Source organism: Capricornis sumatraensis, chromosome 1 (genome assembly GCF_032405125.1).
Source record: "Capricornis sumatraensis isolate serow.1 chromosome 1, serow.2, whole genome shotgun sequence".
Lineage (NCBI taxonomy): Eukaryota > Metazoa > Chordata > Mammalia > Artiodactyla > Bovidae > Capricornis > Capricornis sumatraensis.
Window position 1 is genome coordinate 154,529,160 of NC_091069.1, and position 72,089 is coordinate 154,601,248.

A 72,089-nucleotide genomic window follows, 5' to 3' on the forward strand; every position below is an offset into this window, starting at 1 on the left:
AGGGGATAAAAGGAGAAGTGGCAAAGTAGAGAGAAAAAATAAAGGGAGAGGAGAAAAAAAAATGTAAACACAACAAACAATCAAGGAGTGGTAGCTTCTTGCCTGTCTTCACTGCCCTTGATTCTCTGTTTCTAGTTTTGTCCAAATATTTCTTTAACCATCTTTATTCAGTTCAGTTCAGTTGCTCAGCTGTGTCCAACTCTTTGTGACCCCATGGACTGCAGCACACCATGCTTCCATGTCCATTACCAAATCCCAGAGCTTATTCAAATTCATGTCCATCAAGTCGGTGATGCCATGCAACCATCTCATCCTCTTTCATCCCCTTCTTCACCCAACTTCAATCTTTCCCAGCATTGGAGTCTTTTCAAATGAATCAGTTCTTCGCATCAGGTGGCCAAAGTATTAGAGTTTCAGCTTCAGCATAAGTCCTGTAGTGAATATTTAGGACTGATTTCCCTTAAGATGGGCTTGTTGGAATTCCTTGATGTCCAAGGGATTCTCAAGAGTCTTCTCCAACATCACATTTCAAAAGCAATATCTCTTCAGTGTTCAGCTTTCTTTTACAGCCCAACTCTCACAACCATCCATACATGACTACTTGAAAAACCATAGCTTTGACTAGACAGACCTTTGTTGGCAAAGTAATGTCTCTGTTTTTCAACATGCTGTCTAGGTCTATCATAGCTTTTCATCCAAGGAGCAAGTGTCTTTTAATTTCATGGCTGCAGTCACCATCTGCAGTTATTTTGGAGCCCAAGAAAATAAAGTCTGTCACTGTTTCCATTGACTCTCCATCTATTTGTCATGAAGCAATGAGACAGGATGCCATGATCTTAGTTTTTTGAACGTTAAGTTTTAAGCCAGTTTTTTCACTCTCCTCTTTCACAATCCTCAAGAAGGTCTTTAGTTCCTCTTTGTTTTCATCCATAAGGATTGTATAATCTGCATTTCTGAGGTTAATGATATTTCTCCCAGCAGTCTTGATTCCAGCTTGTGATTCATCCAGCCTGGGCTTTCACATGATGTACACTGCATATAAGTTAAATAAGCAGGGTGACAATATACAGCCTTGATGTACTCATTTCCCAATTTGGAACCAGTCTGTTCTTCCATGTTCAGGTCTAACTCTTGCTTTTTGACCTGCATACAGATTTCTCAGGAGACAGATATGGTGATCTGGGATTCCCATCACTTTAAAAGTTTTCCATAGTTTGCTGTGATCCGCAAAGTCAAAGGCTTTGGCATAGTCAATAAAGCAGAAATAGATGTTTTTCTGGAACTCTCTTGCATTTTTGATGATCCAGTGGATGTTGGCAATTTGATCTCTGGTTCCTCTGCCCTTTCTAAATCCAGCTTGAACATCTGGAAGTTCATGGTTCATGTACTGTTGACACCTGGCTTGAACAATTTTGAGCATTAGTACTAGAGTGTGAGAAGAGTGCAAGTGTGCAGTAGATTGAACATTCTTTGGTATTGCCTTTCTTTGGGATTGGAATGAAAACTGACGTTTTCCAGTCCTGTGGCCACTGCTGAGTTTACCAAATTTACTGGCATATTGAGTACAGTTTTCTGACAGCATCATCTTTTAGGATTTGAAATAGCTCAACTGGAATTCCATCACCTCCACTAGCTTTGCTCTAGTGATGCTTCCTAAGGCCCATTTGATTTCACATTCCAGAATGTCTGGCTCTAGGTGAGTGATGACGCCATCGTGGTTATCTGAGTCATGAAGATTTTTTGTATAATTCTTCTGTGTATTCTTGCCACCTCTTCTTAATATATTCTGCTTCTGTTCAGTTGATACCATTTCTGTCCTTTACTGTGTCCATCTTTGCATTAAATGTTCTCTTGGCATCTCTAATTTCCTTGAAGAGATCTCTAGTCATTCCCATTCTGTTGTTTTCCTCTATTTCTTTGCATTCATCACTGAGGAACACTTTCTTATCTCTCCTTGCTATTCTTTGGAATTCTTCAGTCAAATGGATATATGGTACTTTTCTTATTTGCCTTTAGTTTCTCTCATTTCTCGGCTATTTTAAAGGCCTCCTCACACAACCATTTTGCCTTTTTCTGTTTCTTTTTCTTGGGGATGGTCTTAATCACTGCCTCCTGTACAAAGTCATGAACCTCCGTCCATAGATTTTCAGGTACTATGTCTATCAGATCTCATACCTTTAACCTACTGGTCACTACCACTGTATAAGCATAAAGGATTTGAAAGAAAGGTAATGCCAAAGAATGCTCAAACTACCACACAATTGCACTCATCTCACATGCTAGTAAAGGAATGCTCAAAATTCTACAAGCCAGGCTTCAATAATATGTGAACCGTGAACTTCCTGATATTCAAGTTGGTTTTAGAAAAGACAGAGTAACCAGAGATCAAATTGCCAACATCTGCTGGATCATCAAAAAAGCAAGAGAGTTCCAGAAAAAAAACATCTATTTCTGCTTTATTGACCATACCAAAGCCTTTGACTGTGTGGATCACAATAAACTGTGGAAAATTCTGAGAAAGATGGGAATACCAGACCACCTGACCTGCCTCTTGAGAAACCTAGATGCAGGTCAGGAAGCAACAGTTAGAACTGGACATGGAACAACAGACTGGTTCCAAATAGGAAAAGAAGTACATCAAGGCTGTATATTGTCACCATGCTTATTTAACTTCTATGCAGAGTACATCATGAGAAACGCTGGACTGGAAGAAACACAAGCTGTAATCAAGATTGCCGGGAGAAATATCAATAACCTCAGATATGCAGATGACACCACCCTTATGGCAGAAAGTGAAGAGGAACTAAAAAGCCTCTTGATGAAAGTGGAAGAGGAGAGTGAAAAAGTTGGCTTAAAGCTCAACATTCAGAAAATGAAGATTATGGCATCTGGTCCCATCACTTCATGGGAACTAGATGGGGAAACAGTTGAAATAGTGTCAGACTTTATTTCTGGGGGCTCCAAAATCACTTCAGATGGTGACTGTAGCCATGAAATTAAAAGACGCTTACTCCTTGGAAGAAAATTTATGACCAACCTAAGCATATTCAAAAGCAGAGACATTATTTTGCCAACAAATGTCCATCTAGTCAAGGCTATGGTTTTTCCAGTGGTCATGTATGGATGTGAGAGTTGGACTGTGAAGAAGACTGAGCACTGAAGAATTGATGCTTTTGAAGTGTGGTGTTGGAGAAGACTCTTGAGAGTCCCTTGGACTGCAAGGAGATCCAACCAGTCCATTCTGAAGGAGATCAACCCTGGGATTGCTTTGGAAGGAATGATTCTAAAGCTGAAACTCCAGTACTTTGGTCACCTCATGCAAAGAGTTGACTCATTGGAAAAGACTCTGATGCTGGGAGGGATTGTGGACAGTAGGAGAAGGGGATGACAGAGAATGAGTTGGCTGGATGGCATCACTGACTTGATGGACATGAATCTGAGTGAACTCCGGGAGTTGGTGATGGACAGGGAGGCCTGGCGTGCTGCAGTTCATTGGGTTGCAAAGCGTCGGACACGACTGAGCGACTGAACTGAACTGAACTGAATGGTCTAGTGTTGTTCCCTACTTTCCTCAATTTAAGTCTCAATTTGGCGATAAGGAGTTCATGATCTTAGCCACAGTCAGCTCTCAGTCTTGTTTTTGCTGACTGTATAGAGCTTCTACATCTTTGGTTGCAAAGTATATAATCAATCTGATTTTGGTTTGACCATCTGATGATGTCCATGTGTAAACACATATATTGTATTGTACTGTGTGCTCTTGTATTGTTGGAAGAGGGTGTGTGCTACGACCAGTGCATTCTCTTGGCAAAACTCTATTAGACTTTGACGTGCAACGTTTTGTACACCAAGACCAAATTTGCCTGTTACTCTAGATATCTCTTCACTTCCTACTCTTGCATTCCAGTCCCCTGTAATGAAAAGAATATCTTTTATGGGTGTTAGTTCTAAAAGGTCTTGTAGACCTTCATATAACCATTAAACTTCAGGTCCTTCAGCATTACTGGTCGGTGCGTAATCTTGGATTACTGTGATACTGAATGGTGCTCCTTAGAAACAAACAGAGATCATTCTGTCGTTTTTGTGATTGCGTCCAAGTACTGCAACTCAGACTCTTTTGTTGACTATGATGGTTACTCCTACTTCTAAAGGATTCTTGTCCATGGTAGTAGATGTAATAGTCATCTGAGGTAAATTCACCCATTTCAGTCCATTTTAGTTCCTAAAATATCGGTGTTTACTCTTGCCATCTCTGTTTGACCACTTCCCATTTGCCTTGGTTCATGGACCTAACATTCCAGGTTCCTATGTAATATTGTTCTTCACAGCCTTGGACTTTATTTGCATTTGCAGTCACATCAACAGCTGGGTGTTGTTTTTGCTTTGTCTTCATCTCTTCATCCTTTCTGGAGTTATTTCACCTCTGATCCCCAGTAGCATATTGGGCACCTACCAACCTGGGGAGTTCATCTTTCAGTGTCCTATCTTTTTGCCTTTTCATACTGTTCACAGGGCTCTCAAGGCAAGAATACTGAAGTGGCTTGCCAGTTCCTTCTCCAGTGGGTGATGTTTTGTCAAAACTCTCTACCATGACCCATCCATCCTGGGTGACCCAACAGGGCATCGATCATAGTTTCATTGAGTTAGACAAGGCTGTGTCTATGTGATCAGTTTGGTTAGTTTTCTGTGATTGTGGTTTTCATTTTGTCTGCCCTTTGATGGATAAAGATAACAGGCTTATAGAAGATTCCTGAATAAAGCTTACATCTTTATTACTATCACCTATTTAATGCATGATTATCTTTCTTTTTTCATTAAAGAGTTTTCCCTCTTTCACAGTCTACATTTCAAGTTCTATAAATGTGTTAAGTAACTTTGACATGCAAGTGGATACAACATTGCATAATAGCCTCATTTCCTGCTTATACAAATCTGCAATTTTCACTGCCCTCTTCCATCAATTTCTTTGACAAAATAACCATGGAAGTCTATTTTATAATTATTTAATCTTACTGTTTAACTTGCATTTCTGCATGTGATTAAATGGCATTTATTGCGTTTATCTCTTCACAGGTGGTTGGAATTTTGTTTTTGGATGCTCTAAACACAGGTACACCAACAGCTCTGTTTCAGCTGGACTTTTAAAACATTAAAAAAAAACAATTGTGAATCTTTAGAATAGCAACTTTATAACTACATTTCAATTATCTCTAATTGCTATGTCTGTATTTTCCTATGCCAGCATCACATTGTTATAATTATTGAGAAAAAAAATACTATCCCTCAAATTTTAATTGTTTGTTTTTTTTTAATTTTCTGGTTATTTTTACACATGTATTCATCCTGATTAGTTTTAGGAAGTTTTGGCATGTTGCAACATTATCTTAAAGAAATTTCAAATGAAGTTGCATTTTACATATGTACAGAAAATTTGGAGTAAGTGACATCCCTTAAACAGTGAGTCATCCAATTTAATAATAATATGTTTTTCTATGTATTGAATACTTCATTTATGCTACACATTTTATTACTTTTATATAGGTTTTGCACTTATTTTCTTAAACTAATTCCTAGACACATGCTTGCTGTAGGAAATGTCATCTGTTTCCATGTTATATTCTCAAAGGCTTGATTTTTCTTATAGGGTAGAACAATATTTCTATATATTTATTTCTAACTACCTTACTAAATTTTCATGATACCTCTAGTAACAAAACATTAGCAATTGCAGTATCTGCAAATACTGTTTTTCTCTTTCAGTAGTAATGCCATAATATCTGTGCTTTGATTTAATGTCATATTGATTAGAAATGTCAAATAATGTCAATGTCAGCAATCATAATTGAAATTTTATTTTGTTGCTGATAGTAACCCAAATGTTTTCAGATATTTACTGTAAAGCAAATATTCACTTATTTAATTTTATTCCTTTTATTTGAAATTATTAATGCTTATTTTATTAGCTTTTGTTGTAAGTTTTATAAGACAAGTAAATTTTAAATTTCATTAAATACTTTTTCAGGAATTACTGAGATGGTTCATTTTTTACTTTGATATCACTGGCTGTGGAATATATTTATAAATTTCTTAAAATTTAATAATCTTTGAATTTCTTAAATATATTTTATAACTTTTGAATGCTTTTGTTAGCTTTTATTTTCTAATGTATGTAATATTTACATCAATATTAATAAATCCGATTTTATGAGGTATCTATTAATAAATCATATTTTCTGTGGTTTCATTCACACTATCTTAGAGTCTCAATTTTTTCTATAGTCTGGAAATGCTTATATAACTTGAGAATTAGTCATATTAAAAGATTAGTAACTGTGTAGCCTAGATATTTTTCTTGTAATTATTCTATAAGAATAATTGATAAAACAATTATTGGTATTAAATTCCAAGTCTATAATAACTCATATCTAGTCCTCTATCTTTTACTCACTCACTCAAGTCATAATGACCTTCTTGTTATTTCTTAATATATGAGGTCACTCTATACTATCTGCAATTGTGCTTACCTCTACAGGTAAATGTTATCTCTCCCTGTATTAGAGTAGTTCACTTAACTCACCCTGTTAGGGACCACTGTCTGAAGTCACCTGCCCTGGAGTGAAGTCCTCTCAAAACAGAAGTTCTCAATAAGGAACACAAGCTTATTCCTGCTGCCAAAACAAACAGGAAGAATTTGGGAGGGGCCAAAAGGAAGGATTCTCAGGTGGTACTAGTGGTAAAGAACCCACCTGCCAATGCAGGAGAGCTATGAGATTCCAGTTCAATTCCTGGGTCAGAAAGATCTCCTGGAGATGGCATGGTAACCCAGTCAAGTATTTATGCAATAGACAGAGGAGCCTGGTAGGCTACGGTCCATAGGGTCGCAATGAGTCAGACACAGCTGATGCAATTTAGCACGCACAGAAGGAGGGAGGAGAAGCCAATGGATAATACTTTCTGCCAACCTTCCAGAAACCCTTATGCTACAATCCATGTTGACTGAAAGACATGGGCACCACCAGGAAGGGCCCTGCATAGGACCAAATATGTGAATGAGTAAGATGAGTGGCCAGAGACAACCCAGAAAGCTAACTTTACCACAATAAACCCTGAAACTGCAAGCTATGGGGCAAAGCAGTTGTCCTAGTTTCCCTTATTCTGCTGTTCTCTGCTCAAGCACCTCTTTCCAATACATCCTTTTGCCTTGTCAGAACTGTGTCTGCTCTGATAGTTCAGTTATGAGTGTTAGACAAGAGCTCACTCTCAAGACCTTGAAGGGGTCCCTAACCCCAGCAACAACTTCATTTAGAGATCTACTTTAATTTTATAATTGTAAAGGGGCCATTCTAAACCATTATCTAGATATCTTATCCTTTCTTTTCTTTCAAATCCCCTCATCTTCCTTGCATATAGGGACTTTTCATCCGTTTTAAATCAGTTTGATAGTTTATATTTCTTTGAAAGTAATTCATGCTATTAACATTTACATTTATTAACATTGTTAGTGATCTACAGTATTAAAAGTCTTATATTCTTTCTCAAAGATATATATAATTGTTATACCTTTTTTCTTACTACTAATTTAATATTTTATTTTTTAATTTTATAATTAAATGTCACAGCTTATTACTGTTTGTTTTCTATGTTCTTAGTCTTTTGAATTTACATAAATAGTAAAATTTGCTATTTCTTTATCAATGTCATCTTAATTATTTCTCTTTTCCCCCCTGTTTATTTTGATTATTGTTTTTGAGGTGCTCAAACTGACTTTTTGTTCATTTAAGTTGTCCTTCGTTTGAGTTTTTAACATGCAATTTTCGGTAACAAATGCTTGCGTTACATTCTTTGTGATATATAATAATTCTATTTGATTACCATTTTCTTTTCAGAATAGTCTATAACATGCCACTGAATCTCCTATTTAACAGAAGATATTTAGAGAGGGTTTTTTTTTTTTTTAATTTCCTTGTTGGTTTTATTTATGTTTATGTTAGAAAATATGATTGATACTACATCTATATTTTATGGTATTTCTTAAAGTTTTCTTGAACTTTATAGAGTATAATTTTCAAAGAAGATAAAAAGCAAACATAAATAAACACTTTTCAGAGATTTTAATGAACATTCATTAGTAAGAGACCCAGGAACATGATAAGATGATTTAAAGCATATTTTTAAAGCTAGGTGTATATAGGCAATTTAATAAAGTCATGTTCAGAAAAACATACTTGCTTAGATATAAAACTTGTTGTTGACTAATGGACCCCAAACCTACAATCACTGTGATTATTTGCGTCTCAACCTTACAAAGTCTACAATTTAAACTGTTCTTGCACATATGCATATTGCCCAGAAGAAAACAAAAAGTCACGATGAAATCAGTAATTTCTTGTATATGAGTTTTGCATGATCAGCATTCTTGTATGGGGAAAAAGCCCCAGCCCAGTAAAAGATTAAGATTTGATCAGAAGATTATAGAGTTACTATCCTTATGCACACTTTATCACCATGACAAAAACTCTCCCATATGACAGTGAATTACAGCTAAAAATACTACACAACACAGACCCTAAAGAGATATTCTTAGAATAGTCCAAAGGTAGCAGGGGACACAAGAAAAAGGATACACCAAAATTTCTAGTCTCTGGTATCTACAGCTACAGAAAATATTTAACATAGCTCAACTCCTAGCCAGATTGTCAAGTTACCTCATATTAAGTGGATATTTACTTGGTGTTCCTGATAGCTCAGTTGATAAAGAATCCACCTGCACTTCAGGAGACCCCGGTTTGATTCCTGGGATGGGAGGATCCGCTGGAGAAGAGATAGGCTACCCGCTCCAGTATTCTTGGGCTTCCCTTGTGGCTCAGCTGGTAAAGAATCTGCCTGCAATGTGGGAGACCTGGGTTCAATCCCTGGGTTGGGAAGATCCCCTGGAGAAGGGAAAGGCTACTCACTCCAGTATTCTGGACTGGAGAATTCCATAAACTCTATAGTCCATGGGGTCACAAAGAGTCAGACACAACTGAGCCACTTTCACTTACTTGTCTTCCTATAACCAATAAATGATACATACTTTAAACAAAAAGTACAAAGCTTGCTGACAGGTAAGAAAAATGCAGTCTATAAAGACAAAGTAAGCATCAGCATAAGGCTCAGCTATACTACAGATGCTGGAATTACCAGGCAATGAATTTAAAATAACTTTGATATGTTAATGACTATAATAGTAGACAGCATGCAAGAACAAATGAACAATGAAAGTAGAAATACGGGGACTCTAATAAGGATTCAAGAGGAAATACTAGAAATCAAAACATTGTAACAGAAACTTAGACTGCCTTTGATGGGCACAGCTTTATACTGGACACATCAAAGAATCAGTGAGTCTGAAGATAGACCAATAGTCACTTCCAAACTGAAATACTAAGTGAAAACAGAATGAAAAAAGATAGCAGAGCATCAAAGAAACTCTGGTACAGTTTCAAATAGTGTAACATGTACATAATCTGAATAACTGAAGGAGAAGAAATAAAGGGCTAGAGGGAGTATTAGAAGCAATAATGAAAGATAACATTAAAAAATCAATGAAAGGCATGAAAATATAGGTCTAGGATGCTCAGAGAACACCAAGTAGGATGAATGAAAAAGCGCACCTAGTCTTATCAAAGTCAAGCTGTAGTCAAACCAAGTTCAGTTCAGTTCAGTTCAGTTCAGTTCAGTCGCTCAGTCGTGTCTGACTCTTTGCAACCCCATGAATTGCAGCATGCCAGGCCTCCCTGTCCATTGCCACCTCCCAGAGTTCACTCAGACTCACGGCCATCAAATCAGTGATGACAAATCTTGAAAAAAAAAAAAAAAAACAGAAATAAAACCAATTTACTTATGGAAGAATAAGGATAAAAATTACAGTGGCCCTATCAGAAAGAATGTATTAAGAGAAAGGAGTGAAATATTTAAAGTTTTGAAAGAGAAATGCCACCAATTTATATTCTGCCATATGTATATATGTATATGTATATGTGTATATATATATATATCAGAAATTTGGATATACATAAAGAATAGAAGAGTAATAAAGAAGGAATAAATAAATATAAATTATTATGCAGGTTTTAAAATAAATAATTTCTTAATAATTCCAACAGTTTTCTGATTAAATAATAGTAAAGTATTTAGTGATTATAGTATATGGATAGTTGAAATAAATAACAATAATATCACAAGGGATGAGAGTGAGGAATTGGGAGTACTCAATTATAAGGTTCCTGTGGTACAAATTCTCCAAGCCAGGCTTCAGCAACATATGAACCGTGAACTTCCAGATGTTCAAGCTGGTTTTAGAAGAGGCAGAGGAACCAGAGATAAAATTGTCAACACCTGCTGGATCATTGAAAAAGCAAAAGAATTCCAGAAGAATATCTACTTATGCTTTATTGACTATGCCAAAGACTTTGACTGTGTGGATCACAATAAACTGTGGAAAATTCTGAGAAAGATGGGAATACCAGACCACCAGACCTGCCTCTTGAGAAACTTAGATGCAGGTCAGGAAGCAACAGTTAGAACTGGACATGGAACAACAGACTGGTTTCAAATAGGAAAAGGAGTACATCAAGACTATATATTGTCACCCTGCTTATTTAACTTACATGCGGAGTACACCATGAGAAACACTGGGCTGGAAGAAGCACAAGCTGGAATAAGATTGCCGGGAGAAATATCAATAACCTCAGATGTGCAGATGACACTACCCTTATGGCAGAAAGTGAAGAGGAGCTAAAAAGCCTCTTGATAAAAGTGAAAGAGGAGAATGAAAAAGTTGGCTTACAGCTCAACATTCAGAAAACGAAGATTATGGCATCTGGTCCCATCACTTCATGGGAACTAGATGGGGAAACAGTGGAAACAGTGGCTGACTTTATTTTGGGGGGGGGGCTCCAAAATCACTGCAGATGGTGATTGCAGCCATGAAATTAAAAGACACTTACTCCTTGGAAGGAAAGTTATGACCAACCTAGATAGCATATTGAAAAGCAGAGACATTACATTGCCTACAAAGTTTCATCTAGTCAAGGCTATGGTTTTTCCAGTGGTCATGTATGGATGTGACAGTTGGACTGTGAAGAAAGCTGAGCACCAAAGAATTGATGGTTTTGAACTGTGGTATTGGAGAAGACTCTTGAGAGTCCCTTGGACTGCAAGGAGATCCAATCAATCCATTCTGAAGGAGATGAGCCCTGGGGTTTCTTTGGAGGGAATGCTGCTATAGCTGAAGCTCCAGTATATTGGCCACCTCATGCAAAGAGTTGACTCATTGGAAAAGACTCTGATGCTGGGAGGGATTGGAGGCAGGAGGACAAGGGGACGACAGAGGATGAGATGGCTGGATGGCATCACTGACTTGATGGACGTGAGTCTGAGTGAACTCTGGGAGTTGGTGATGCACAGGGAGGTCTGGCGTGCTGCGATTCATGGGGTTGCAAAGAGTCGGACACAACTGAAAGACTGAACTGACTGAACTGTTGTGGTACACCTAAGTAATATATTCCTTGGAAGTGGATTAAATTTTTTTAAAAAAACACATATTGTGAAATGAAACTATGTATGTCTTAGAATTGCTTAGATTAAAAACAAAACAAAACTGTCAACCCAGTGTTTGACAATGATGTGGAAAAACTGAGTCACAGAATCATTACTGGTGAGGATGCAAAATGATACAGACACTTTGAGAAACATTTTGGTGGTGTCTTACAAAGCTAAGATTATCCATTAATTATCCAATTATCCATTAATTGTGCTTCTAGGTTTTACCAAAATACTTGAAATTGTATATCTACCCAAAACCTACACATGGATGTTTATAGCAATTTTATTCATAACCCCCTACCCCTGAACTGGGAATACCTAAGCTGTCCTTCAATAGGCAAGTGGATGAACTTGGTATAGCCATACAATGATTTTGCTATGGTTGTTCAGTCAGTAAGTTGTGTCCAACTCTTTTGCCACCCCATGGACTATAGCCCAGTAGCTCCTCTACATGATTTCCCAGGCAAGAAAATGGGAGTTGGTTGCCATTTCCTACCCCAGAGTTTCTTTCCAACCCAGAGCTCAAACCAGCATTTCCTGCATTGGCAGGTGGATTCTTTACCACAGAGCCACCAGGGAAGCCCATGAAATGATAAACTCTTTAGTAATTAAAATGAATAAATAAATGAAATGAGATATCAAGCTACTCAAAAATGTGGTTAAACCACTTGGTAAGTGAAAGCTGCTAGTAAAAAAAGACCAGTGACTCTTTGACTCCATTTATATGATAAGATAGAAAAAAGCAAAATTTTGGATATATTACACAGATGAGTCATTATGGGTTGAAGCCAGGAGATTAGTTCAGTGAGACTATTCTGAGTGATATTACAATTGTAGATACACAAGGGTAAACATTTGTGAAAACTCAGAATTTTATAGCAGAAAAGGTGTGGCTTAATGTATGCAAATTTTAAAAATATTTTTAAAAAGCAGATTATAACAAAATAGCTAGCAGACTATCACTAAAAAGTTACTTAGTACCAGACAAAGTAACTTTAGAAATAACTGAAGCCTAAGAGATTAAAGGCAACTGTAAACTGGGTTGGGAAGATCCACTGGAAAGGAAACAGCAACCCACTCCAGTATTCTTGCCTGGGAAATCCCATGGACAGAGAAGCCTGGTGGGCTACAGTCCATGGGATTCCAAGAGTCAGACATGACTTAGTGACTAAACCATTACCACTGAACTAATAGAATAACTTAAGTTGATAAAAATAGTTCCCATTGGGGTAGAAACTAATATAAAACTTTTATATATTTACACTGGAATTGAAACACTAAAGGAATGGATGACAGATGGAGGGAGTTAATTTTTCCATCGTTGGAGTAGGAGTTAGTAGATGAGTAAGGAAAGGAGACTGGAAAGAGCCATTTGACTTACAATTGCAGACATATTTTTGAAATCATGTTTGAATTGATATAGATACAGATGGAGACTATATACATAAAGATGATATAAACACACATAATTAGTGTACATACATATATTTTCTTCCTTCTTTTAGCTGAGAGAGCCTAGAAACAATGATGATCTAGTAGCAATAAGCCTATTTAATGCCCCATACTAGGTTCTAAAATCATATTCCAACAAGGAAAAAATTTTCCTTGGAGAAATGGCTGATTAAAGGACTAGAGCAGGGAATATACAAGTCTGGAGAACCTTATTATGCTGAAAAGTTAAACACACACACAAACACACACACACACAAACAAAAACCATAAACCAACCAACCAACCAATCACAGTGATGAAGGCCATGTCAAAAGGATACAGAAGTGAACCAATACAGCTCTAAATAACCAAAACTGGAACAATTTGAATAACAAAATTGTAGTATGTCATAACTCAAAGGATAATATAAACATTCATTAATTTATGTAGATACAATATATGATAGAATAAATGAATAATAAATGGTAGACACTAGTCATATCTTCTATACAGAAAATGCTGATTGACATAGGGAGATATTCTTTCTCAAGAAATTAGAACATAATTTCCTACCCCTTAAATGTGGGTTACACCCATTTTCCTGTGAAGCATACAGTATGGAAAGGGAAAGAAAAAGTATCCTTGCAGTGGAGAAACCTAAATCTACCTAAGCCACAGATTAACATAAACAGTGATCTCACGTTGGCACTATATACCCTTGATATGATGTAATGAAAATGGCACTTTATGTCTGTTTTTCTCTCCCCCAAACACGTGACATCAATCTAATAATGGAAAAAGTATCAAACGACTCCTGATTAACTGACATTCAACAAGATAACTGACCACTGTTCCTTAAAACTGGTAAGTGAAGTCGCTCAGCCGTGTCCAATTCTTTGTGACCCCGTGGACTGTAGCCCACCAGGCTCCTCCATCCATGGGATTCTCCAGGCAAGAATACTGGAGTGGGTTGCCATTTCCTTCTCCAGAGGATCTTCCGGACCCAGGGATCGAACCCAGGTCTCCCGCATTGCGGGCAGACGCTTTAACCTCTGAGCCACCAGGGCAGACCTGGTTAAAACTGGTAAGGTCACCAAAAACATGAGAAATCTGAGAAATTGTCAGAGTCAAGAAGTATCTGAAGAGACAAGGTGACTAAATATATTGTAACATGACATCCTAGATAGGATTCTGGAAAAGAAAAGAGCCTGGGGTGGGGAAAGAAATCTTAATATCATGTTTAGTTAATTGTACCATGTCAATATAAATTACTTTAATACATATGCCACATGAATGTAAGATGTTGATAACAGAGCAGAAACTTTGTTTGGGCTTTGAGAACTCTCTGTACTATCTTTATAATTTCTGTAAATCTAAATCGATTCTTAAAAAAGCTAACTGAATTTTTAAATGTTATCAATACAAAATACTTTTATTAAAATTAGGCTGGACTGCTAAAAACTTTTCATTATCATGACTGATATCACATAAAACTGCTTACACAATCACAGAAATAATATTTCCTTTATGATATATTTCTCTTTATTTTCCTGATTCCAACTCAAGAAAAAGAATGATATTTTTCTTCATAAAACAATTATATTTTATTCATCTTCTTAATCAAATATGTGCCATGTTATTATTTCTACTTATTCATATCTGTTCATTTAACTCTTGAAGTTGGTGATTGTGGATGAGATCTCTTGGGATATTTTCAGGATTAAATAATATAAAGCCCAAACTAACTCCTCAAGTTGTCACATAATTTACTCATTTCCTGAAATGCTGCTTATGAAGATAAGCATAACCAAGTATTCAACTCTTAGAAAACTGATGAATTTGTGCAGAGCTTGGGTGAATTAACTAATTCCTGGACAGTTCACCCAAACTAATGTCCATTGAGTTGGTGATGCCATCCAACCATCTCATCCTCTGTCCTCTACCTCTCCTCCTGCCCTCAATCTTTCCCAGCATCAGGGTCTTTTCAAATGAGACAGCTCTTCGCATCAAGTGGCCAAAGTATTGGAGTCTCAGCTTCAACATCAGTCCATACAATGAACACCCAAGACTGATCTCCTTTAGGATGGACTGGTTGGATCTCTTTGCAGTCCAAGGTTCTCTCAAGAGTCTTTTCCAACACAACAATTCAAAAGCACCAGTTCTTCAGTGCTCAGCTTTCTTTATAGTCCAACTCTCACATCCATACACGACTACTGGACAAACCATAGCTTTGACTAGACAGACCTTTGTTGACAAAGAAATATCTCTGCTTTTTAATATGCTGTCTAGGTTGGTCATAATTTTCCTTCCAAGCAGTAAGCATCTTTTAATTTCATGGCTGCAATCACCATCTGCAGTGATTTTGGAGCCCCCCAAATAAAGTGAGCCACTGTTTCCACTGTTTCCCCATCTATTTTTCATGAAGTGACGGGACCAGATGCCATGTTCTTTGTTTTCTGAATGTTGAACTTTAAGCCAACTTTTTCACTCTTCTCTTTCACTTTCATCAAGAGGCTTTTTAGTTCTTCTTCACTTTCTGCCATAAGGGTGATGTCATCTCTGTATCTGAGGTTATTGATATTTCTCCTGACAATCTTGATTCCAGCTTGTGCTTCTTCCAATCTAAATCCCCAAACTCATTCCCAATAGCAAGAAAAAATAATTTTCTAAACTAATACATAAATTCATAATAAAAGATATGAGAAAGGGTAAGCCTTGTGAAAATTTCTCATTTATTAGATATATTTTAGAACAATCTGGAATACATCTAAAGAAACATGTACAAGGAAATTCAGAGACAAAATATTGGAGGCAATTATTTAAATGAAATATAAATCACAGTTTTAGTTCTTTTCAGTGGTTAAATACGAATTTTTTTCCCTCTAATTTTCCCTGCAATCAATTTATTTGAAACTTCCTCCATTCTTTAGTAGCTGTCTCTTGAGATGATAAAAACAAATGATGTTGTGTGTTCTACTTGAACATGTGTGATATCTGGGTCACTCTTTACACCACTGAATACCAGGCTGTTGTTATGGCACGTTTCAGAGTGACTAAGCAATGCTATGGTCAGAATTTGTATCCTTGTTCTAAATTTGTTTGTGATGCATCATAGCAAATCTCCACTAACTGAACTAACCAACATCATTGCTTCCTTCCCACCACATCTAAGGGAAGTATCACTTTATTTATACTTATTTTCAATGCATTTTATATTTCTTATGATATCTTGTCTGACAGAATATTAGTCAGCTTTTTAAAAATTTTCTCATGGATTTGAAAGCCAGAGTTTTGTAATGCACTCAATATTGTACCTCTAGATCTGGCAACCAGATTAAATCCTGTGAAAAGTTTCTTTGTTCCTACTATGGGCAGGCATAGGGATCTATGCAAAATAAATGAATAAAATAAAAAAAAAATGTTTGTCCATCAGCAGATGAATGGATAAGAAAGCTGTGTTACATATACACAATGGAGTATTACTCAGCCATTAAAAAGAATACATTTGAATCAGTTCTAATAAGATGGATGAAACTCGAGCTGATTATACAGAGTGAAGTAAGCCAGAAAGAAAAACACCATTACAGTATACTGACACATATATATGGAATTTAGAAAGATGGTAATGATGACCCTGTATGCGAGACAGCAAAAGAGACACAGATGTATAGAATGGAATTTTGGACTCTGAGGGAGAGGGAGAGGGTGTGATGATTTGGATGAATGGCACTGAAACATGTATACTATCATGTAAGAAACAAATCGCCAGTCTATGTTTGATACAGGATAAAGGATGCTTGGGGCTGGTGCACGGGGATGATCCAGAGAGATGATATGGGGTGGGAGGTGGGAGGGGCCTTCAGGATTGGGAACTCATGTACACCCGTGGTGGATTCATGTCAATGTATGGCAAAACTAATACAGTATTGTGAAGTAAAATTTTTTTTAAAAAAGTAGAGATTTAAAATTGAAATTTGAAACAAAAAACATATCACTGACTATATGAATTTCAATGTGATATTTTATAGACTTGTCTATACATATCTCTCTATTTTTCTCACTTTATCAAGATGCAATTAATAAAATTACTAAATTTAACTTAATTTAAAATTAAACTATTCATTTCAATTAATTTATTTAATAATTAATATGGTTATTAATTTATTAAATACCTTTAATGTGTTTAATTGAAAATTAAAATTAATATTTAAAATGAAGCAGGCATCATGAGGATTTGATATACATATATCAAATATGTATACATATATACATATACATATATAGAGAGATTCTAAAATGATTGTGAAGCGAAAGTCACTCAGTTGTGTCTGACTCTTTGCAACCCCATAGTCTATAGACTGTCAGGCTCCTTTGTCCATGGAATTCTGCAGTTAAGAATACTGGAGTGGGTAGCTGTTCCCTTCTCCAGGGGCTCTTTCCATCCGAGTGATCAAACCCAGGTCTCTCACATTGCAGACAGATTCTTTACCATCTGAGCTCCCAAGGAAGCCCAAGAATACTAGAGTTGGTAGCCTATCCCTTCTCCAGGAGATCTTCCCAATCCAGGAACCAAACCGAGGTCTCCTGCACTGCAGGTGTATTCTTTAACAACTGAGCTAGCAGAGAAGCTTCTGAGCAACATATATATATACTATTCAATAAATCCCCAGAAATTACTTATCTTATAACTGCAAGTTTGTTTACTTATTCATTTGTTTTATCATTTAAATTTTTTGAGTTACTAGTGTCAACTGAAAATCAGATACAGTTCCTTCCTTTGGGAATGCATAGTCTGGTAGAAGAAACAACTTTGAGAAAAGTAAGCTATATTAATGGTAAACATATAATATTACATGTTGAAAGGGCTGTTCAAGCTCAAGGAAGAGAGTAAGGAAAAAAGTGGATAAAAAGAGATTATGTTATATAAACTGTATAAACATTTTAGTTATAACTTTATTTATTGTTGCATAATTTTCTTTCTTTAGAGGTTCTAAATGAAACAGAAATATATCTCTCTTATAGATAATATTGACTTTTTAGTTTAGTCTGGTTACTTATTTAAACTGCTAAATTTAATCTCATTTGTAAAACAGTGTTGAATGATTTATAAACAATATTGAAGCTCTAATATTTTAAACACATGTTCTTAGTTTTGACACATTTTTCTTATCTTAAAGCTAAGAACCTAAAATTTATAATTTCAGTTATCTTGTTACTTTGTGCCTTGCACATCTCATAAAGTTATGATTGAAAATTAATAATGTTCATGACAGAGTCAAAATATATTAATAGTTAACATTCAGACTGGCATAGATGAAAATTGAAAAATGATGTCTCTTTTAATTCTTATACTTACTCTTTTTATGGCTCATGGGCACAAGCTTTCATTTCACTCTGTGCAGTTTACTTTACCTTATCAGTAACATTTCGATTAAGTATGTTGAGATCAACTTTGTTTTTCTCCAACTTTCATGATGACTGCCCTTCTTCCCCATTCTTTGTAAACAACCAGACCTGCATAAAGAGGAAAATCTACCTCTGTGTATCTTCTGCCAAGAAATGGAGTTTCACATGTAGCATCTGGCTGAATGCAAGTTTCTGAGCAAATGATTTGTGATTGGATTTGCCTCTCCTTTATGGACTCTACCATTGCTTTCAGTGCCCTGTTCAATATCAGAGTATAAAAGCCTGAAAGCAATCAGAAGGTGAATTTCAATAAATTGAATTTATGATGAGTGTGAAAGATAATTTACTGACAGCTTTAAATTGTAAGCACTCCTTTCAATGGTAAATATATCCAAATTGCTTTGTTTTTCTCATAAGAGATTCCCGCACCTTGAAACAAAGATTTGTTATAAAACAAGCTCTCCAGCAAACATCTGCTCCCTGTCTCTAAAGCCCTGAGACAGGTGAAATAGGACTCTGGTTGTACAAGCTATATTTTAAAGCACTAGCTTTGGAAAGGAATTCATTCTTTACATTTGTGTCAGTAAAAAGATTAACATTCTTCTTTGAAAATTAAAACAATCAGATCTATTTTCAAATACACTTATCTAAAGTACATACTCCAGTCCAATAAAGATCTAAATGATATAAATCTGATTAAAATATTTGATCATCCTACTTTTATTCTGCTTGAATATTTGTGTGTTTAATTTTGGGGGAGAGTCATCAGGTATTTTTACTAAAAATATGACTACATATTATAAAAGTAGAAGTGTATAGAGAATTTTAGTTCTGGAGCACTCTATGATTTTCCAAGTGTTCACTTGTCAATATTTGTATAAATGTAGGCTATTAATAGAAGATGCTATGCAAAATAGTATATAGACCAACAAATATGTAAATGCACATGTTACTAGTAAATAACTAGTTACTAGCAACTAGTATCTACTAGTGAATAGATAAATGCATTGAACTATCACTGTATATTCGCCAGTTTAACAAAAGCTAAAGTGTGAAATAGAAACCAAAAGAAAAGAGGTGGAGAAAAGTGTAACTCTTATGTGTTACTAATGAAACAAAAATTGTTACAACCACTTCTGAAAACATTTTAATGTTCTCTATTAAAGGCAAAGATACATGTAAACCCATGACTCAAAAATTCCACCCCTAATCATATACCTAAGAGCAACTCTGTTGAATAGGAATATAATGAAAGTCCAAATATAAATTTAAATATTCTAATAACTAGGTTCAAAACAAAAATTAATACGTGATGCACATTTTAATGGAGTTCCCAAGTAGTACTAGTGGTAAAGAATCCACCTGCCAATGCAGGAGAGGCAAGAGACTCAGGTTTGATCCCTGAATTAGGAAGATCCCATGGAGGAGGGCATGTCAACATACTCCAGTATTCTTACCTGGAGAATCCCATGGACAGAGGAGACTGGAGGGCTACTGTACATAGGGTCGCAAAGAGTCGGACATGACTGAAGTGATTTAGCATGTAAGCACACATGCATACACATTTTAATAGTGTTGGGTTGGTCGAAAATTTGTTCAGGCTTTTCCATAAGAGTGTACAGGCAAACCGAACGAACTTTTTGGCCAAGTCTCTCTTTTTTTTTTTTTAACTCATTATATTTAAAGTATTATTATTTCAACATTAACTAATTTAAAAACATAAGATATTTTACATTCTTTTTTGATGTTATCTTCAAAATCAGGCATCTATGTTATACTTAGAGCACACGCAAATCTAAAAAAAAAAATAACAAATTCACTTGAAGTACTTAATAGCCATGTGGCTGGTGTTTACTGTAATAGGCATGCAGCCTTAGAAAATGTTTCCATATATACATTGGGAAGCATACAAAAGAATGTTCATGAAAGTAAAAGTCGCTCAGTCCTGTCCGACTCTTTACAACCCCATGGACCCTAGCCCACCAGACTCCTCTGTCCATGGGGATTCTCCAGGTCGGAATACTGGATTGGGTTGCCATTTCCTTCTCCAGGAAATCGTTCAACCCTAGGAATTCAACCAGGGTCTCCTGCATTGCAGGCAGACTTTTTATCAGCTGAGTTACCCAGGAAGCCCAAGAATATTCATTTTGACATTATTTGTAGTCTATATTGGTCAAAACTGAGTCAGTAAAACAGTCCCTGACAATGACCTGATAAAAAGATTTTAAAATAGAAAGATATTTAAGTAATTGTGGGAAGTGCTGAAAGTGAAGTTGCTGAGTCCGGTCTGACTCTTTGCGACCCCATGGACTGTAGCCTGTCAGGTGAGGCGTCAATGGGATTCTCCAGGCAAGAATACTGGAGTGGGTTGCCATTTCCTTCTCCAGGGGAGCTTTCCAATCCAGGGATGGAACCAGGGTCTCCTGGACTGCAGGAGGACTCTTTAGAGTCTGAGCCACCAGGGGCAGCCCACATGGGAAGTGCTGAAAACTCTCCAAATCAAATAAACCATGTGCCAACCAAAAGATAAGCAACAGCAGTAAGCAACTACATCTCTCAGTGTTAATCACTTAGTCATATCTGACTCTTTGCAAACCAATGGACTATATAGCCTGCCAGACTCCTCTGTCCCTGGGATTCTCCAGGCAAGAAAACTGAAGTTCTCTTCTCTAGGTGATCTCCACGACCCAGAATCCAATGTGGGTCTCCTGCATTGCAGGCAGGTTCTTTATCATCTGAGCCACCAGGGAAGCCCACATCACTCAGACTGATAGAACAAAAGAATGTGGTATTCTTTACAAAATCCAAACTCTTATAAAACTTTTAATTGATCTTTGCCTTCATGTTTCTCCATTTTCAATCCCTATAAATCCCCAAATCTCTATATCAGCCTACTTCATTTCCCAGAATATGTTCTTTTGCTTAATTGTTTCATATCTTTGTGTCATTGCATATGTAATTTAAGTCACCTGAAATATTCTTAGTAAGATTCCTCCCAATTGATCAATCACCTTCTGCTTTCTTTAACCTTCATTTCAGTTCAGTTCAGTCTCTCAGTCGGGTCCGACTCTGCGACCCCATGAATTGCAGCATGCCAGGCCTCCCTGTCCATCACCAACTCCTGGAGTTCACTCAAACTCACATCCGTTGAGTCGGTGATGCCATCCAGCCATCTCATCCTCTGTTGTCCCCTTTTCTTCCTGCCCCCAATCCCTCCCAGCATCAGAGTCTTTTCCAATGAGTTAACTCTTCACATTACCTCTCTTTAACCTTAGGTAGATGTAAATGTCTTCAATGAAAATAGTATACCTATCTTCTCACTCCCTACTTGTCAAGCTGGGTTAACCACACTTGTATACAACCATAGCACCCCTAGGCATACTCTGATTTAAACTCTTATCTTTTTAGAAACTTCCCTGGTGGCTCAGATGGTAAAGCATCTGCCTACAATGCAGGAGACTGGATTCGATCCCTGGGTTGGGAAGATCCCCTGGAGAAGGAAATGGAAACCCACTCCAGTACTCTTAGAACATTGGTCTTACTTTCTCCACCGTACCACAAAATATTTGGGAGTATTTCAGTAATATCTGTATTGCCAGCTACTTGCATGTAGCAGGTATGAAAGTAATATTTACAGGTGGACTGAATAACTTAGATGATCAAATAAAAAAAAAATGTAACACAAACATGCTTTTCAGTTAAGATGATTACCTTTCAATATGTTTTCCAAAATTATATTAGTTGCGATGATTTGGACTGTCTCTACTATCAGCCATATCACTAGCTGGGACAGAGACAAACTGTAAGGAAAACTGTGAAGTGAAGTGAAGTCGCTCAATTGTGTCCAACTCTTTGCGACCCCATGGACTATATAGCCTATCAGGTTCCTCTGTCCATAGGATTTTCCCGGTGAGAGTACTGGACTGGGTTGCCACTTGTCAATTTAATTTGCACGTTGTAATTTAATTACTTTAACTGTTAATTGTTCATTTAAAATATTTATAACTACATAATTCATCATAGTTAATGGATTTAAAGTAACAAAGCATATGAAGTAGTTTTTACCATGAGGAAAATAGGTAAGTAAATATTGAAATTTCCTTGCAGCTATGACAGCAATCTGAACAACAAATAAAAGAATACAAATTCCTCCTTAAAAATTTTAGTGAAAGGGTGAAGTTGTTATTTAAACTTTCCTTAATGTTATCTGTTATATGTTACATAAAAATAACTTCTATTGGGAAATATTTATCTCTTTTGTTGTACTCAGGAGGAACAGGAGGAAAGTTTTCAAATAACTCTGAAAGCTTTATGACTAATATGAAACTTTGGAATCAGACCTGAAAACTGATTGGGTTTTTCTTCTGGAATTAAATCTAAAAGAGATGCCAAATATAAATAAAATGATTGAAAGACTGAAGGATTATGTGGAAAAGTAACTTTCATCTATTTTAATAATCCATTTCTTGAACATAATTCTCTTTGCTTCCATCTTTAGAATGAAAGAATAATGAATATGTTAATTATTTTTATCAGAAATACCTTGGGGATGTCAATAAAATTAATAAATACAATTGCTTTGGATAGGTTGATACATATTTGTCATTTTCTTGGGATTAAAACAAATGATTTTTTTCTTGCAACCCTAGGAAAGTGGAGCCATTTGAGAACAATGCTTTTGTAGTGTGTGTGTGGGTGACTTAGTTCAATTTTGAGCAGCTTTAAAAATTCTGATTAGGGACCACAGGTAAAAACATGCATTTATGTAGCAAAAGCAGACACAAAACTTCAAACATTTTCCCATTATTTCCATAAATGTGTAAGTTTGACTTGATAATTCTCTTTTTAAAACTAGGCAGATTTTCAAAATTTGTTTCATCTTTTTTATGTGGCTGTTTATTTACATCAAAAATATCAAGTGGGTTTCAACACTTTAATTCACTTTTTTGTTTGTTTTTTTTTGGCAGACTTATTTTCTTTAGCAAAACAATGTTTTAAGCATGTAAAATGTCTTTAAAAAAAAATAGGCATCTAGAGTATGTGACTGTAAAGGAAATACATCTAGCCAAAGTCAAGCATCTAGAATAATCCTATCTAGCTAAGATCTTTGAAGTTGTTCATGTCCTTCATTTTCTATCTTTTTCTTGTTGCTTGTTTTAGTGCTAATTGCTGAGTACTTGTCCCATCTCCAGGGAACAGTGCCTGCAGGGGCGCAGGAGGGCCTAGAGGAGCTACTCCATGTTCAAGGTCAGGAGGGGTGGAAGTGAGGAGATACCCCTTGTCCAAGGTAAGAAGCAGTGGCTGAGCTTTGCTGGAGCAGCCGTGAAGAGATACCCCACATCCAAGGTAGGATAGACCCAAGTAAGATGGTAAATGTTGCAAGAGGGCATCAGAGGGCAGACACACTGAAACCATACTCACAGGACACTAGTCAATCTAATCACACTAGGACAACAGCCTTGTCTAACTAACTGAAACTAAGCCATGCCTTGTGGGGCCACCCAAGATGGGCGGGTCATGGCAGAGAGGTCTGACAGAATGTGGTTCACTGGAGAAGGGAATGGCCAACCACTTCAGTATCCTTGCCTTGAGAACCCCATGAACAGCATGAAAAGGCAAAATGATAAGACATTGAGAGAGGAACTCCCCAGGTAGGTAGGTGCCCAATATGCTACTGGAGATCAGTGGAGAAATAACTCCAGAAAGAATGAAGGGATGGAGCCAAAGCAAAAACAATACCCAGTTGCGGATGTGACTGGTGACAGAAGCAAGATCCGATGCTGTAAAGAGCAATATTGCATAGGAACCTGGAATGTCAGGTCCATGAATCAAGGTAAATTGGAAGTAGTCAACAGGAGATGGCAAGAGTGAACATCAACATTCTAGGAATCAGCGAACTAAAATGGACTGAAATGGGTGAATTTAACTCAGATGACCATTATATCTACTACTGTGGGAAGGAATCCCTCAGAAGAAATGGAGTAGCCATCGTGGTCAACAAGAGTCCAAAATGCAGTATTTGGATGCAATCTCAAAAATGGCAGAATGATCTCTGTTTGTTTCCAAGGCAAACCATTCAATATCACAGTAATCCAAGTCTATGGCCCAACCACTAATGCTGAAGAAGCTGAAGTTGAAGGGTTCTATGAAGACCTACAAGACCTTTTAGAACTAACACCCAAAAAAGATGTCCTTTTCATTATAGGGGACTGGAATGCAAAAGTAGGAAGTCAAGAAATACCTGGAGTAACAGGCAAATTTAGCCTTGGAATATGGAATGAAGCAGGGCAAAGGCTAATAGAGTTTTGCCAAGAAAATGCACTGGTCATAGCAAACACCTTCTTCCAACAACACAGGAGAAGACTCTACACATGGACATCACCAGATGGTCAACACCAAAGTCAACTTGATTATATTCTTTGCAGCCAAAGATGGAGAAGCTTTATACAGTCAGCAAAAACAAGACAGAGAGCTGACTGTGGCTCATATCATGAGCTCCTTATTGCCAAATTCAGACTTAAATTAAATAAAGTAGGGAAAACCACTAGACCTAGGTATGTCTTAAATCAAATCCCTTATGATTATACAGTGGAAGTGAGAAATATATTTAAGGGATTAGACTGATAGAGTGCCTGATGAACTATGGAATAAGATTTGTGACATTGTACAGGAGACAAGGATCAAGACCATCGCCATGGAAAAGAAATGCAAAAAAGCAAAATGGCTGCCTGGGGAGGCCTTAGAAATAGCTCTGAAAGAAGAGAAGTGAAAAGCAAAGGAGAAAAGGAGAGATATAAGCATCTGAAGGCAGAGTTCCAAAGAATAGCAAGGAGAGATAAGAAAGCCTTCCTCAGCAATCAATGCAAAGAAATAGAGGAAAATAACAAAATGGGAAAGACTAGAGATCTCTTCAAGAAAATTAGAGATACCAAGGGAACATTTCATTCAAAGATGGGCTCGATAAAGGACAGAAATGGTATGGACCTAACAGAAGCAAAAGATATTAAGAAGAGGTGGCAAGAAACACACAGAAGAACTGTACAAAAAAGATCTCCATGACCAAGATAATCACGACGGTGTGATCACTCACCTAGAGCCAGACATACTGGAATGTGAAGTCAAGTCGGCCTTAGAAAGCATCACTATGAACAAAGCTAGTGGGGGTGATGGAATTACAGTGGAGCTATTTTAAATCCTGAAAGATGATGCTGTGAAAGTAATGCACTCAATATGCTAGCAAATTTAGAAAACTCAGCAGTGGCCACAGGACTGGAAAAGGTCACTTTTCATTCCAATTCTAAAGAAAGGCAATGCCAAAGAATGCTCAAACTACTGCACAATTGCACTCATCTCACATGATAGTAAAGTGATGCTCAAAATTCTCCAAGCCAGGCTTCAGCAGTACGTGAACCATGAACTCCCTGATGTTCAAGCTTGTTTTAGAAAAGGCAGAGGAACCAGAGATCAAATTGCCAACATCCGCTGGATCATCAAAAAAGCAAGAAAGTTCCAGAAAAACATCTATTTCTACTTTATTGACTAAGCCAAAACCTTTGACTGTGTGGATGACAATAAACCGTGGAAAATTTTGAAAGAGATGGAAATACCAGATCACCTGACCTGCCTCTAGAGAAATCTGTATGCAGATCAGGAAGCAATAGTTAGAACTGGACATGGAACAACAGACTGGTTCCAAATAGGGAAAGGAGTGCATCAAGGCTGTATATTGTCACCCTGCTTATTTAACTTCTATGCAGAGTACATCATGAGAAACGCTGGACTGGAAGAAGCATGAGCTGTAATCAAGATTGCTGGGAGAAATATCAATTACTTCAGATATGCAGATGGCACCACCCTTATGGCAGAAAGTGAAGAGGAACTCAAAAGCCTCTTGATGAAAGTGAAAGAGGAGAGTGAAAAAGTTGGCTTAAAGCTCAACCTTCAGAAAACGATGATCATGGTATCTGGCCCCATCACTTCATGGGTAATAGATGGAGAAACAGTGGAAACAGTATCAGACTTTATTTTTGGAGGCTCCAAAATCACTGCAGATGATGATTGCAGCCATAAATTAAAAGACGCTTACTCCTTGGAAGAAAAGTTATGACTAACCTACATAGTATATCGAAAAGCAGAGACATTACTTTGCCAACAAAGGTCCATCTATCATGGCTATGGTTTTTCCAGTGGTCATGTAAGGATGTGAGAGTTGGACTTGAAGAAAACTGAGTGGTGAAGAATTGATGCTTTCAAACTGTGGTGTTGGCGAAGAATCTTACAAGTCCCTTGGACTGCAAGGAGATCCAACCAGTCCATTATAATGGAGATCAACCCTTGGTGTTCTTTGGCAGGAATGATGCTAAAGGTGAAACTCCTGTACTTTGGCCACCTCATGTGAAGAGTTGACTCATTGGAAAAGACTCTGATGCTAGGAGGGGTTGGGGGCAGGAGCAAAAGGGGACGACAGAGGATGAGATGGCTGGATGGCATCACCGACTTGATGGATGTGAGTTTGAGCGACTTCAGGTGATGGTGATGGACAGAGAGGCCTGGTGTGCTGTGATTCATGGGGTCACAAAGAATCAGACATGACTGAGTGACTGAACTGAACTGAACTGTCTTCTTCCTTGAATTTACTCAGAGGAAATTAAAGCTTTTCTTCTTTTTGGATTAAGAGACTTACCACTCTCTAGAACCAGAGTCACTTCAAGAGATTTCTCTTGGTGCTACATATGACCATGATGAGCTAAGGATCTAGTCAGATGGGATACCTTGAAAACCTGTGTTCTCCATGGTTTTTATTGTGAAAAGTGATTTCCTGCACTTAAAATTTTGTTTGTTTGATTTGTGTGGCTAGGATCCCTATATTCCTTTTCAATTTTGATTCTTTAAAAAATTCTTGGCTTTTTAAAATATTAAAGTAAGTTTGATATGATTATTAAGGGATTAATCCTGCTTAGTGTTTTATATGATTTGAGAAACTTCAACTTTATGAATATTTTTTAAAAATACTTGCAAAATATATTGTTCCCAAATTTTATGTTGGTGTATATAGAAATGTATGTACATAGACGGCCAAGTCCATCTCTAACTTTCTCAGAACTCTTCTAATAATTCTAACTTAATTTATCTCATAATTCCATGAATCATTTGAGAGACTGGGAGTGTATGTAATGTAATATAATTTTTTTGTGTGGGATAATTTTTTGAGAAGTAAAATAGTTTAATTTATGATAGCACTTATATTTGGAAGAAAAATCAAAATGTAATGGAAAATACAAAGCCTTATTTTAATATAGCACACATCTGTAAAATTTATAAATTAATTCAACACTATTGAATTCAACATTATTCAACACTATTAATTCAACACTAAATGCTAAATGTATTGTCGTGTATAGCCAGCTGGGCCAAAATATCTTTCATAAATTTTGCACAGGAAATGATATTAACTTACAAAAATGTGTATTTCTTAACATGTGAGAAAATCTGTATGAATGAACTTGGTAAAGGTAAATGAACTATTAATATCACTATCAACTATCACTATGTCAAATGAGATAAGCATTTGCCAAGAGCCTGTAATTAAGAACTCTTTGCACAGAATAAAATGAATTATGCCATCCATAGATTATAAAAAGAGAATCCACTTCTACAAGGTGTATTTAAAAGTTAAAATTAAAGCTTCAGAAATATTTATCTTGAAATTTTTTAATCAATATAATAAAACATAGTTTATACTAAGACTATTGAGATTTAGATCAGGACTATTTTTTTCTGATTTCTGCTATATTTTACTTTTCATTATTGCTGGGAAACATCCACAGTAACTTTGAAGATTTTTGTTGTTATTTTTTGCTACATCAGATTTCTTATTTTGTTATATTGGTTAAGATGGGCCAGCGGCAAAAAAAAAAAAAAAAAGCCACAGAAAACCTTTTTTTTTTTCTAGGAAAGGAAGCATGTTCAAAAGGAAAAAAAAAAAACAAAAAACGTTTTAAAGTATCCTTCTCTTCAATTTCATAAACATTCTGTTCATTATAGCTGTAGTGATTTCTATTCATTCATCTCTCCTTCATAAAACTAGCAATACCTACTTTGTAGTGGAATTTTGATTTATGTTTTGAAGTGTCATGTTATTCTTTAGCTTCTATGAGAAAAAAAAAAAAAGAAATGTATCACATTCAGTTAACCACCAAAGGGATTCCAACAAAATCCATAGTCATATCCACCAGTTTTATTTATATGAAATGAAAATATCACTTAAAACCCAGCTCATCTCAAATGTTATCAAAATGAGCTGCATCTAATGTAATTCATGTCTTTATTTCACATTTGTACCAGGTTACAATGTGTGAAAATGTATATGTAGAGGAGCAAAATTTGACATTTCAAAACACCTCTTTGGCTTGTGCATTATTTCAGGCTGAAAAAATCAAGGCCCAAAAGACTCAGGAACAAACTTTGATCTTCCCCTTAAACTTCTTTAAAAAATTTAAATAGAGAGACTGTTTCCAGAATAGAGTAATCAACAGAGCTAGCCAAAAGAATACGGGTTAAGTATGGGAGGGAAGAGACAATAGGTAAGGCCCAGAGATAAGGATCCACCCTGTCCAGTTGTCTGCAGGGCCCAGAAAATGTTTATTTGCTAAACAATTGCTTTTTCACCTCCCTGTGAAATGCCTCCCTCCCAGTGATTTGAAGTCTTAAGCCTCTGCACCCAACATTATCCTTTGTCTTTAACTGAAGATGGCATTTACACTGTTTTCCTGGGTCTTTCCCATTTATCCATATTTGGTTTTCCCCTGTTAACGTGTCTCATGTTAGTTTAGTTCTTAGACCAGCCAGAAGAACTTAGGAGGACGGAAGAAAATTTCTTCCTCCCAAACATATGGAATTAAAAACTTTAAGCTCCTTTTCAGTCTTCACACTGTGCTCTGACTCTTTCATAATAAGGGAAAATAATAACAGTAACATAGGTAAACAATCAGCACATACTTACCATGTGTTGGGTAGTGAAACTAAAAGTCATTCAGTCCTGTCCAACTCTATGGATTTGAGAACCTATGGATTATACAGTCCATGGAATTCTCCAGGCCAAAATACTGGAGTGGGTAGTCTTTCCCTTCTCCAGGGCATCTTCCCAACCCAGGGATCAAAGCCAGGTCTCCTACATTGCAAGTGGATTCTTTACCAGCTGAGCCACCAGGGGAACCCTAGTGTACATTAAACTTTTTATTCTCACAAGAATTGATCCTTAAAATAAAATGATATTTCAAACACAATCCATATGAATATATTTCTAGTCTATAGCTTTTTATGTTGTCCAACATTTCTATAAGGTACATATATTAAGTTGATTTTTATATTCAGAGAAAAGAAGAAAGGCGATACTACGTGCTGAATGCCTCCTAATAAAAAGTTAGTTTTCTTCTATTTATGTTTTAGACTATATAGATAATAGGGATCAAATTATAATGTCCAAAATTCTCTAAGATTTTAGAAAACTTAAAAACAAAGGAATCAGTGACCGAGGAAATAACTTAGAAATTTATTCTCAGACTCTTAGCAAATACAATGTAATAAAAAAATACTTTTTATACTTCTTTAGGTTAAAGAACAAATCATTTAGCACAAGATTATTTTATTAATATTTTATTTTTACCTTTAAAAATAAACTCTATTGGTATGCATTTCAGATACCATTTTTGCTACACGAAACCAGCAACACAATTACTATTAACTTTTTAAAGCATAAAATCAAGTAAATGGAATTAAATAAAAAAAATGCACCTGTGTGCTTCTTAAAAACAATCTGATTTATCAGGGAACCCAGGACAAGTGATTTATTGGCAAGATAGAAAGAAGGGGAAACACAGTAGCTGGGTGAATACAAAAATATCAAATTATGGGGTTACATATTGCATCATATAAACCTTCTGGACTATGTCTCCAAGCAAAATGTATCTTTGCTCTCAGTTCTGCTAGTGCCATGCTACAAAATTTGTAAATTATTCCAAACTTTAAAATTGAAGAAACAATTAAATAGGAGAAGGAAAACATGCTGCCCAAAGAAACAGGTTAATTGTAAAAGCACACTTCACCATTATTATATTTAAATGAAGTTTTCAATCACTTGATTTGACCCTACATGGTGCATAGGAACTACATTTGCACAATATGTTTGAATGAGGATTATTATAATTTACTAAGAAGTGCTGCAGGGGATTAGGAAACTTGGAAGGCTGGCACTGCACTTTCATAACAGACATCCCTGCCAGATAATTAACCTTGCTGTTTGTTTAGCATCTATTGAATACTTCATTACTGATTCAGTCAATTATCTCCTGGTAATGACCGCTACAGAAGGTAGAATTGCTTAATTAAAATTATTTAGGCCAAAGAGGAACTTTGATTGGGCCATGCATATTAGAAAGGCTTGATTAATCTTGATGAGATACACAACACATTTAAAGCTTTACTTTATTATTATCAAAATGCCAAATTCATTTTTTTTTTTTTTTTGCCCATCAAAAATAATTTTTCCTTTGCCAAATACATTTAAAAGACAGCAAGGCAGTAGATGAAAAACAGCCTTTTCAATGCTAATTTTAATATAGAGAGGCTTGAAGAATGAAGTAGAACCCTATTCATTTTATAAGATGCAACTGATATAAATTAGAATTACTTATTGCTGGAAGGGATGGTATATATTCAGCAGGGAAAACAGCACTGTGCATACACATCACTTAAAAGATGCAAATACATTTCATTTTCTGTTTTCTTCATATGTATCCACAGGTGAATTCCTTAGTCCTTTTTTTGTTCTATGTGGCTACTTGATTTGAACATTGGCCAGATGATACTCAGTGCATAAGTCAAAATACACTGGTTTTAGAACAAAACTCTTTCATTTCAGTACCAGTAGCAGTTTTATCAAGTCTATAGTTATCTTCCCTTGAGTAAAGAATGTCTTTTTTTTTTTTTTCTAAAATGAAGATAGAATTCATTGTTTTGTCCATTTCCAGCTGTAGCTAGAGCAAATAACAGTATTTCATCTTCTTGACTTCTCAGATATGGATTCCTAAGTGGATTTTTATTAAAGTGCAGTCAACTTTAATAAAACTGCATTTTTTGTTTGTTTTTCTTTTTTTAGTGGGGAGAGAGTTTTTGTTGGTTGGTTTTACATACTGAGCTTCATTTCAAATTTCTCCAAAACTTTAAGAAGATTCTGATAGTAATTGCATAAGTTTTCCATAATTTTTTTTTATTTTTAAACTTTTTATTTTGTGTTTGAGTATAGTTGATTAACAATATTGTGATAGTTTCATGTGAACAGTGAAGGGACTCAGCCATACATATACATGTATCCATTTCCCCCCAAACTACCCTCCCATCCTGGCTGCCACATAACATTGAGCAGAGTTCCATGTACTATACAGTAGGTCCTTATTGGTTACCCATTTAAAATATCAGTTCAGTTCAGTTCAGTTCAGTTGCTCAGTTGTGTCCGACTCTTTGTGACCCCATGAATTGCAGCACGCCAGGCCTCCCTGTCCATCACCAACTCCCGGAGTTCACTCAAACTCAAATATATTTATTTTTTAATGAGTTAAATTCACTCTTAACTGCATATATTATGTCACAGATAAGTGAATTTCTTCCAGAGTACCCTGAACCTAAGTAGAATTTAGGAAACTAGTATTCAAAGGTAATGAAACAGCATCATAGCAGGTCACAGACAATGTGATACAGTTTCCTCCATAACATTCTCTCCCTCTGACATTGGAAGGTTCAACTGGCATTTAAGTGTATACTGTGGAATACAACATTGACAAGATACAAGTGTAAGATAATTCTACTACTTGAGAGTTAAATAAAAACAGACAGGCAGATAACACTTCAACATGAAATCTGCATTGTGACTATCACAGACTCTAGATTGTTCTTACCTGGAAATATGCACAACCAAGAGTCAAGAAAAATGTCCTGGGGGAAAATACCATAGTAATGTTTTACTTGAAAAGGCAATCACAGGCAGACTTTTGTTTCCCCTCCAAATAGGAAACTAATAGCACTCTTACATGCTGTAATAAAAAATAACAAAAAAGAAACCAGCAAAAATATTTCAAAGTATAGTTCTAAATGAATGCAATCCTCAACATTTTGCAGAATCATATGCTAGCTTTTGTCAAAAATTAAAGAGAGGAGGGATACACTGGGAGATTAGAATTGATATATACACACTGCTGTATATAAAATAGATAACTAATAAGAACCTACTATATAGCACAGGGCATGCTACTCAATACTATGTAATGGCCTATATGGGAAAAGAATCTAAAAAAGAGTTGGTATATGTATATATGTATGTATATGTATATGTATATGTATATGTATATATATATATAACTGATTCACTTTGAAGTACACCTGAACCTAACACAACACTGATAATGAACTACACTCCAATAAAAACTTTTTAAAAAGATGGGCTTTGATGAGCTAGCAGCATAGTGAGATTCTTCAGAAGGCATACAGGAAACAAATGCTTCAAGGGACAATACACTCCACAGCATTATGTGAAATTATTTTCTACTGGTACAAAGAATAATTGCAAGATGAATACCAATGCTTCTTTACTAAAATAAATATATATGAAGTATCCACATATATATGTTCATCAATATATTTTACTCACATACATATGTTCATATATATATATGAATAGTGATTATTTGCATCCTGCATGTCAGCAGCAAAATAATTTGATGATTTTTTTTCACATACTTGTACCATCTAGACATCATTTAATTACTTTTTAAACTAATTTACCACTCAAATGTATGAAAAAACTTTCATAGATTTAAAAGATACAAGAGACCAATTAGAAACCCAGAAATTTTCAACAGCAAGAAGTCAGTGCCATTGTCAAGTCTGAGGGACCAAATGATGAAAATATTTCATTGGACCCACAGGGCTGATGTCCCTCAGGAAAAGCTGGAAGTTATATACAAAGGCCTACCTAAAGGGGCTTCTCTGGTGGCTCAATGGTAAAGAATACACCTGCCAATGGAGGAGATGTGGATTTGATCCCTGGATTGGAAAGATTCCCTGGAGAAGAAAATGGCAACCCACTCCAGTAATTCTTGCCTGGAAAACCCTATGGACAGAGGAACCTGGCAGGCTACAGTCCATGGGGTCACAAAGAGTTGAAAATGACTGAAGCGAGTTAGCATGCACATATGCTTTCATATATGGTATGTAGATATACACTAGTAATACATAGATATTGATGCATCTATAGAAGATGACTTGGCTAATCATTTTTTCCATTTATATGAGAAAGTTTATTAACATTAATATGCTGCAGAGCTATAATTTTTATTGACTGCATAATATTCCATTTTATGTCTGCATTGAAAACGCTGTATCAAATTCTATAATGTTGATCTTTAAGCTTCTTCCATTCTATAAGTAGTATAAACAATATTGTGATAAAATAATTGATGGTATATTTAAAATAACATTTTGATATTTTAACAGTTTCTTTTCAGGTAAATAATGCTAATGAACAAGTTTACTCACTCTTAGTGAGGCTGAAATAAAATCGTACTCCTGTACATAATAAATGACACATTTTTTGGGAAACAAATTTTGTAATATATTTTAAAAATATAAATAATCTAACACTTTGACATGGCAAATCATTCTAACAATTTACCTTAGGAAAATTATGATATAAAGATTCAAACTACACTGCAAAAGTTTGTTTATTTCAGTAACGTTTATAATATGGAAGATAAGAAATGTATAATGTTTATTTGAATATAATTAAAAAATTATTTATATTCATACATTAGACTTCAGATTTATTTAAAGTAATGATGTAAATTTATACTAATTGAATTGGAAAAGCAAATATGGAAGGTTTAGACCTATATATAATATATGAACTAAAAATATTTATGTGAATGTGACTATATATGTTTATGTAGATGCATTTTTGTGGTCTGTGAACACACAGTGGAATTGGGTATTCTCTTGTCTCTGCTTGTCATCTACTAAACAGAATTACTTATTTATAACGTGTGCTTCATTATGGCTTGGAAAACTAGGATTTTCCCTTAGTTGATGCACAAAATCATATAATTGCCTAAATCCATCTGATAAGGACTAAAAAATCATACTGTATTCTAAGAGCTAAAATGTCAAGTAAGTCCTAAATCATTGAATGCTTATAAGTATGGAGGATGACTACATACCAAGAAATTAGAAAAAAAAAAATAGAAATTAGAAACCTCAGAATATACTGTTTACAAAAACAACATCGGGTTGAAGATCAGATGAAGAATGTTAATCTATTTTTATTATGAAAGAAAAAAGGAGATAAGGCTTTCCTCTGTTTTCCCTACTTTTTAATCCTGTCTACTATTTATTTCCTAAATCTATTTTCATAGTTTTACTTATGTCATTTATTCCTCCAAGAATGTCATACGTTTTTTTCAGTTCTCAACAGGGCTGCCTATAGCTTTTTAAATCATTTTCTGAACACTTTAGCTTTTAGAAATTTTCTGTCCTCCATTATCTCCTGGAATTTGCTCAATTTCACGTTCATGGACTTCTCTGGTGACTCAGATGGTAAAGCATCTGCCTACAATGTGGGAGACCTGGGTTCAATCCCTGGGTCGGGAAGATTCCCTGGAGAAGGAAGTGGCAACCCACTCCAGTACTCTTGCCTGGAAAATCCCATGGACGGAAGAGCTTAGTGCAGGCTACTGTCCATGGGGTCATAGAGTCAGGCACAACTGAACGACTTCACTTCACTTCACATGTTTATTGAGTCAGTGAAGCTACCTAACCATCTCATTCTGGGCCACCCCCTTCTCCCTTTGCCTTCATCAATGTATTTTTCAGTGAACTGTCTCTTTGCATCAGGTGGCCAAAGCAACAGTCCTTCCTTTATCTGGACTCCCTTGCTTTCTCCATGATCCAACAAATGTTGGCAATTTGATCTCTGGTTCCTATGCCTCTTCGCAACTCAACTTATACATGGGAAGTTCTCAGTTTGTATACTGCTAAAATATACCTTGAAAGATTTTGAGCATAACTTTGCTAGAATGTGAAATGAGCACAATTTTACTGTAATTTGAACATTCTTCAGCATTGCCCTACTTTGCAATTGAAATGAAAATAGACATTTTCCAGTCCTGTGGCCACAGCTTAAGTTTCCAAATTTGCTGACATATTGAGTGCAGCACTTTAGCAACATCATCTTTTAAGATTTTAAATAGCTCACCTGGGATTTCATCAATTGCAATAGCTTTGTTCATAGTAATACTTCCTAAGGCTACTAGACTTCACATCACAGGATATCTGGCTCTAGGTGAGTGACCACACCACTGTGGTTATCCACGTCATTAAGACCTCTTTTTGTATAGTTCTTCTGTGAATAGACTTCCCTGGTGGCTCAGACAGTAAAGCATCTGTCTACAATGCAGGACACCTGGGTTCGAGCCCTGGGTTGGGAAGATGCCCTCGAGAAGGAAATGGCAATCCACTCCAGTACTATTGCCTGGAGAATCCCATGGACAGAGGAGCCTGGTAGGCTACAGTCTATGGGGTTGCAAAGAATCGGGCACGACTGAGCGACTTCAGTCAGTCAGTCAGTCTGGGAATTCACATCACCTCTTAATCTCTTCTGCTTCTGTTAAACCCTTACCCCTTCTGATAAGCCCTTGCTGTTTCTGTTCTTTGTTGTGCCCATCTTTGCATGCAATATTCCCTTGGTATCTCTAACTTTCTTGAAGAGATCTCTAGTCTTTCCTATCCTATTGCTTTCCTCTATTTCTTTGCATTGTTCATTTAAGAAGGCCTTCTTATCTCTCCTTGCTTTCATTCAGTTGGGTGTATCTTTTCCTTTTCCCTTTCACTTCTCTTCTTTCCTCAGCTATTTGTAAAGCCTTCTCAGACAACCACTTTGCCTTCTTGCACTTCTTTTTCTTTTCATTTGGGTTGGTTTTGGTCACTGCCTCCTGTGAAATGTTACAGATCTCCATCCATAGTTCTTCAGACACTCTGTCTACCATATCTAATCCTTTGAATCTATTAGTCACCTCCCCTGTATAGTCAAAAGATGTTTGATTTAGGTCATACCTGAATGGCCTACTGGTTTTCCCTACTTCAATTTAAGCCTGAATCTCACAATAAGGAGCTCATGATTTGAGCCACAGTGGCTCAGATGGTAAAGAATCTGCCTGCAATGTGGGAGACCTGAGTTCAATCCCTGGGTTGGGAAGATCCCCTGGAGGAGAACATGGTAACCCCTCCAGTATTCTTGCCTGGAGAATCCATATGGACAGAGGAATCTGGTGGGCTACAGTCCATGGGTTGCAAAGAGTTGGACATCACTTAGTGACTAAGAACAGCTGAGGTCTTATTTTTGCTGATTATATAGACCTTCTCCATCTTTGGCTGCAGAGAACACAATCAAACTGATTTCAGTAGTGACCACCTGGTGATGTCTATGTGTAGAATTATCGTTTTGGTTATTGGAAAAGGGTGTTTGCTATGACTAGCTTATTCTCTTGACAAGACTCTGTTAGCCAATGCCCTGATTCACTTGTATTACAAGGTCAAACCTGCCTGTTCTTCTGGGGATCTCTTGACTTCCTACTTTTTCATTAAAGTCCCCTATGGTGAAAATGAGATTTTTTTTTTTTTTTTTTTTTTTTTTTTTTTTATGGTGTTGGCTCTAGAAGGTCTTATAGGTCTTCATAGAGCCATTCCAGCTTCAGCTTCTTTGGCATCAGTAGTTGGGTCAAAGACTTGGATTACTGTGATATTGAATGGTTTGCCCTGGAAACAAAGGGAGATCATTTTGTTGTTTTTGAGACTGCACCCAAGTACTACATTTTGGACTATTTTATTGATTATGAGGGCTACTCCATTTCTTCTCAGGGATTCTTGCCACAGTAGTACATGTAATGATAATCTGAATTAAATCCACCCATTCCCATCCATTTTAATTCACTAATTCCTAAGATGTTTATGTCTCCTTGCCATCTCCTGCTTGACCATGTCCAATTTATTTTGATTCATGGATCTAACATTCTTAGGTTCCTATGAAATATTGTTCTTTATAGTATTGGGCTTTACTTTCACCACCAAATAAATCCACAGTCATTTTAGTGTTGTTATACTTCATTCTTAATGTCAGTAACACTCATCATTATGTACTACACTGCATATCAATTTTTGTGTGTATACACATACCTACATATTATCCCTAACAAGATATAAGAAAGCCAATATGTGTAAGAATCAACAGTCAAGTGCCAACATGATGACATACTCAAAAAAATTCTTTACTCAGTGGAAGAATCAAAGTCCATTGCCTAAGTAAAGCATTTTATATATGTGTAGCATATAGAGTTACAGGTTGTGGGCAATAGCAATCTAAGAAATATACTCAAAAAGTTCTTTACTCAGTGGAAGAAGCAAAGTACATTGCCTAATTAAGTCATTTTACATATGTGTAGCACATAGAAGTGCAGGTAGTGGGATAACAACAATCTAAGAAATATGTTTGTTTTTATTTTTTATGTCTTCTCTAATGTCTTATAAATAAATTCAAAATAATACAAAATAATACATAATTAACTACATTATCAGTATTAGCTGCAAGAAGAAATCACAGTAAGATAGTTATGAATGCAGATATGTGTTACTTTTTCCCTGTGATTCACAATCACATTACTAATTTCATGAAAACTAAAGCTTTCACTGTAGATACACTTCTCATGATATTTTAAATAAGCTCTCATCATTCAGGGACTGATTTGCAACTGTGTCATATTTTTTTTTTCTTCCAAATACAATCAACTTAAAATAGAAACTGGAGAGAAAGAACAATGGATTTAAGTAAATCTATAATTTCTCTATAAAAATTAAATACAATGTAAGTCACTTCAAATCTTATTTCCTCCAGAAAAAGGATGTAATGAGCATTAAACATAATGAGGATTGAAATTAATAAGTTAAAGTTAAATGTCCTTAAGAGAAAAATGTATTTCAGTCAGGCTGTAGTTATGTTTTCAATATTGTAAATTAATTCCCCAAATGAATATCTTACAGTGTGTGCAATTTACTATCTATTCTCATATTATTATCTAAATCTCAGTGTTTCTAAGTTGACCAAACCATCACATTATTAATAAAAAATTAACACAAGAGGTTTTCATTAATGTATCCTCTGGAATTCTATCAAGTTTCTTGCTGGTTTTAAATGTTGAAATATTGCTAGACTGTGTAATATTTTTTTCAGTGGTGACACAGAACAGATGGAGACATGTGCAGTGCAGTTTTTGATGGACAATCTAAATAAATTAATATGAACTCACTGAAAAATGAATAAAGATGATACACAAGGTATACACAGGTCATTAAAAAATACTCATTTTTCTTTTATAAAATAATTTAGTATATTGGTACATTGGTTGGTTATATAATCAGATTTAATATCATGATTTTGATTTGTAGATTTATCTTATATCATAATCATAGACAAGCTACTTTCTTCTCTTTTTTCAGTATCCTCACCCAGAAAATTAATGAGATATAAATTTTTGCATCATAGAGTCATTATGGTTAATAAATTTGGTATTAAAAAAAAAAAAACTTTTAGCTCATTATCTACCAAAGACTATGTACCTTAAACATAACTATTTTTAGTTATTAAATTAATTCATTTTGCTGTATCTCCTTCATTTTGTTATACTGTGACTGGATGTGATGCATTCATCTCAGACATCAGTTTCAGATGTGCCTATGATAAATATTTCAATATTGCTATATATGCAGAGTACATCATGAGAAACGCTGAACTTGAAGAAACACAAGCTGGAATCAAGATTGCTGGGAGAAATATCAATAACCTCAGATTTGCAGATGATACCACCCTTATGGCAGCAAGTGAAGAGGAGCTAAAGAGCCTCTTGATGAAAGTGAAAGAGGAGAGCGGAAAATGTTGGCTTAAAGCTCAACATTCAGAAAACGAAGATCATGGCATCTGGTCCCATCACTTCATGGGAAATAGATGGGGAAACAGTAGAAACAGTGTCAGACTTTATTTTTTTGGACTCCAAAATCACTGCAGATGGTGATTGCAGCCATGAAATTAAAAGACGCTTACTCCTTGGAAGAAAAGTTATGACGAACCTAGAGAGTATATTCAAAAGCAGAAACATTACTTTGCCAACTAAGGCCTGTCTAGTCAAGGCCATGGTTTTTCCTGTGGTCATGTACAGATGTGAGAGTTGGACTGTGAAGAAGGCTGAGCACCGAAGAATTGATGCTTTTGAACTGTGGTGTTGGAGAAGACTCTTGAGAGTCCCTTGGACTGCAAGGAGATTCAACCAGTCCATTCTGAAGGAGATCAACCCTGGAATTTCTTTGGAAGGAATGATGCTAAAGCTGAAGCTCCAGTACTTTGGCCACCCCATGAGAAGAGTTGACCCATTTGAAAAGACTCTGATGCTGGGAGGGATTGAGGGCAGGAGGAGAAGGGGACGACCAAGGATGAGATGGCTGGATGGCATCACTGACTTGATGGACGTGAGTCTGAGTGAACTCCGGGAGATGGTGATGGACAGGGAGGCCTGGTGTGCTATGATTCATGGGCTTGCAAAGCGTCAGACATGACTGAGCGACTGAACTGAACTGAATGTTAACAATTCAGTCATTCAAAACAATGGAAGAAAGGTTCTGGAATGCCAATGGAGTGAATGCCAGACAGGACAGTGCACTGCTACAGTGAATAAGTTTAATGTGCTTTATTGAAAGGAAGGAAAGGTAATAAAATGTAAAAATCCAGTTTGGAGGTGAAAAGTAATCTCACTTGCAAGATTAAAGAGTGACTTCTAATTTTGTGAGGTAAAGTGGAAAAGCTCTATGAGCACTGGTAATCTTGTAGTTTGTGAAATTATACTATTTATTAATTAGATAAAGAAGGAACAATCTAAGAGACACATGTACCCCAATGTTCATAGCAGCACTGTTTATAATAGCCAGGACATGGAAACAACCTAGATGTCCATCAGCAGATGAATGGATAAGAAAGCTGTGGTACATATACACAATGGAATATTACTCAGCCATTAAAAAGAATACATTTGAATCAGTTCTAATGAGATGGATGAAACTGGAGCCGATTATACAGAGTGAAGTAAGCCAGAAAGGAAAACACCATTACAGTATACTGACACATATATATGGAATTTAGAAAGATGGTAATGATGACCCTGTGTGCGAGACAGCAAAAGAGACACAGATGAGTAGAGTGGACTTTTAGACTCTGAGGGAGAGGGAGAGGGTGGGATGATTTGGGAGAATGGCATTGAAACATGTATACTATCATGTAAGAAATGAATCATCAGTCTATGTTCGATGCAGGATACAGGATGCTTGGGGCTGGTGCACAAGGATGATCCAGAGAGATGATATGGGGTGGGAGGTGGGAGGGAGGTTCATGTTTGGGAACTCATGTACACCTGTGGTGGATTCATGTCAATGTATGGCAAAACCAATACAGTATTGTAAAGTAAAATAAAGTAAAAATAAAAATTAAAAAATTAAAAAAAAAAAAAGAAGGAACAGTCTACACTGGTCTCTGTGTTATTTTAAAAAGAGCACTGGAGAAAATATTATAGTATCTGACCTCTAAAAGTCTAGCCCTATAGAAATTGTATGCCCTTGAAAAATTCATCTTGTGGGCCTTAAACTGTTCTAATTTAAAAATTTTGGACGTAAAACAATGAGCTAAGTTTCTCCAAATTTGGTGAAATTATAACCTAGTGTGGTAATTCTCTAAACGTTGGCAGAGGACAAACTATAAATATGTGTATGAGGTGGGATTTTCACCTCACACCAACATAAGTCTGTTACAATAGATAAATAGAAGCAAATGAAATAATCCAGCTGTCTCATATTAAGCTGTTCATTACATAGGTTTGAAAAAACAGAAAACAATTCAATAATTCCAAAAATTAATTTTTCTTTGAAACTGATAGTTGTTTTTTTTTTTAATGTTATGGTTTTTCCTATTAGCTGTTATATGATTATGCCATGGGTTTATTTTATTATTGCTGTTCAGTTGCTAAGTCATGTCCAACTGTTTGAAACCCCATGGACTGCAGCACACCAAGCTTCCTTGTAATTCACTCTCTCCCAGAGTTTGCTCAAATTCATGTCCATTGAGTCAATGATGCTATCTAATCATCTCATCCTCTGTCATTCCCTTCTCCTTTTGCCCTCATTCTTTCCCAACATCAGGGTCTTTTCCAACAAGTCAGCTCTTTGCATTAGGTGCCCCAAATATTGGAGCTTATTATTAAATAAAAATAATTATTTAAACATTTTCTTATTTACAAATTTTAATATAGTAAGAATTGATAGACATAATTCCTATAAACAAAGTAATTTGGGGCCTTCAAATTATATTTATCATTTCACTGAAAGTTATTAATTACCTTTTGACTTAGTTTTTCCTACTTACTTTTTTCCACATGGTAATTTATATTCTGAATTCTCTTTTGCTTTGCTATAAACTCAATTTGATGTTTTGAAATACAGTATTATTTCCAAAAAGGTAAACTCATTGAAATTTTCTTTAATTACAAAATACTACAGAATTACATTTGGCACTTTACTCAAAGGAGAATTTCTATTCTCCCTAGAAACACTGAAAATATAAGGTTTTCATAGAGAAAATATGAATTATTTGTTCAGAATATAGCTTGTGATATAAGGGAAAATATCTTACATGTGAATTTTAGGTATTTTAAGAATATTGCTATACTTACATTTTCAGATTTTAGCCCCAATATATAAATATACCCCCAGGAAGTTAACATAACCATGATTATTAATTATTTTTCAGTTCAGTTCAGTTCAGCCGCTCAGTTGTGTCCGACTCTTTGCGACCCCATGAATCGCAGCATGCCAGGCCTCCCTGTCCATCACCATCTCCCGGAGTTCACTCAGACTCACGTCCATTGAATCCGTGATGCCATCCAGCCATCTCATCCTTGGTCGTCCCCTTCTCCTCCTGCCCCCAATCCCTCCCAGCAACAGAGTCTTTGCCAATGAGTCAACTCTTTGCATGAGGTGACCAAAGTACTGGAGTTTCAGCTTTAGCATCATTCCTTACAAAGAAATCCCAGGTTGATCTCCTTCAGAATGGACTGGTTGTATCTCCTTGCAGTCCAAGGGACTCTCAAGAGTCTTCTCCAACACCACAGTTCAAACGCATCAATTCTTCGGCGCTCAGCTTTCTTCACAGTCTAACTCTCACATCTGTACATGACCACAGGAAAAACCATAGCCTTGACTAGACGGACCTTTGTCGGCAAAGAAATGTCTCTGCTTTTGAATATGCTCTCTAGGTTGGTCATAACTTTTCTTCCAAGGAGTAAGCACCTTTTAATTTCATGGCTGCAATCACCATCTGCAGTGATTTTGGAGCCCCAAAAATAAAGTCTGACACTGTTTCCACTGTTTCCCCGTTTATTTCTCATGAAGTGATGGGACCAGATGCCATGATCTTCGTTTTCTGAATGTTGAGCTTTAAGCCTACTTTTTCGCTCTCCTCTTTTCACTTTCACCAAGAGGCTCTTTAGCTCCTCTTCACTTGCTGCCATAAGGGTGGTGTCATCTGCATATCTGAGGTTATTGATATTTCTCCCGGCAGTCTTGAATCCAGCTTGTGTTTCTTCCAGTCCAGCTTTTCTCATGATGTACTCTGCATAGAAGTTAAATAAGCACGGTGGCAATATACAGCCTTGGTGTACTCCTTTTCCTATTTGGAACCAGTCTTTTGTTCCATGTCTAGTTCTAACTGTTGCTTCCTGACCTGCATACAGATTTCTCAAGAGGCAGGTTAGGTGGTCTGGTATTCCCATCTCTTTCAGAATTTTCCACAGTTTATTGTGATCCACACAGTCAAAGGCTTTGGCATAGTCAATAAAGCAAAAATAGATATTTTTTTTCTGGAACTCTCTTGCTTTTTCCATGATCCAGCAGATGTTGGCAATTTGATCTCTGGTTCCTCTGCCTTTTCTAAAACCAGCTTGGACATCAGGGAGTTCACGGTTCACCTATTGCTGAAGCCTGGCTTGGAGAAATTTGAGCATCACTTTACTAGCATGTGAGATGAGTGCAATTGTGTAGTAGTTTGAGCATTCTTTGGCATTGCCTTTCTTTGAAATTGAAATGAAAACTGACCTTTTCCAGCCTGTGGCCACTGCTGAGGTTTCCAAATTTGCTAGCATATTGAGTGCATCACTTTCACAGCATCATCTTTCAGGATTTGAAACAGCTCAACTGAAATTCCATCACCTCCACTAGTTTTGTTCATAGTGATGCTTTCTAAGGCCCACTTGACTTCACTTTCCAAGATGTCTGGCTCTAGGTGAGTGATCACATCATCATGATTATCTGGGTCGTGAAGATCTTTTTTATACAGTTCTTCCATGTATTCTTGCCACCTCTTCTTAAGATCTTCTTCTTCTGTTAGGTCCATACCATTTCCGTCCTTTATTGAGCCCATAGTTGCATGAAATGTTCCCTTGGTATCTCTAATTTTCTTGAAAAGATCTCTAGTATTTCCCATTCTGTTGTTTTCCTCTATTTCTTTACATTGATTGCTGAGGAAGGCTTTCTTATCTCTTCTTGCTATTCTTTGGAACTCTGCCTTCAGATGCTTATATCTCTCCTTTTCTCCTTTGCTTTTTGCCTCTCTTCTTTTCACAGCTATTTGGAATGCCTCCTCAGACAGCCATTTTGCTTTTTTACATTTCTTTTCCATGGGGATGATCTTGATCCCTGTCTCTTGTACAATGTCACGAACTTCATTCCATAGTTCATCAGGCACTCTATCTATCAGATCTAGGCCCTTAAATCTATTTCTCACTTCCACTGTATAATCATAAGGGATTTGATTTAAGTCATACCTGAATGGTCTAGCCGTTTTCCCTACTTTCTTCAATTTAAGTCTGAATTTGGCAATAAGGAGTTCATGATCTGATCCACAGTCAGCTCCTGGTCTTGTTCTTGTTGACTGTACAGAGTGTCTCCATCTTTGGCTGCAATTTTTTTTTTTTTTTTTCAAAAGCCTTGGGAACATGAGCCAATATCATGGACCAATGAGTTCTAAGGATGAACAAGGGAGGCGTATCTGTGTAGAGTATTTTTTTCTCAGGAAGACTGAGTTTAATTGTTGCAAGACTTAGCCTGATGAGGCTACATTTCCTCTGATTCCAATCTATGTAAGTCAACTTGTTTACCTTCTTTCTTTTGTTATTTGTTATTATCAAATGTTTACAATGAAATCTAGTATTGGAAAAATAACAGACTTCTCCTTCTCTAATTATATATTTCAGAATCCAGGTGGAAAATTAATTATTTCTAAGATGCTTTTATCCTAAAATCTAACCACTATGAAGAACTCTGGAGGATCTGAGGTTTTATGCTTCCTTGCATGATAACCTATTAGCAAACAGTGGTTTCACAGATGCTGGCAGAGGCATGAGACTCCAGGGTCAGGACAGAGGACTTCACTCCTTACGGAACAGTAAGCAGCACCATGAACTTCATGTTCACACCTGATATCCTTGCCCTCCAAGTCCCAAAGTCTCATGTGATGCAGTCTAGTGGTTGCTATAAATGGCAGATTTGCATCACATCTGAAGAAATCTGAGTTTGGGGAACTATTGATATTATAAAGGAGCTGTTTACAAAACTGCTCAACATTTGGCTCAGAAAAAGACATCATCTTTATTCTCCTGAATAACAAATGAATTTGCCTTCTTTTCCCTCTACCCTGAAGAGACATGGTCTCTATCTTCCAAGGTGGTTTGAAATTCAATCATCCTTGAACAGATATTTCACAAGAAGAGCTGTGAATACCACTGCTCTGTAGACTTGCCTAAGAGGTGAAAATAATTTTCCTCCAATAATATGGATGGCCCCAGGTCAACTATTGCCCTCTTTCATTGGAAATATTTCTACCATTTTTCCCATCTCTCTTCTACATCATTCCATGATTCATGTAAAGGCTATACAATTCAGGTTATAAACAAAAGGAACAGTTTGAACTAATGCCAAGGCTGTCCCTGCAAAAACACTAACTAACCTGCTATTCAAACTGAAATCACAATCTTAAGGTCTGCTAGCCATCCAGGGGACCACACTGAAGGCACTCTCAACACATCACCCAATTTATGTAAGTACCATCTAGAAGGTCCCAATGACTGTAAACAACATTTTGTTTCCAAAGTCCCCACTGTGCCAGTGGGATTGCATTTAGTATATGGGAGCCAAGCACTGCTTTGCCTCTCTTTGAAAAACATGAAAATTGAACATAAAGAGCAGTCATAAGAAAATGTCAAGTGTTGAAGAAACATCACCTCAGCCTTAGAAGTCATTCAGATCAGCCTACACTCACTAGCCAAGGTTCTTATGGATGATAGATTTGCTCTAGAATTCCTCCTTTCAGACTAATGTGAAATCTGTGCATTCCCTTACACATTCTGAAGTACCTAGATTAATGCCTCAGAGTCAATGGAAAAGTTAATACAGAGATGTAAGGAATAACATATTTTTGTAAGGTAGACTCTGATAGTTTTGAGGGAGACTCTAATGGTTTTCTAAGCTGGGACACTAGAGTAGCATGGCTGACATCAAAACTGCAGCTTAGCTTCATCTGCTACATGGTCTTCTGTTGACAATAGCCAAAAGTAAATGTTGCATGAAAAATGAACGCATCTGTCCTAGCCCATCAGTCAGACTTATTAAAGTGGATGACAGACTGCAGTACTCACACAACAATTTCCTGGAAGCTATTGTGGTATGGAAATGTGGGATGGAAATTGTTGCAAGACAATTTTTCAGACTTCTGAGCAGAAATGTTGCAACATTTTGTTCTTGAATGATTGCATGTTACTCATGGAAACTTCCTCTTGTTTACTATGACAAGGCAGGTTACAGACCTTCCAAACTCCCTTTCTTTGCCTTATAAATGATTAACCAAACTGTTAATGTAGACCCACTGACCAATCTGGACAAGACACCCAATTTGACCAAGTTTACTTAATCTTTTTTCCTTTCTCCAGATCTCCAGATTCATAACCTTTTATCCACTCCCAGTCTAAGTAAGCCTGCAATTTCTCATTGATGGCCCCTCTTGAGTCTAGGCTAATGGCAAGGGAAGATATTCTCTGATCAACAGTCTACAGGCCCTCCCCCCTCCATTTCCTATTCTTTATAGCATTGCTTAAGCCTCCTTATTAAAGAAAATCCCTCTCTGCCTGACTTCTGAGACACATACAGATCTTCTAGTCAGAATGTTCTCCTTGTTGCAATGACCTTTTTAAACATATTTTATTAGCATCATTTCCTATATTGCAACAATCTTTTTCAATAATATATTTCCTTACTTAAATCCAGATATGTTTTTATTTAAGAAATTTTCTTATCCTGTGACTCAAATGACATATCAACCACTCTGCAGACCATGCTGTATTAATTCTGGTTTTTAAGACCTTTCATGTCCCCTCTTAGCTGAGGAAATCCAGATCTACAGTAGTTAGTCATAACTCCTAATCTAGTTATCCAGACATGTGTCTGTTGTAGAATCATAAGAAATTATTTAGAACACTCTCTTACACATCTAGTCAAGGATATGGTTTTTCCAGTAGTCATGTATGGATGGTTGTGAGAGTTGGGCTGTAAAAGAAAGCTGAGGGCTGAAGAATTGATGCTTTTGAACTGTGGTGTTGGAGAAGACTCTTGAGAGTCCCTTGGACCCCAAGGAGATCCAACCAGTCCATCCTAAAGGAAATCAGTCCTGAATATTCATTGGAAGGATTGATGTTGAAGCTGAAACTCCAATACTTTGGCCACCTGATGTGAAGAATTGACTCATTTGAAAAGACCCTGATGCTGGGAAAGATTGAGGGCAGGAGGAGAAGGGGATGATAGAGGATGAGAAGGTTGGATAGCATCACCGACTCAATGGACATGAGTTTGGGTAAACTCTGGAAGTTGATGATGGACAGGGAGGCCTGGCATGCTGCAGTTCATGGGGTCGCAAAGAGTTGGACATGACTGAGCTACTGAACTGAACTGAACTTACACTATACACAAAAATTAAGTCAAGATGGCTTAAAGACTAATATAAATCATGACATCATAAAGCTCCAAGTAGAGAGCATAGGTAAAACATTCTCTGACATAAATTGTATCAATATTTTCTAAGGTCAGTCTCCCAAGGTAATAGAAATAAAAGCAAAAAGAAAAAAGTGGGACCTAAACAAACCTATAAGCTTTTGTACAGCAAAAGAAACCTTAAACAAAACAAAATGACAGACTGCAAACTCGGAGAAAATATTTGAAAATGATGAGACCAATAGGGCTTAATTTTCAAAATACGTAAATAGCTTTGTGCAGCTCTATATAAAAAACAAACTGCCCAATCAAAAAATGGTCAGAAGCCCTAAATAGGCATTTTTTTTCCAAAGAAGATAAACAAACAACAAACAGCTACATGAAAAGACACTCAACAGCACCAGTTATTACAGAAATGGAAATCAAAATTACAATGAGATGTCACCTCACACTGGTCAGAATGGTCATATTAAAAAGTTGACAAATAACAAATGCTGGGGGGCTGGGGGAAAATGTCCTCCTAATCTGTCGTTGGGAATGTAAATTTGTACAGCCACTATGGAAAACAATATGAAGTTTCCTTAAAAAACCAAACATAGAATTACCAAATGATCCAGAAACCTCACTCCTAAGCATATAGTTAAAAGAAAACTCTAACTTGAAAAGATACATGTACCTCACTGGTGGCTCAGATGGTAAAAAATCTGCCTACAATGCAGGAGACCTGTGTTTGAATCCTGGGTCAGGAAGACCCCTTGGAGGAGGGCATGGCAACCCCCTTCAGTATTCTTGCCTGGAGAATCCCCATGGATAGAGGAGCCTGGCAAGCTACAGTACATGGGGTTGCAGAGAGTCAGACATGACTGAGAAATGAAGCACAACACAGCATTGTTTACAGAAGCACTATTTACAATAACCAAGACATAGAAGCAGTCTTAATGTCCACTGCCAGGAATGTAAATATCTAGTGGATCAAGATGTGGTGTGTACATATGTATGTGTTTATATATATATATATATATTATACATATATGTTTTATACATATAATGTGTGTGTTCATATATATATATATATATATATACTAACATAATTGAATACTTCTCAGCCATAAAAAAGAACAAAATAATGACATTTACAGCAACATAGATGGACCTAGAGATTATCATACCAAGTGAAGTAAATCAGACAAAAGGCATATAGTATTACTTATATGTGAATTTAAAATATGATGCAGATGAACTTATTTATGTAACAGAAACAGACTTTTAGATATAGAAAACAGAATTCTGGTTACCAAAGAGGGAAGGGGGAGATGCAATTTAGGGGTTTGGGATTAGCAGATACAAACTACTATATATAAAATAAACAACAATGTTTTATTGTATAGCACAAGGAACATATACACTATCTTGTAATAAACTATAATGGAATAGAATATGAAATAAATTATATATATATATATATATATAACTTTTCTATACACCAGAAACTAATAGAACATTGTAAATTAACTATATTTCAATTTAAAAAAATAAAGGAAAAAGAATATAATATTGTGATTAAAAAAAATATATTTTCTTTCAGGCAGAAACTTTTTTTTTTTTTTTTTTTTTGCCTTTTGTGAAGCTGCATTTTTTCTTTTTCAGCTCCTCTAACCCAGAATCATGGGGGTAATCTCATCATTCCCCAGACTCTAGGTTGAGACAGGGTTACTTTCTGATCTTTTAACCTGGGGATAATGTGAGAAAATTAACTGAGCAGGGTTCTCTCCTAGCTCCATTAAACACTTATCTTTGATTTAATTATCAAATGCCATGGGTAACTCTCACTCCCCCCCTTTTTTTTTTTTTTTTTTAGTGACTACAAGCTTCACCATTATGGCACTCATTCAATTCAATATCTCCAGAATGGCATTTTATTAAACACAATTCACCATGGGTATGGTGGGATATCTGAACACTCTTCAAACTGCTCATCTAAGACTTCTCTTTTCCCATTACTCTCCCTACTCCCTCCTTGTTTTCCCCATATCCTATCTCCTTTTTAGTTCCCTTGAGTCCTTTGATTTTTCACCTTTAATAGCTCTGCCTCCTCCTTCCTTCTGTTTGCCTCTGTCAGACCTCCCCTTCCCTACAATAACCCATGAGTTCCCATTGGTTATGCCAGCTTTGATGCTTTATCATCAAAAAGGGGCTCTCAGAAATATCAGGGACCCCAAGAGAAGTCAACTGAGGCTGGAAAATCTAGCTAGAAACAGATTAGATGTTTTATTCCCCATATAGGTTTTTGGTCTTGCTCAAAATTTAAGTCATAGATTTCATAAGATTATGCATCAGGAAATCTTAAATATTTCCTCCACGAGCATTGGCAGTGCTTCTTATTAAGCAGGTGAACCTCAACTGTCCCATCTTCCGGAAACATAATCCTGATAAAAAACGTAAAAGTGAGGTAAAGACAAAAGAAAGCTCTTTTACATGAATCAGTGAATTGAAATTACAGAATTGAAGCTATTAATATAAGCACTTCATTTTTGTCTGTATTTATATATACATATGTATGTATTGGCTTCCCAGGTGGCACTAGTGGTAGAGAACCTGCCTGCCAATGCAGGATACATAAGAGACCCAGGCTGGATCTCTGAGCTGGGCTCTGGCAGCCTACTCCAGTATTTTTCTCTGGAGAATCCCCTGGATAGAGGAGCCTGGTGGGCCATATTCCATAGGGTCATGAACAGTGGGAGAAAATCAAAGCGACTTAGCTTGCACACAAGCATACATATGTATGTATGCACATATGCATAGGCAGGTTGTGAATGTGTGATATTTACCAATCTTCCATTGGTATTATCAAGTCAGAATATAAAATCTCTTTTACGGGCTCTATTCTGATATTTTTTATAGAGCTAAACACTTATTACATTCAATATTGCTAAAACTCTCAGAAATTAAATATATCTAACTTTCAGTAATTTCGAAAATATTCTTATAGTGATAGAAACTAACCTTGATGCTTTAAGAATTCAAGCTTATATAATTTTGGTAAATCTTAAAGACTCATTTAATATTATTGGTTTAGTAAAATGAGGTATGTCTACTGAATTATCAGTGTTAAATACAACACTAGCATACATTTTTGTTCTAAACCCTAAATTTACTCAGGCCTTAAATATAAGAAATGGTTTACACTTCCCTTGTTTATATGGCTAATGTATAGGCACCCTTTAGCTATTGGCTTAGTCAGTTCTTTAGTGAGTACTTGCACTTCTCCATCCTTCTTTGTCAGACAGCAGACAGACTGAAAACCACAATGACAGAAAATGAACCATCTGATCACATGGACAACAGCTTTGTCTAACTCAATGAAACTATAAGCTATGTTGTGTAGGGCCACTCAAGACAGACGGATTATGGTGGAGTGTGCTGACAAAACATGGCCCACTGGAGAAGAGAATGTCAAACCACTTCAGTATTCTTGCCTTGAGAATGCAATGAACAATATGAAAAAGCAAAAAGATAAGACACTGAAAGATGAACTCCCCAGGTTGGTAGGTGCCCAATATGCTACTGGAGATCAGTAGAGAAATAACTCCAGAAAGAATGAAGAGACAGAGCCAAAGCAAAAACAACATCCAGTTGTGGATGTGACTGGTGATGGAAGTAAAGTCTGATGTTGTAAAGAGCAGTATTGCATAGGAACCTGGAATGTTAGGTCCATGAATCAAGGCAAATAGGCAGTGGTCAAACTGGAGATAGCAAGAGTGAACATTGACATTTTAGGAATCAGTGAACTAAAATGGACTGAAATGGATGAATTTAACTCAGATGACAATTATATCTACTGCTGTGGGCAAGAATCCCTTAGAAGAGATGGAGTAGCCATCATGGTTAACAAAAGAGTCCAAAATGCAGTATTTGAATGAAATCTCAAAAACGACAGAATTATCTCTGTTCATTTCCAAGGCAAACCATTCAGTATCACAGTAATCCACGTCTATGCCCCAACAAGTAATGCTGAAGAAGCTGAAGTTGAACAGTTCTATGAAGACCTACAAGACGTTCTAGAACTAACACCCCAAAAAAGATGTCCTTTTCATTATAGGGGACTGGAATGCAAAAGTAGGAAGTCAAGAAATACCTGGAATAGCAGGCAACTTTGGCCTTGGAACAAAATGAAGAAGGGTAAAGGCTAATAGAGTTTTGCCAAGAGAATGCAGTGGTTGTAGCAAACACTCTCTTCCAACAACACAAGAGAAGATCTACACATGGACATCACCAGATGGTCAATACTGAAATAAGATTGATTATATTCTTTGCAGCCAAAGATGTAGAAGCTCTATATAGTCAACAAAAACAAGACCAGGAGCTGACTGTAGCTCAGATCCTGAACACCTAATTGTTAAATACAGACTTAAATTGAAGAAAGTAGGGAAAACCACTAGACCATTCAGGTATGACCTAAATGAAATCCCTTACGATTATACAGTAGAAGTGCAAAATAGATTCAAGGGACTAGATCTGATAGATGCCTGAAGAACTATGGTCAGAAGTTCATAACATTGTACAGGAGGCAGGAATCAAGAACATTCCCAAGAAAAAGAAATGGAAAAAGAAGAAATTGTTGTCTGAGGAGGCCTTTCAAATAACTGTGAAAAGAAGAGAAGCTAAAGGCAAAGGAGAAAAGGAAATATATATATAACCAATTTGAATGCAGAGTTACAAAGAATAGCAAGGAGAGGAAAGAAAGTCTTCCTCAGTGATTAGTGTAAAGAAATAGAGGAAAACAATAGAATGCGAAAGACTAGAGATCTCTGCAAAAAAATTAGAGATACCAGTTGCAATTTTTTAAGGAATCTCCACACTGTTCTCCAAAGTGGCTGTACTAGTTTGCATTCCCACCAACAGTGTAGGAGGGTTCCCTTTTCTCCACACCCTCTCCAGCATTTATTGCTTGCAGATTTTTGGATCGCAGACATTCTGACTGGTGCGAAGTGGTACCTCATTGTGGTTTTGATTTGCATTTCTCTAATAATGAGTGATGTTGAGCATCTTTTCATGTGTTTGTTAGCCATCCGTATGTCTTCTTTGGAGAAATGTCTATTTAGTTCTTTGGTCCATTTTTTGATTGGGTCGTTTACTTTTCTGGAATTGAGCTGCATACGTTGCTTGTATATTTTTGCGATTAGTTGTTTGTCAGTTGCTTCATTTGCTATTATTTTCTCCCATTCAGAAGGCTGTCTTTTCACCTTGCTTATAGTTTCCTTTGTTGTGCAGAAGCTTTTAAGTCCAATTAGGTCCCATTTGTTTATTTTTGCTTTTATTTCCAGAATTCTGGGAGGTGGATCATAGAGGATCCTGCTGTGATTTATGTCGGAGAGTGTTTTGCCTATATTCTCCTCTAGGAGTTTTATAGTTTCTGGTCTTACATTTAGATCTTTAATCCATTTTGAGTTTATTTTTATGTGTGGTGTTAAAAAGTAATCTAGTTTCATTCTTTTACAAGTGGTTGACCAGTTTTCCCAGAACCACTTGTTAAAGAGATTGTCTTTACTCCATTGTATATTCTTGCCTCCTTTGTCAAAGATAAGGTGTCCATAGGTGTGTGGATTGATCTCTGGGCTTTCTATTTTGTTCCATTGATCTATATTTCTGTCTTTGTGCCAGTACCATACTGTCTTGATGACTGTGGCTTTGTAGTAGAGCCTGAAGTCAGGCAAGTTGATTCCTCCAGTTCCATTCTTCTTTCTCAAGATTGCTTTGGCTATTCGAGGTTTTTTTGTATTTCCATACAAATCTTGAAATTATTTGTTCTAGTTCTGTGAAAAATATGGCTGGTAGCTTGATAGGGATTGCATTGAATCTATAGATTGCTTTGCATAGTATACTCATTTTCACTATATTGCTTCTTCCAATCCATGAACATGGTATATTTCTCCATCTATTAGTGTCCTCTTTGATTTCTTTCATCAGTGTTTTCTGGTTCTCTATATATAGGTCTTTAGTTTCTTTAGGTAGATATATTCCTAAGTATTTTATTCTTCTCGTTGCAATGGTGAATGGAATTGTTTCCTTAATTTCTTTTTCTGCTTTCTCATTATTAGTGTATAGGAATGCAAGGGATTTCTGTGTGTTGATTTTATATCCTGCAACTTTACTATATTCATTGATTAGCTCTAGTAATTTTCTGGTGGAGTCTTTAGGGTTTTCTATGTAGAGGATCATGTCATCTGCAAACAGTGAAAGTTTTACTTCTTCTTTTCCAATTTGGATTCCTTTTATTTCTTTTTCTGCTCTGATTGCTGTGGCCAAAACTTCCAGAACTATGTTGAATAGTAGCGGTGAAAGTGTGCACCCTTGTCTTGTTCCTGACTTTAGGGGAAATGCTTTCAATTTTTCACCATTGAGGATAATGTTTGCTGTGGGTTTGTCATATATAGCTTTTATTATGTTGAGGTATGTTCCTTCTAGAACTACCTTATGGCCCAGCAACCCCACTGCTGGGCATACACACCGAGGAAACCAGAATTGAAAGAGACACGTGTACCCCAATGTTCATCGCAGCACTGTTTATAATAGCCAGGACATGGAAACAACCTAGATGTCCATCAGCAGATGAATGGATAAGAAAGCTGTGGTACATATACACAATGGATTATTACTCAGCCGTTAAGAAGAATACATTTGAATCAGTTCTGATGAGATGGATGAAACTGGAGCCGATTATACAGAGTGAAGTAAGCCAGAAAGAAAAACACCAATGCAGTATACTAACACATATATATGAAATTTAGAAAGATGGCAATGACGACCCTGTATGCAAAACAGCAAAAAAGACACAGATGTGTATAACGGACTTTTGGACTCAGAGGGAGAGAGAGAGGGTGGGATGATTTGGGAGAATGGAATTGTAACATGTATACTATCATGTAAGAATCGAATCGCCAGTCTATGTCCGATGCAGGATACAGCATGCTTGGGGCTGGTGCACGGGGATGACCCAGAGAGATGTTATGGGGAGGGAGGCGGGAGGGGGGTTCATGTTTGGCAACGCATGTACACCCATGGGGATTCATGTCAATGTATGGCAAAACCGTGCAGTATTGTAAAGTAAAATAAAGTAAAAATAAAAGACAAAAAAAGAATAAATAAATAATAAATAAATAAATAAATTTGGAGTTGTTATAATGTAAAAAAAAAAAATAGAGATATCAAGGGAATATTTCATTCAAAGATGGACAAAATGAAAGAGAGAAAGGGTATGGACCTAACATAAGCAGAAGCTATTAAGAAGAGATGGCAAGAATGCACAGGAGAATTATACAAAAAAGAGCTTCAGGACCCAGATACCTATGATGGTGTTATCACTCACCTAGACTCAGATATCCTGGAATGCAAACTCAACTGGGCCTTAGGAAGCATCACTATGAACAAAGCTAGTGGAGATGATGGAATTCTAGTTCAGCTATTTCAAATCCTAAAAGAAGATGCTGTGAAAGTGCTGCACTCAATATGCCAGCCAATTTGGAAAACTCAGCAGTGGCCACACGACTGGAGAAGGTGAGTTTTCATTCCAATCTCAAAGAAAGACAATGCCAAAGAATGCTCAAACTAACGCACAATTACACTCAACTCACACAACCCATCACTTCATGGCAAATAAATGGAGAAACAGTGGAAACAGTGGCTTACTGTCCTTTTGGGCTCCAAAGTCACTGCAGAAGGTGATTGCAGCCATGAAATTAAAAGACACTTGCTCCTTGGAAGGAAAGCTATTACCAACCTAGACAGCATATTCAAAAGCAGAGACATTACTTTGGCAACAAAGGTCTCTCTAGTCAAGGCTATGGTTTTTCCAGAGGTCATGTATGGATGTGAGAGCTGGACCATAAAGAAAGCTGAGTGACAAAGAATTGATGCTTTTGAACTGTGGTGTTGGAGAAGACTCTTGAGAGTCCCTTGGACTGCAAGGAGATCCAACCAGTCCATCTTAAAGAAGATCAGTCCTGGGTGTTCATTGGAGGGACTGATATTAAAGCTGAAACTCCAATACTTTGGCCACCTGATGTGAAGAACTGACTCATTTGAAAAGACCCTGATGCTGGGAAGATTGAAGGAAGGAGGAGAAGGGGCCAACAGAGGATGCGATGGTTCAATGGCATCACCGACACAATGGACATGGATTTGGGTGGACTCCAGTAGTTGGTGATGGACAGGAAGCCCTGGAGTGCTGCGGGTTGCAAATAGTCAGACACGACTAAGCAACTGCACTGAACTGAACTGAACACACACTCCCAAAGTCATACTCAAAATTCTCCAAGTGAGGCTTCAACAGTATATGAACTGGGAACTTCCAGTATATGAACTGGAACTTCAAGCTGCTGTTAGAAAAGGCAGAAGACCCAGATATCAAATTGCCAACATCCATTGGTTCATCGAAAAAGCAGTGATTTCCAGAAAAAAAAAATTTATTTCTGCTTTATTAATTATGCCAAAGCCTTTGACTGTGTGGATCACAATGATCTGTGGAAAATTCTTTAAGAGATGGGAATACCAAACCACCTGACCTGCCTCTTGAGAAATCTATATGCAAGTCAGGAAGCAACAGTTAGAACTGGACATGAAATACAGACTGGTTCCAAATTGGGAAAGTAGTACATCAAGGCTGTGATTTGTGACCCTGCTTATTTAACTTATATGCAGAGTATATCATGAGAAACACTGGACTGGATGAAGCACAAGCTGGAATCAAGATTGCCAGGAGAAATATCAATAACCTCAGATATGCAGATGACACCATCCTTGTGGAAGAAAGAGAACTGAAGAGCCTCTTGATGAAAGTGAAAGTGGAGAGTGAAAAAGTTGCCTTAAAATGCAACATTCAGAAAATTAAGACCATGGCATCCAGTCCCATCACTACATGACAAATAGATGGGAAACAATGGAAACAGTGTCAGACTTTATATTTGTGGGCTCCAAAATCACTGCAGATGGTGACTGCAGCCATGAAATTAAAAGATGCTTGCTCCTTAGAAGAAGGGTTATGGCCAACCTAGACAGCATATTAAAAAGCAGAGACATTTTTTTGCTAACAAAATTCCATCCAGTTAAAGCTTTGGTTTTTCCAGTAGTTATGTATGGATGTGAGAGTTGGACTATAAAGAAAGCTGAGTGCCAAAGAACTGATGCTTTTGAACTGTGGTGTTGGAGAAGACTCTTGAGAGTCCTTTGGACTGCAAGGAGATCCAACCAGTCCATCCTGAATATTCATTGGAAGGACTGATGTTGAAGCTGAAACTCCAATACTTTGGCCACCTGATAGGAAGAACTGACTCATAGGAAAAGACCCTGATGCTGGGAAAGATCAAAGGCAGGAGGAGAAAGCAATGACAGAGGATGAGATGATTGGATGGGATCACTGACTCGATGGATATGAGCTTGAGCAAGCTCCAGGTTTTGGTAAAGGACAGGAAAACCTTGTGTGCTGCGGTTCATGGGGTTGCAAAGAGTCAGACAGGACTGAGCAACTGAAATCACTGAAATATGAAAAGGAAAATTAAAATTTCATAATTATATATGTATTTTACACTCTGTTAAGGTTCCATGATATTTGTTTTAAATTTATAGAACCTATAGAATTTATAGAACCTATAGAACCTATAGAAATAGGAAGTCAACCAAAAACATTGTAGATAAGAAAGACATAAAAGACATTTACAACAGCTAAATTTTTGAACATTTTGTATTATTAAATTTTTAATGAAAATTGTTAAGAATTATTTTATTTAATTTTTATTTTTATGTAATATAAACACATGTAAAATTGATTAATCAATAGATGATGAGTAATAAACCAGTACTTTTTTTATGTTTGGTTATCTAGTGACCTTAAAATCTTACATTCGTTTTCTAATTGATGAATGTAACATCCTTCCAAAACTGATATGGGTCAATTAAACTCTTCCTATCAGAGATTTAGGAATGATATCTAAACTATGACAGTTATAAAATACTATACAAAATCATAATGATGCTTTTTATTAGAGTATATATATTCTTATATCACATTTTAATTACTTTTCATCAACAATAAAATAATTTAAAAGATTATACATATACATATTTGCTAATAAGTATATAGGCTGTAATCAAGATCAGAGTATTTCTTAGCAATCTCACCTCAACAGTTGTTCAATGACTGTTCTGTTATTATCACAGAAAGCCCATATGATTTTCAAAAAAAAAAAAGAAAAAACTGACAAGTCTATCAGCAGCTTATCAGACTGAAAGAAGTCATCTTTAAACTTTCAAATTTCTCATGGGTGGACAATACCAAATCCAATCTATTGCTTCAAGATTTATTTTAGAAAATTAGATTTTTTTCAATGATTGATTCTCTGAATGCTTACATGGTAGTGGTAAGATTTGTAGCTTCCAAAACCATCATTAAAAATTATAATGCAAGAAAAAATTATGCTTATATCTACATGATAACTAACTTGAATGCTTTGAATTATTGTATTATTCACTGTCACTTTTCTAGTCGAAGGTTGCACAGATAAGAATCAAACTTTTTTTTGTCTCTTAAATACATTGGTTGCACTAATGTCAAATGGCCTTCAGACTATTTTTTGTTGTGATTTTTTATTCCAAGTCACCAAGTGTTATGTGCTTTCCTAAAGAATAATTTTTACTAAATTGTGATTTTAAAAGAAAATATGGTATCCTTTAGACTAAAATATTTTCACACATTTATGCAATAGATGGTCAGCTACTATGATTGGCCATGGTTAAACAAGTTCAACAAGGTCTCTACTATTGTGGAGCTCTCATTTGGTGACTGAAAAAGACTAAAAGTAGATAACTAAATTTTATAAATTTAATTTCATATAACTATTATGACAAACTATAAATAAGGAGTATTTTTGTGGGTTTGCCTTATAGTTAGGGAACCAGGCATTCATTCAGTCATTTCAGTCATGTCTGACTCTTTGCGACCCCATGGACTGCAGCACACCAGGCCTCCCTGTCTATTATCAACTCCCAAAATTTACTCAAACTCTTGTCCATTGTGTCCGTGATACCATCCAACCATATCATCCTCTGTTGGCCCCCTCTCCTGCCTTCAATCGTTCCCAGCATCAAGGTCTTTCCCAATGAGTCAGTTCTTCCTATCAGGTGGCCAAAATATTGGAGTTTCAGCTTCAACATCAGTCCTTCCAATGAATATTCAGGACTGCTTTCCTTTAGGATGGCCTAGTTTGATCTCCTTGCTGTCCAAGAGACTCTCAAGAGTCTTCTCCAATACCACAGTTCAAAAGCATCAATTCTTTAGCACTCAGCTTTGTTTATAGTCCAACTCTTACACCTGTACATGACTACTGGAAAAACCATAGCTTTTAGTAGATGGACCTTTGTAGGCAAAGTAATGTCTCTGCTTTTTAATATGCTGTCTCGGTTGGTCATGTCTTTTCATCCAAGGAGCAAGTGTCTTTTAATTTCATGGCTGCAGTCACCATCTGTAGTGATTTTGGAGCCCCCCAAAATAAAGTCTGTCACTGTTTCCACTGTTTCCCCATCTATTTGCCATGAACTGATAGGACCAGATGCCATTATCTTAGTTTTCTGAATGTTGAGTTTTAAGCCAACTTTTTCACTCTCCACTTTCACTTTCATCAAGAGGCTCTTTAGTTCTTCTTCTCTTTCTGCCATAGTAAATAGTTATTTCCATATTCATATTTAACAAGTGAAATAATATTTTCTTATTAAGTGAACTGCTCATTGAAACATAATAAAATTAAAAATAATTTAAAGCAATTTATAAACTTTGAATATTCCATACTCCAATATGTGTTCTATTTGATCAACTCATTTGATAAAACTAAAGTATTTGTACAATGAAGATAATATTTTACGGATGAGAAAACTGAAGCACCGGAGGTTAAGCAACTGGTGTGAGACTACACAGCTTGTAAGAATCAGCATTGAGACTTGAACTCAAGATGTCAAACTCCATAATCTATTCTATTTATTATGCTTCTCACTAACTCATGAAATTAACAGAATTATGAAAAATGATGTTGAAATTGGAGAAAAAAAATACCTTTTTGATAAGGATTTGCTTGAATGGAAATTTCATGGAATATAACTGGTTAGGAGACCAGACATGTGCCATCCTCAATTTTTAATTCTTTGAAAATTTAACAATTGAAGCATTATGAAACTATCACAATCAGAAAGCAAAAACAGTGATAATGGACCTACTGACTTGTCTCTTACTCCTGAATTCATTACAGATTTTTAGGTGACATCATAACCAGCACATAATAATTGTCATTAAATTTTAACAAGAAATTCATTCACATTAAGTCTCAAAGTGAAGGATTCTAATATTCCCTTCTTTTCAATGACATTAAATTCTCTTCACTACCACCGTTAGTCCAATATCATTCCCTTAGACATAACATGAAAGCAGTGAACTTCAGAGAACTAATGCAGGTATTCTTATCTCTTTCAATGTATCCAAGATCTTATACCCCACATTTGATCAGCTAAATTTTAAGAATTTCAAAGTAAGCAATTTAGGTTCTTCAGAATGGAGTAATCAGTTTAAGTTCTTTCCATATTTTATCCCCTATATTTTCATTTATAAAATCACTTAGATTCATATATACAATTTCTATCACTGTTGTTTTTTTTTTTTCCCAATAATTCACATGTAAAACTTGAAATACCAAGATCCTCAAGATTTTCTGGTTAAAATCCTGAGCTGGGAACCACAATTTTGTTGAGATTCTAATTAAATTAGAATTCCTGGTGTCTCAGTGAGTAAAGAATCCACCAGCAATGCAGGAGACACAGGATACATTTGTTTGATTCCTGGGATTGGGAAGATCCCCTGGAAAAGAAAATGGAAAACCACCCCAGTGTTCTTGCCTGAAAAATCTCCTGGTGGGCTACCATCCAAAGAGTTGGACATGACACATCAAGCATCTTTATAGACTGGAATGGCAAACTTTGAACAAGTCCTGAATCAAGACCTTGTATTTGTTTTTCATACTTTTGACTAAGTACAAGAGAAAGGGTATTACTGACTAGTCAAGGTTAATACATACTAGACAATTGGATGCTGACAAAATATTTCATACTTTATGAAAATATTTACATAAATGCAACAGATAAATAAGAATGTTAAGACAGAAAAATTTTCTATATTTTTAATGGAAATCTTTCCTCATGTAAACACAAAGGAATTTGGTTGTACTTTGGAAGTAAGGAATAATACCAGGACACTGAGTCAAGCTCCCAGTACTTCACATTTCTGTTAATCATTTGAAAATTTAAAAGTTTATCCTTTTAATCATCTTCTTATGGCAAAATAAAATTTCTAAGTACAGATAAAATGGCCTCATCAAAAATCTTCATAGAAAAAATAATTATCCTGAAGTTCATACTGATGGGCTTCAAGGTCTAACAATCTATCATCAAAGAGCTATGTAGTTCCTATTCAGAAAGGGATATTGACTTATCTCTAATGCTGGATTTCCACCCAAATAGGTAAGATATATATTATTTATTAATATCTCCTAAACAATATGTTTAGTGATTATAATGATAGATACCAAAGCTCAAAGATAACCAAATCAACTGTTTAAATCCTAGTGAGGTGTCCGTTTTCACCTAACAACAATTCATTTCAAACCTTCACCTCCATGTAGTAATAATCACTTTCCTTCTGGTTATTATTGTGATTTAGTTGCTTAGTTGTGTCTGATTCTTTTGTAACCCCATGGACTGTAGCCCACCAGTTTCCTCTGTCCATGGGGTTTTCCCAGGCAAGAATAGTGAAGTAGGTTGTCATTTCCTTCTCTAGAAGATCTTCCTGAGCCAGGGATTATACCTGCCTCTCCTGCATTAACAAGAAGATTCTTACCACTGAGCTGCTAGGGAAGCCCTTCCTTTTAGTAGCCAGTGTAAAACCAAAGCCTAAAATTGAGCTGGTCAGAATTTGAACCACAGAGCATGTCCCATCACTACCTCTCAGTGGAGAGGGGTTTGGTTCATTACTAAACCATGGAAACAACCTTGAATCTCTTGGCTAGTTTGGTCATTCTGGGATAAATCAACAGTCTCCCTGTGGATTTACTATGGACATTATACTAGCTGCATCCTTAAATTTTGAAAGAAAAAAAATGAATAACTTTAAAATAATTGAAACATTTTAAGACTGTTATTTTTCCATATGACATTTTCGTCACCATTTATATCTCGAGATGATCTATCACTTTTAAGCTTTTTGGTTTTTTGACTGTGTTAGAGCAAGCAAAAGTTTATTAAAAAAAAAGACTTTAGTAATGAAAAGTCTGTTTGAAACAATCAATGGCATTTGGACAACAGAAAGCATAGTTCAGAAAATAATCATTACTTGATAATTATAAATCTACAGCAGTGATCAGGGTTTATCAGTTACACCTAGTAAGTTTAAAATATTGTTTCCCTGTACTGCTTCATGAAACGTTGTACTATGCTCCCATAAAGCTTGCTTTTGATTTACTGGGAAAAACAATATGTACTTTGAAAAATGAGTTACAGGAGCACTGATAGAAAAGACTGAGCAAGCACAGAAAGGGTGGTTATAGTTGGCTGTGCAAATAATGCATTAGAAATCTGTTCCTATTCTAAAAAACACAAGTAAAGTTTTTCTAACAATACTAAAAATACTAATTTTTAAAATCTTTGTCAATTAAGAGTGCCACCATCATTTTCTCTTTTGTAAATAGTCACATTAATTATTGTAAATTTAGGGCTTCCTTGGTGGCTAGATAGTAAAAAATCCACCTGCAATGCAGGAAACTTTGGCTTGATCCCTGGGTTGGGAAGATCCCCTGGAGGAGGGCATGGCAGCATTCTTGCCTGGAGAAGCCCCGTGACAGAGGAGCTTGGCGGGCTATATTCAATGGAGTCACAAAAGAGTCAGATACAGTTTAGCAGCTAAACAACAACAACAACTTGAAGGAAAGTGATTATTACTATATGGAGGAGAAGGTTTGAAATGAGTTGATGTTAGGTGAAAGCAGACACCTCTGAGTCAGACACCAAAGAGTCAGACGTGATTGAGCTATTAAGCACAGCAGATTGTAAATTTAATGACCAGTTTTTAAATAATGGCATTTTAAAATGGATTTTGACATAGGAAATTATTTCCCAGAGAAATTATTTACCCTTAAAAAGTGAATGTATTTTAAGGGTAAACTTTCAGGTCATATATTCTGTTATAGAAATTGAAAGTTTAGAAATTTGGGCTTAAATATAAAGCTAAGAAGATGAGTTCACAAATTAACCCATGAATGAACCTAGCAAACCATTCATATTTGGTTTACCAAGGAAGTTAGTGTGAACTAATAAAATAGTTTCATGGTAGGAAATTTATGAAATTAAAAAAATGTAAAATGTTTAATTTACATAGCAATTTAGCCAAAGTTAATTTAATTTCCCTATATTTTTCAAAATCTGTCATAATTACTAGATAAAAATCATTTGTAAAATATGCAAATAATCAATTTTAAGGGGCTGGTATATTTTTTTCTCTTAGCATATTATAATTCTTTTAACTTAGTATATTTATTTTCTTAATTAGTGTTTCCTTCAATCTGCAAGATCTGGGTTTGGCGCAATCATGCCATAGTAGACAATAATAATAGTTTAATCATAAAACTCAAATTACAATGCATGATTCATGCTGCATGCATGATTTTAAGAGTACTGTGAATCATCATTTGTTATCCATCATTATTTCATTCTGTGATGGAAGTTTATTATCTTTTTTTTTTCTTCCTGTTTTCTGAGTTCACTTTTTGTCTTACCTCAAACAGAAGTAATCTTGAATTTTTGAGGTTTTGAAAGACTTTCAAAATTTGATTTTTTGATACTTCTCTACTCTCTTAGTAATGTTCCAATTTCAATTAAAGAATAATTGCTTTATTCCTTGTAACATTTTAAAGATGACTTTCTGAAAACTCATATCCTAGCAAATTTTAGTTTAGATTAGTGTGCCAAAGAGAACTATAACACTGTATCGTTTGCAATGCCACAGTGTAAATCTCTGCCCTGACAGAAAAGGAGTTTTTGTCTGATTTCACTGCCGAGCACAGATTGAAAGTGCAAGAAGAAATTCTATTAATACATACATCGAAATGCATACATCAAAAATTCAGACTCTACCTCTAATCCCCTAGTCATGAAAGCAATATATTAATAAGGATGCAGTATCTTTACATGCATTTTTATATTTGTATACCTAATGGGTGCCTGACTTGGTGCTAAGTACCTTCATTAGTTATTTCCCTCAATTCTCCTCAACAGCTCTTTGAGGCATGAGCCTTCAGTATCATTTCCCAGAGGCAGAAAAACATTAAGATTAGAAAAAATATCACTTTCAAAAATTGGAAGTGTAAGAACAGAATTTAAACTCAGATCTGTTTGATTCTTGAGCATTCTATCTGCCTCTCTACAGCCCATAAGAGGAGTCCATTAGGTGAACACCACTCCACTCTGAGGCATCTCAAGCATGGCTCCAATGCTGACTGACACTGTCTTTGACAAACTGGAGGATGCATATTAAAATGAACCAGAAGATACTCTCCAGTAAGAAAAAAAAAAAAAAAAGCTGTAGAACATCATTACTGAGAAAATTCAGAGCAAGTTTAGCCACATGTATGAAAGGAAGAAGCGCTCAAACAACTTAATTCTATTTCATATAACATGACTGCATGTATCTACATTTCTATCTGCACCCATGGTCCTCCTTCTTTATAAAGGTCCATGGCACAAATAGCACTTTATGTTTTATGCCGTTGCCCCCTCAGTAATCTTGGTGGAAAGTATAACTGGTATATAAGTTTACCGAGTGCAAATAGTACAGGAAACAAGGCTTTAAGTAGCACTCTACTAGGCAGAGTTTTGTGTGGAAGCAAGCACACTCAATTTAGATTTCATCCAGTGATGTTGGAGGTTTGGATGTACATATAAAGCCATGGGATTTTTGTGTTTGTTCAAGTACCATGGAGGCTGCCTTCCTCCTTGCTCAAAGTAACCCAAACTCAAAGTTTCCCCAAACCCAGGTTTGGGAAAATGCATATTTCTGGGGAAGACTACCTGGATCAACTGCCCCTGTAGAGAGACCTCTATCATAGTCTGTAAAGTTGTATAAAATGTCCACTTTTATAGTTTATCCTGGAGATTTTACTCACCTGCACTATATACTCTTTTCTGAAAACTCTAGTTACCTAGATTCCCTAACGCTTTGTCACTATTCTCAGTTTTAACCTAAGCAGAAGTGTGTCATTCCTTCTGATTTTCATGGGAATTTCATAACTTTCAGTTTGTGATCCTGAAGTTTCATACACACACATGTATTTATGAAGTGGCATTGTGAGTAGTATGTAACAATGTTATCAGAGATGATATAGAGTACTGGATAAGACCATGCATTGTCAGAGAAAGACTGCTTGAGTTTGAATCCTGAAATAACTGGAAGGAATACCACATTATTTATGTAATTTCAGTCATGTTTACTGAAGCTCGGTGTGTCTCAGTTTCCTCATCCATAAAATTGGAGTAACACAATTTATTGCAGATAGGTTTGTTGTGAGCACAAATATAAAATTTAGGTAAAATATGAAGACTGAAGCGGTGGTATCAGGTAAGACACCACTGAAGTTACTAAGCACAACACAGCATAGTGCGCAACTGTCAGGAAGAATAGACTATGTTCAACCTTCAGAACTGGGTTTAATGTGTCAACTAAAAAAAGATGTACAACTTGAGAGTTGTGAGTTCAGTTTTATTTGGGGAAAAATGAGGACTGCAGCCTGGGAGGCAGCATCTCAGACAGCTCTGAGAGACTGCTCCATAGCAGGAGAGGGGGAAAGTCAATATATAAGGTTTTGATGAAGAGGGCATTCAATACCATGAAGCACTCATTTTACAAAAGGGTTTTTGTTAGTCATGAGGATCTGATGTCACCATGAAGGGATTTAGTGCTTCTCTAAATATGAGGAGATGCAAGGATTGAGATAATAAAATCTGTTCCTAAAAACATCCACCTATCTAAAGACCTGTCCCACCAGATTCCCTGAAGCACACAGTGCCTCACTCCACCCTGAACTCCCTCAGGGATTGTTGAAGATCAACAGCTATAGTAGTATGGGGTTCCATCTCCTCGAGGCAGATGGCAAATGCCTTTGTGCTTCAGTCATTGGCAATGCTGTTGGTAAGTGCCAATTTGTAGTTAACAAATGTTATAAGAAAAATGGCCTTAAGCTAGTAGAGATGTTTTCTCTTAGTTTATGTCCTTTGTATTTACTCATCTCCTCCAGTAGGTGACAAGCCCAGATTCTGCTGTTCGTTCACCCAGTTTGGTTCTGTCACTGATCTCTTGGTGTAAGGCCCAGCTCTAATGTGGTTAGAATATCATTGCCATTTATAGAGAACATTAAGGAGGGAAAATTAATGTTTGAACTCAAAGTTAGTACAAATAAATCAAGGATACCTCACTGCTACTGCTAAGTCACTTCAGTCATGTCCGACTCTGTGTGGCCCCATAGACAGCAGCCCACCAGGCTCCCCCGTCCCTGGGATTCTCCAGGCAAGAACCCTGGAATGGGTTGTCATTTCCTTCTCCAAAGCATGAAAGTGAAAAGTGAAAGTGAAGTCACTCAGCCGTGTCCGACTCTTAGTACCCCATGAACTGCAGCCTACCAGGCCCCTCTGTCCATGGGATTTTCCAGGCAAGAGTACTGGAGTTGGGTGTCATTGCCTTCTTTGGAATCAAGGATACCTCACAACTGATATCAAATACTACAGGATATTGAATGAGAAATAAATATGCCAAACAAATTGAGCTTTATATGAAAACCATATGGAGCAGCTGTATATGATGTATATCTCAGTTTATCATAAAAACAAGTATTGTCCAAAAACTGGAACCTTTTTATCTCATATGATATCTTTAAGCCTTCCCCAGTACCAGTTGCCTGCTTCTGGATTTGGTGATACCCTCAGGGCTTGATTTCCTATCTCCAACCATTGCCTTTACATGTGGTAACTATCACTCTCTGGTATTACTGCCTTGTGGATTTCCTTTTTTCATCTCACCTGCTAGTCTCTATGCCTCCTTTTGACTATTTGCTTCTGAAACTATGTGAAAATTAGTGAACACATACATATGAATTGGACAAGTTTACATTTCTGGGTGACTCAAAAAGAAACAAATATTGTTTTCTGCAGAAAATCAAGATTTAAATTACCTTCAGACCTATTATAAACCTGTTAGGTCATTAGAATAGGAAAAAAGGAGTCCATATGGTGGTGGCTAAAAAACAAAGAAGGGAAAAAAAACATAAAAATAGAACAAAGGAAAGTCTAAGGACCAGAGTGAGAACCTCAGGTGAAACAAACAGCCTTCCTGGCTAGCCCAGTTTACATAGGGCAGGCTCAGGTGGAGGAGGAAAAAAACATTAAAAAAGGAGCCAAAATTGGGCTTCTCTTCTCTTTGTGACTTTTGGGTCAGCCCACCCTCACACCTCAAGAATGTATTTTACTTTGCTTTCTAAATAAAACAGAGAATAACACTGGTTTGTCTATTGCTTCAAATTTTTGCTGCGGCGAGACAGAATAGAGGAAATTACAAACTTCTCCAACAAATCTGACTAATAATGTTTGAAAATAATGTAACTGTAATAACTTAAAATCTAAATTAATATGTACAAATATATAACCTAGACTTACACAATTTATAATAATTTGAATTAAACATATTTAACTTATATTTATATTTAAATTAAATTCATATATTATATAATTTTAATATATGTTAAATATTTAAATAGAATAATTTAAATAAATATATATAATCTATAAATATAAAACCTAAATTAATACTGTGTTTATATTACATAGTAAGTCCTTTCATTTTGCATGTTACCATACTAGTTCACTGTACCAGGTGAAGTAGAATAGGCATTGTCCCAGCTTTCAAGTAGCCTATAATCACCAGAGATGACAGTGACTATCATGAACAGAGAATAATAACCTGGAGAATAAAAGTAATTACTTCAAGTATTGTAAGTCAATTTCTAATTAATGTAGCTCATTAGGTTATTATACTGAAGTTCAAAGTATTATGCAACTACATTGGAGGGGTGTGCAGTACAGATGACTGAACTGAGAAGCAGAAACCATTGCTAGATTCTCCTCTGATCATTCTAGGCAATCTTTATGGGGAGGTGGGAAAAGGTAGTTATACTGATGCAGCCAAGTATTTCAAGCCTGGGTTATTAATACTATTCTAGGAAAGTAAAATTAGGTAAGTAGATGAAATATTTGAGCTTGTTCAGGGAGATAGATAAAATGGGCATGCTTATGAGGGATTTTCTATCAGTGGGAGATTCACTGAGTATTTACACTCATATTAATTATCATTTAAGAACTTGATAGAGCTATACTTAGCCCTTGAGTCTAGAGGAAAAGTTACTCTGTTTCAGTCTTATTTGGAACAGTAAGAGGCTAGTCAGAAGATTTAATTAAGCAAGGAAATTTACAGAATCTGACTGTCTAAAACATAAAGAAGAATGGATCTTATGAATACATTTATTCAACAAATCAATCTGTTTTTGTCTCTGCAAAGCAAACTTTGACCACTGCTTACCTCCAATAACCATTTTCATGCATTTAAAATTATATCTAGTAATTAATTTGATTATAAGATCTTGCTGGAGAGAATTTCAGACTTCCAAATGTTCAGTCTTTTCCTGTCAATTTGCTAATCTCTGAATCTCTCCCTACTTGAAAAAAAAAAAAAAAAAAGAAAGAAACTGCAGAGGAGGCATTTAAAATTAGCTTTGTGTGAGGTTCTTTTAGGTAATGTTAAAGAACTGATAGCTTTAATTTTTATTCCAGTCTCTGTGAATATGTCTATAAAATTAGCATAAATAATATTCTACATGGAATAATACTAATAATTCTAATAGTTTCAAAGCTTGATTGATTCATGCAACTGGACTATGAAATATATTGAACATACAGGTAGATTTATATGTGGCCAAAGCAGAAACAGATATTCATTATTGTCATTTTCTATGCCTATATCTCTAGAGTACAAATACAGGGTAGATTACTTATTTCATTTACATGACCCATGATGCTTAGTGGGAATATCAGTCAAGATGCATCTTACTTTTAATGGGTACTTAAATGACCAAAATCAGTAGCAAAACTATAAAAGCAGTCATCAATCTTATATTCTCATGATAAAAGCTGAAACATTTAAGAATCAGAAGATGAAAGATAGAGGATTTCTTTTTTTCTGAGAATATGCCTCTTTAAATTAGAAAATTCTCTATTATTCACTTCAGGATATGGAGGAAAAGGCCCTCCCCCCATTTTTGCATGTATTTTTCTTTCTCCTTATGTAGTAATAAGAATCACCCAGGTGGTATTTTGTCTTCTTGGATACTGGATATTTTTTCTTGTTAACCTTGGTGGATAGCTATATCCTCTTTTTATGGAAAAGTTTTTAAAACTTAAAATAGACATATATCATAATGTCAAACATCAACATATTTGCTGTAATGTAGGCTTTTCATATTTAATATGTCATAATTTTGTTCAAGATGCAATCTTTTGGCACTTATTAATAAAAATGTTCACTGTTAGATTATATAATATCATCTAATGATTGCATAGTTTTAAAAATACTTCTTAAAGTATTTTTGACATATGTTATTTCACATATTCATGCAGTAATGGATTATTGTCCCTAATATAATCACAGGAGAAAACTGAACATAGTCTTGCTAGGTTCTTATTTGTGGTAAAGCTTGCTTTGGTATGACGCAGTCCAAGCTACCCCCATCACCTCTGTCATCTTAAACTTGTCCTTTATCCGTTTCCTGTATTCTCCTCCTTATTCCTGAATGCCAATGTGTCTGTTAGTCACTAAGTCCTGTCTGACTCTTTGCAACCCCATGAACTGCATCCCACCAGAATCCTCTGTCCATGGAATTCTTCAGGAAAGAATACAAGGGTAGGTTGCCATTTCCTTCTCCAGGGGATCTTCCCAACCCAGGGATCATACCTATGACTCCTGTATTGTAGGCAGATTCTTTACCATTTGAGCCAAATGCTAATAGAATATATGCTAGCTAGAATTTGCTTCAAAGAATTGTGTCTTTGTAGTTCTAGCAAAATAAATGAAAAAATAAAATAGCTACTATCAATTCTAAATGCTCAAAAAGTGTGAAGGTATCTTTTTGTTACCTACATTAAGTTGATAATTCTGTCACTAAGTCATGTCTGGCTCTTTGCGACCCCATGGACTACAGAATGCCAGGTTTCCCTGTCCTTCATTATCTCCCTGAGTGTTCTCAAACTCATGTCCATTGAGTTGGTGATGTCATCCAACCATCTCATCCTCTGTCATCCCCTTTTCCTGCCTTCAACCTTTCCCAGCATCAGGGTCTTTTCCAGTGAATCTGTGCTTTGCATCAGGTGGCCAAAGTATTGGAGCTTCAGCTTTAACATCAATATTACAATGGATATTCAGGGTTGATTTTCTTTGGGATTGACTAGTTTTATCTCTTTGCTGTCCAAGGGACTGTCATGAGTTGTCTCCAAAACCACAATTTGAAAGCATCAATTCTTTGGCACTCAGCTTTCTTTATGGTCCAACTCTCACATCCGTATATGATTACTGGAAAAACCATAGCTTTAACTATATGAAACTTTGTCAGCAAAGTAATGTCTTTGCTTTTTAATATGCTATCTAGATTTGTCATAGCTTTCCTTCCAAGGAGCAAGGATCTTTTAATTTCATTGCTGTAGTCACCATCTGCAGTGATTTTGGAGCTCAAGAAAATGTGTCACTGCTTCCACTTTGTCCCTTTCTATTTGCCATGAAGTCATGAGAATGGATGCCATGATCTTAGTTTTTTGAATATTGAGTTTTAAGGCAGCTTTTGTACTCTCTTCTTTTACCTTCATCAGGAGGCTGTTCAGTTCCTCTTCACTTTCTGCCGTTAGAATGGTATCATCTGCGTATTTGAAGTTGTTGATATTTCTCCTGGCAATCTTAATTCCAGCTTGTGATTCATCCAACCTAGCATTTTTGCATGATGTATTCTGCATAGAAGTTAGCAGGGTGACAACATACAGCCTTGTCATACTCCATTCCCAGTTTTGAACCAGAAAGTTGCTACGTGTCTGGGTCCAACTGTTGCTTCTTGACCACCATACAGGCTTCTCAGGAAATGAGTAAAGTGGTCTATATTCTTATCGCTTTAAGAATTTTTCAGTTTGTTGTCATACACATAGTCAAAGTCTTTCTAAACAGAGGTTGTACATCTGGAAGTTTTCAGCTCACATATTGCTGAAGCCTACCTTGAAGGATTTTGAGCATAGCCTTGCTAGTATATGAAATGAGCATCACTGTATGGTAGTTTGAACATTCTTTGGCATTGCTCTTCTTTGGGATGAGAATGAAAACTGACCTTTTCCAATGTCGTGTGGCCACTGTTAAGTTTTCCAAATTTGCTGACAAATTGAGTGCATCATCATCTTTTAGGATTTTAAATAGTTTAGCTATGTTTCCATCACCTCCACTAGCTTTGCTCATATTAATGATAGATAAATATCTTCATTATCACATTGGGTAGTGATAACAACTAAGTTTACATTTGTTTATTTTGATGAGACAATGCTTGCAGAAGAGTTTAATAGCTAGTATAAAAGTTTGGGCATTATCATCAGAATATAATTAGTGTAGAAAATTAATATCTCTACTTTACAGACATATCTGGCCCAAAGTTATGAAGCTTCAACAGTTACTCTAGTTCATGTTACAAAGTTAGCTCCATCTGTTTCTAACTAATTTCTAGTTACTCTCCCTGGTCACCAATAATTGAGCATGCTGGTCCTTCATGTGAGAAGAATTCTGAGTAGCATAGAAATGGAAGAAAACTAGTCCATGTGTCTTTGTCTCTAAAATATCTAAAATTTTATGATTATATTTAATAATGAATTATGTTCATGAGCTCAAGGAAAGCTTACATTAAATAATCCACTAACATAACTAATCATAATAAAGTCCAAATATTGTATACCTGTTTCTATAAATGAGAAAATTCCACATATTTGTTCTATTATAATAATTCTGTTAGTTATATAGGTTATATTAGCTTTATAAGATGAATTTAAACTGCTATTTTCCAGGCCTCTTTCTTGAAGCAAAAACATAGATATGTCACAAGCAAAAATACACATGCATTAAGTTTCCTCCCATAATTATTATTAGTCTTTTCAGATTTTCTAACTTTTTCCATAAGAGCAAACTTTTTGTCACTGAATTCTCAGTGACATGGTAGGTCTTATGTATCAGTACTAATAGACTGGAT